The sequence below is a fragment of the Panicum virgatum genome, chromosome 5K, assembly GCF_016808335.1.
Source record: "Panicum virgatum strain AP13 chromosome 5K, P.virgatum_v5, whole genome shotgun sequence".
Classification (NCBI taxonomy): Eukaryota; Viridiplantae; Streptophyta; class Magnoliopsida; order Poales; family Poaceae; genus Panicum; species Panicum virgatum.
In genome coordinates this window covers 35325606-35394599 of record NC_053140.1, presented here as the reverse complement: position 1 = coordinate 35394599, position 68994 = coordinate 35325606, and the positions used below count along the sequence as shown (strand labels likewise).

The 68994-nt window shown below is 46.2% G+C and overlaps 7 protein-coding genes and 1 pseudogene across 24 annotated transcripts; 6 read left to right on the top strand and 2 right to left on the bottom strand.

Moving 5' to 3' along the window:
- Positions 1 to 3127: 3127 nt before the first annotated feature.
- Positions 3128 to 5238, bottom strand: LOC120709596 (annotated as a pseudogene).
- Positions 5239 to 5973: 735 nt separating this feature from the next.
- Positions 5974 to 9849, top strand: LOC120709595 (rust resistance kinase Lr10-like). 3 transcript variants are annotated; one of them, XR_005689762.1, is made up of 5 exons: positions 5974 to 6855; positions 7903 to 7926; positions 8108 to 9186; positions 9468 to 9626; positions 9698 to 9848. XR_005689762.1 is itself a non-coding variant. In XM_039995273.1 (3 exons), exons 1-3 carry the CDS (start codon positions 6069 to 6071, stop codon positions 9055 to 9057), a joined length of 1761 nt encoding a protein of 586 aa, XP_039851207.1. In that variant the 5' UTR covers positions 5974 to 6068; the 3' UTR covers positions 9058 to 9412. The 3 variants fall into 3 exon arrangements, 1 of the variants encoding a protein (XP_039851207.1); XR_005689761.1 differs by having other exon boundaries at positions 9468 to 9849; XM_039995273.1 differs by lacking the exons at positions 9468 to 9626; positions 9698 to 9848 and having other exon boundaries at positions 8108 to 9412.
- Positions 9850 to 11273: 1424 nt separating this feature from the next.
- LOC120709594 (sugar transport protein MST8-like) lies at positions 11274 to 13529 on the top strand. The gene is made up of 4 exons (XM_039995272.1): positions 11274 to 11532; positions 11653 to 11975; positions 12095 to 12727; positions 12825 to 13529. Exons 1-4 carry the CDS (start codon positions 11403 to 11405, stop codon positions 13287 to 13289), a joined length of 1551 nt encoding a protein of 516 aa, XP_039851206.1. The 5' UTR covers positions 11274 to 11402; the 3' UTR covers positions 13290 to 13529.
- Positions 13530 to 14540: 1011 nt separating this feature from the next.
- Positions 14541 to 17181, top strand: LOC120709593. 4 transcript variants are annotated; one of them, XR_005689760.1, is made up of 9 exons: positions 14541 to 14715; positions 15265 to 15567; positions 15663 to 15706; positions 15787 to 15849; positions 16010 to 16142; positions 16228 to 16270; positions 16350 to 16382; positions 16634 to 16673; positions 16840 to 17181. XR_005689760.1 is itself a non-coding variant. In XM_039995271.1 (8 exons), the coding sequence occupies exons 1-6, from the start codon at positions 14604 to 14606 to the stop codon at positions 16260 to 16262; spliced, it is 690 nt and encodes a 229-aa protein (XP_039851205.1). In that variant the 5' UTR covers positions 14541 to 14603; the 3' UTR covers positions 16263 to 16270; positions 16350 to 16382; positions 16634 to 17148. The 4 variants fall into 4 exon arrangements, 2 of the variants coding, with proteins under 2 accessions (XP_039851205.1, XP_039851204.1); XM_039995271.1 differs by having other exon boundaries at positions 16634 to 17148; XR_005689759.1 differs by having other exon boundaries at positions 14542 to 14715; positions 16350 to 16673; positions 16840 to 17148.
- Positions 17182 to 19181: 2000 nt separating this feature from the next.
- Positions 19182 to 20204, top strand: LOC120709592. The gene has a single exon (XM_039995269.1). The coding sequence runs from the start codon at positions 19412 to 19414 to the stop codon at positions 19787 to 19789; it is 378 nt and encodes a 125-aa protein (XP_039851203.1). The 5' UTR covers positions 19182 to 19411; the 3' UTR covers positions 19790 to 20204.
- A 6678-nt stretch (positions 20205 to 26882) lies between these two features.
- LOC120709591 (pentatricopeptide repeat-containing protein At5g61400-like) lies at positions 26883 to 34064 on the bottom strand. 13 transcript variants are annotated; one of them, XM_039995265.1, is made up of 4 exons: positions 32033 to 34064; positions 31045 to 31222; positions 29261 to 29370; positions 27907 to 28484 (listed from the first exon to the last, which is right to left on the bottom strand). In XM_039995265.1, exon 1 carries the CDS (start codon positions 34025 to 34027, stop codon positions 32129 to 32131), a length of 1899 nt encoding a protein of 632 aa, XP_039851199.1. In that variant the 5' UTR covers positions 34028 to 34064; the 3' UTR covers positions 27907 to 28484; positions 29261 to 29370; positions 31045 to 31222; positions 32033 to 32128. The 13 variants fall into 13 exon arrangements, with proteins under 13 accessions (XP_039851202.1, XP_039851199.1, XP_039851201.1 ...); XM_039995261.1 differs by having other exon boundaries at positions 27923 to 29154; positions 29499 to 31222; XM_039995263.1 differs by having other exon boundaries at positions 27923 to 28484; positions 29499 to 31222.
- A 3120-nt stretch (positions 34065 to 37184) lies between these two features.
- On the top strand, positions 37185 to 38737 carry LOC120709875. Its single transcript, XM_039995511.1, has 5 exons — positions 37185 to 37333; positions 37427 to 37757; positions 37872 to 37925; positions 38256 to 38396; positions 38732 to 38737. The coding sequence occupies exons 1-5, from the start codon at positions 37185 to 37187 to the stop codon at positions 38735 to 38737; spliced, it is 681 nt and encodes a 226-aa protein (XP_039851445.1).
- Positions 38738 to 53132: 14395 nt separating this feature from the next.
- On the top strand, positions 53133 to 64683 carry LOC120709590. Its single transcript, XM_039995253.1, has 10 exons — positions 53133 to 53326; positions 54235 to 54395; positions 54738 to 54869; positions 54971 to 55021; positions 55275 to 55371; positions 62165 to 62211; positions 62356 to 62572; positions 63157 to 63286; positions 63381 to 63423; positions 64384 to 64683. The coding sequence occupies exons 1-10, from the start codon at positions 53269 to 53271 to the stop codon at positions 64456 to 64458; spliced, it is 1011 nt and encodes a 336-aa protein (XP_039851187.1). The 5' UTR covers positions 53133 to 53268; the 3' UTR covers positions 64459 to 64683.
- The last annotated feature ends 4311 nt before the right edge of the window (positions 64684 to 68994 follow it).

Below are 68994 nucleotides of genomic sequence, written 5' to 3'. Positions count from 1 at the left end.
CGGCAAACTATGACTTTGCCGTGTGTTCTTTTTAGCACACTCGGCAAATTTTATGTTTGCCGTGTGCCCGTAAATTTGCACATGGCAAAAGCCAAGTTTCTGGTAGTGGCAGACCCCGCGAGTGGTGTCTTCGTCGAGGTGACGAGTGAGGTGGTGTCCAATGGCAGATATGGCGAGGCCCCCGCGCGTCCACGGCACGCCGCTGTACGCCAAGTCCGTCGAGCAGCTCCGGTCCGGCCGCAGCACCGACGAGGCCGGCGTGGAATTATGCAGGTACTCCCTCCATATAGGATTTAGATGTCGTTTTAGACAAGGTTTGAGTCAAACATTGAGAATATAAATCATGAATAACTTTTAAGTTGTTGAGTATGAAAAAGTAAAAATTATATGAATAGATTTGTCTTAAAAAACACTTTTATAAAAATATACATATATCATTTTTCAACAAATATTTTTATAAAAATAAGCGATCAAAGTTATACTTTGAAGACCATGTCGTTGTTCTAAACATCATCTATTTTCTATATGGAGGGACTACATTGTGTGGGGCTTGGCCTTGCAACCGCATGCTCTCCATGGTCAGCGGCTTCCGCATGCTCTAGTCAGCGGCTTCCTCTACGCGCTCCTCACCAGCGGTGGGCGCGGCGGCAATTCACGGGCGAGCGGCGGCGGCGGCTTGAATCGACGCGGGCGGACAGCACGACGGAGTCCGTTGAGCTCGGGGGAGGGGGGGTGGTTTACAATGGGATGAGTGGGGGTTTAAGTGCAAAAAAAATTTCTGCAAGTTTGCAGGATGCGCTGCCTTCAGGCTGGCAGATCTTCAAGAAACTTTTTCTTGTCCTTGTGATGTAGTATATGTTAAGTTCTTTAGCACGGTTTAACCGGCACGTGTGCTCCTCTAAATAGCTACGAGCATTTAATTGCCACTTTGTCGGGTTTGTTCATGGCATTGCAGCTACGGATCATTCATTATTCGTGGGGAACAAATTCAGCTGCATTTGCCATGGCCTTTAGGTTCCTCTTGGATCTGTATATGTAGTCTGCATAAGTGCATAGTCAACAACTGGCACATTGTTGGGCTCAAAATGCTGCGGAGCTGTGCAAATTGATCCACAAAAAAGCTCGAAGCCTAAAACCTATTTGACGGGTCCTCAACAAACAAAAAAAATGGACCCGTTAGTCAGTCATCCGACATGATTGTCTGAATCTTAGCGGGCGCTCCATTGTAAGCTGCAGGCCCAGGCGGGAACACAAAAATACATATACTCCCTCCGTTCCAAATTACATCCCAAAAAATTTGGAGCCTGAAAGCAATCTCAAGTTTGACCAAGATTATAAAGAGAAATATAAAGATTTATGATATCAAATTGATGTACTATGAAAATATAAATAATAAAAAATCTAATAGTACTTAGTTTATATAATAAATATTATTATTCTGTTATATAAATTTGGTCAAATATAAAAAACTTTGACTCTCCAAGATTGTTGGAATGTCTTATAATTTAGAACGGAGAGAGTTGCTAGCTAGACTCGGATGGGTGAAAAGCGGCGATTAACACATAACGAGATATCAATCGACTTACGTGGAGGTGGAGACATATCCGACAAAGGGTACCGCCTACTGAAGCTCGTACTTGTTCTTCCTATCGCTACTGCATCAGTGGAGAGCGAGGTGCTTTTTAGCAATGAAAATTGTGAAGACCGTCCAGTGATGAATCTATCAATGATTGCATCGTACGGTTCGTGGAACAAGGATTTCTGCCTACCATTCCAAATGATGTGGCCATAATTGTAGAGTGAAATTGAAACGGTAAAGGGAATAGTATTGTAAAACAATATAATATTATCACATTTTACTTTTCATTGTGTTATCTATAGAATTGTAGTATCACACTATCACTACTAAAGAAATGGCTTTTGATCCTGCACATTAGTCCCGACCACCATTAGACCCGGGACCAATGAAGGTTTTAGTCCCGGGTCCAATGGCTAGGGGGCGGTAGGGAGCTTTAGTCCCGGTTGGTGGCTCCAACCGGAACTAAAGAGCCCAACCCTTTAGTCCCAGTCGGTAACACCAACCCGGACTAAAGGTCCCTCCGTGATAGTTCAAAAGAAAGACATTCTATTTTGAGTCACATATGCTGCGTAGGTGGGTTGGTAAGAAAACTGTGCGCGAGGCTAGAGGTCTTGGGATCGAATCCCACAGGGCGCAAAAAAAAATTTATCGTCAGGGCGGGACAAAAGGTCTCATCTGTAGTAGTGTATCACAACTACTCCTTCCATATAGGAAAAGAATGTCGTTCTGGACAAGGTTTGGGTCAAACATTGGCAATATAAATCATGAATAATTATTGAATTATTGAATTTGAAAAAGTGAAAGCCATACGAACAAGAGGGTTTAGTAGCTGTTTAGGTGTATAGCATGGGGTCATAGTTCCAAAATGTGTCATCGTAAAAGTATGTTTCCAAAATACATCACACGTCCTAGTTCCAAAATATATCATCGAAGAAGATTAACAAAATAACATGGTCTGCCTCACCTTTTGGCAATTCGAAATTTTCATTCCAATATCCACGCGGTGAGCTAATAATGTCCCTGATCAAACAATGCGGACCCTTCAAGTCATCTTCATAGACAACGACAAGTCGACAATGGCAATCATGCTAGGTTGGGCACGATGACCGTGTTGGCTTCAGTCAACGGGTATAGAGAAACCTTGGATTTTCACGATTGGATCGTGGTTGGTTGGTTGGTACACAGGCTGCTGTCCTGCACACTACTACATATGCGCAGCCTTCACGTTCTTCTTCAGCGTACATCAGACAAAAGGCTACACGGCCCTGCTCTATTCAAAGCAGAAAGCTCGTAGTGATGGTAGACTTGTAATTGCGAAAAGAAGTATTATTTGTAGTGATAAAGTAGTGGTCAAATCATTGATCTGATATATGATTGGTATAAGATGTTGATCGTGCCTTTTTGAGGTGGTTAGCAAGCTAGATCTTTTCCAGCCAGCCTTCTTGTAAATGCGAAAAAAAAGTATTATTTGTTGGAGTTGCATTATTTGCCAATATCCAATTGAATCTATTCAACAAATACATTTTCTGTCTTCTTCCAGGAAAAAGATATAGCGAGCAGTCATGTTATACATATTTTTCACAAGAAGTGTCTTCACAGAAAGAAATCATGAAATCTGGATTCAGGAAGCATAGCAGGTTATTACCCGACCGCAAATTTATTGTAGAGTATTATCATGAAAAGGCTTAACAGGATACAAGAAATGGCTGCTACGTCAGCAGTTCACAGGCTAGTAGTGCTTTCCCGGATCTTACTTCCAGACCACAAACATACATATATTTTCACTCATCTTCTTCGGAGATTGTGGTTATCTCACAAGACAATTGGTAAGAATCTGCAGCAGCCATATGATCATCATCATCATCATAATCATCATCACAAAAGAATGGCCTAGAAGGCATTTGTAGGCCATCAGTCCCCCCCTTCGAGCATCTCGATGACCTCACTCATCGTTGGACGATCATGCGGTTTCATCTGAATGCACCGTAGCCCAACAATGCAAAGCTTCCTCTCCAGCTCATGCATGTCCCCCGCAGCAGATATCTCACCAACTTCTTGTTTGGCAAGATGGTCATAGACCCACGACGGGTAGTATGCCTGACTTGTGTTCGCCGCATTCTGCTCTGCATTTCTTCGGCCTCCAGCCATCTCTAGCAGCAGCATACCAAAGCTATAAACATCAGATTTGCTAGATATGGCACCAAAGCTTCGAGACACCATTTCAGGAGCTATGTACCCAATAGTTCCCCGTAGGGCACTAGCTGGCACAAAGCTCGTGTCCCTTGGGTACAACTTGGCGAGGCCAAAATCAGCAACTTTGGGTACAAAATTGCTGTCAAGAAGAATGTTGTGTGGCTTGATGTCAAAGTGAAGGATCTGCATATCGCAACCCCGATGCAAGTAGTTGATGCCCCTGGCAATTCCTAAAGTGATATCGTTAAGCTTATCCCAGGAGAAGCTTCTCTCGGATGAGAAAATGTACTTGTCTAGGGAACCATGAGGCATGTACTCATAGACAAGTGCCCTCCTCATTTCCTCTGCACAGAAGCCCACAAGACGAACCACGTTGACATGGTGGATCCTACCAATAGTCGAGACCTCACTGATGAATTCATCTCCATTGCAGTTGGAGTTGCCCAGCATCTTGATGGCTACCTGCACATTGCCTGGGAGTAGCACGCCCTTGTATACGGAGCCGTATCCTCCCTGACCCAGCTTGTCTCTGAAATGGCTAGTGATCGCAGTGATGTCGGTGTAGGCGAACCTAATCGGACCAAGCATTTGTTGCATCTGGAGGAACTTCTCGACTGCATCGATTGTTATCCTTGTTCTCCAGTACTTGTGGGCAAGGAATGTGAATACTACCAGTGCAGGGAGTACTAACCTGCATAGTACTACCCAAACAAGTTGCAAATATATAACATAACTAGGTTACGGAAAACTGTAGCCCGTGACAATTAATAACAAGTAGGTACACCCGACTTACCAAAATAAAACTTGGTGATACTTATAGCAGATACAATGGCTACCACAACCCTCTTGAACATAGCATTTTGGGTGTCGTAAGAGTTTGCACATTCAGCTAAAGTTACTTCACTCCAGAAGAAAGCACGAGTCCAATTTAGAATGCTTGTGCCATGTAATCGATTGTGGAAGTAGCTACAAGACACCATCATAAAGAAACGAATTAAAGAAGGAACACATAAAGTTTTTGGATAATTCTATGATAGCCAAATTTAGAAGGAAATGAGACTACAAAATAATCAGTGCCATACTCGATCCAAAGCGCAGGCTCACCTGGAAGAATCATTTCGGCATGTTTTGAATATCCAAGAAGCATTGTGAAAATAATAATTATTAGTAAAATCCCAAGGAAATCCAACAGAAAATCCCTCTTTTACCCATTTCATTATGCCTGTATAGCTGGCATTCTCGAAGTCTGGGTAGTATGAGTCTGAGGTACGCTGGCTACCAAACGGAATCATGGCCAAGTACCCATAAGAAGGATCAAGAGACTGTACATGACAAGCCATAACCGAGACAAACAAACGAACTGTTCGTTGTCAGGCAAGGAACAGGCTTGTACCAGCTAATATTCGTTATTGCTTGAGAACAATTAATGAAGCATGCCCAATAATCGGATTCGGTGGCCAAATCGAAAAGCCAATGGGAACCAGTTCTCGGGACACCATCGTAAGAGTAAGGAAGCTGATCCCATCGAGGAAGAGGGCAACTGCTGTGCATATCCAAGTTAGCGTCCAGAACCCAGAAGTACCGATCCGCATAGCTGATGTTGGTCACAAGGTATGTCCCCGTGTTGATGCGAATTGCAGCCTTGCTGTTGCTACAGACTAGCTCATATGCTGGCACACCGCACTCTGGAGGGTCCCTTGGCCTACGGAAAGGGTAGGATACGTTGTGAAGATCACCGCAGGAGAAAGGACACTCATCTTGGCCCCCAGCATCTGCTACTCCAACTGCAATCACAGAAATAAAGACAAGTAAAGCTTGCCAGGTAGCAGGACGAAATGCACACGAGTTTGCCATGAGAAAGATTTCTAGCTGGTTGCTGGAAGCTAAGTGATGATGATAGCCTCACCCACGGAGAAGCCAGGAAGATTAATAGCTACCCGAGGCTGGCTCTGCATGATTGATTAGGATGTTATTTGACTGGCCATAATATTTTCCAAGTCAAAAAAGATCCTCTTCCACAGGGAAGGGTTTCTTTTTTCCACAGCTATTTACAGTTGATGGGACAGGGCTGATTTGCATTGACTGATTCTGCGATCACAGTAGCGCACGGCAAGAAGTTTCCAGTCAGAGTTGGAATTCCTCCTCAGCCACATAATTACAATTAATAACACTACTGTTGTACTGCACAACTTAGCCCTACCCTTGAAGTTAGTAATAATCTATAAGAGCTTATGCTTTGAAAAGCTTGCAGCATTCATCTTCATCTTCTGCTCTCAGTTGCTATCAACATAAGAAGATGACTGGATTTCTTGTCACAGTCCTGCTGCTGTGTCTTCTCAAAGATGGATTGTCCATGGCTAGGGCGTGGGATGATGAAGACTTCTTCCGCTACTGTCCGCTATCTCGGTGCAACAAACATGGACCGGAGATCAGGTTCCCTTTCTGGCTTGAATCTAGCAATACATCATCATTATGCGGAGCACCAGGCCTGAAGCTAGCATGCTCCGGCCAGGACACCATTCTGGTTCACCCAACTTATCCCCCATTCAGAGTGACTGCCATAGATTACAGGAGTGGCACCCTGACGCTTGTCCCGCGTGCAGACAACTCGTCTTCCTCCTGCAGACAGAAGCTCATGTCAGTAGCCCTACCTCATAGCACTGTCGACTCTAAAGAAAAACTTCTACCGGTTTGCAATCTTGACTATGTGGTGATAGTAAGCTGTTTAACAGAGTTCACACCAAGTAATCGTGTTGCCAGTTATATCTACGGACCAATCTCGTGCCTTAGCAACATGACCCACATCTCCTATTTGGTGGATGGTTATGCATACCTGTATGTTCTTCCATTAGATTGCAAGGTCGTTCCTGACAGCTTCTTTCCGATGACCCGTGATGGCTCAATATTCAAGGAGAAAGCAGAAGGAATACTCAATTTCTCTGAGATGGTGACCGCAACATATTATTGTAATTCTATGAGTATTTATGGAGGTGAGATTTTTGACAATTGTAGACATTGTGAACATGGTGGGCAACGCTGCGGATTCAGCCCACAAAGGAATCAAACTTTCTGCATTAAACACGGTATGACCTCTAACTGGTCAAATCCATATCCACATGGTCCGATTTTTCTTAATCTGGGTTCCATACATTATAAGTCATTACAATATTTTGATTTCATCTACTAAGATGCTACTATGTGATTCTTTGAATTTCATAAATATTTGCATTGTCAGCTTATCTTGCAAAGTAGTGCTGCAGATTATTTGGGTAGCAAGCATCAGCAATAAAATTAAGGCCAAGGAAGTCTGATCAAAATCACAAAAGAAAGAGGGAACTACATGTTATGCACTTAAGCCAGCCCCATTTGTTACAAGCATTTTAAGTGCCTAGTTCACTTCAGTAAATGTAGAAAGGTGGACACTGCAGCCAGAAGGTACCCATAAAAAAATGCTTCAATAATAAAGAAAAAAGGGAGACAAATTCCAAGTTGAATTGATAAAACATTAAAACTGAATGTTTAATAAATATAGAACACTGCTATTAAGCATCTTTGTGATAAGTATGATAATGCAGTTTCAAATAAAGATGGCTAGATATGGAATAATGGCAATTGGTATGAGTACCATTGAACAATTAGAGACCAAAGTTTTACATGCAACAACTTACTGCACTGCTGTAAGTATTTTCACAAGAATCACAAAAAACATAACTGAATTGAAATAAAAGCAAACTGCAAACCAACTCCACCACAGTAACATATATAGTTCAGCAACCCCACAAAAAGATTCCAAAAAATTCATGTTTCAAGAGTGGTTACTGGATACAAGCCTAGATGGTTAAGAGAAAATTGTATTTCTGCTGTATACTTTCTCCAAAAGGAAACCTTCCTTGTGATGATATATGCTGAAAATTGTAAATGCAAGCACCATTACTCATTATATTCATGTAATCACAGCGTAGCCATTCATCAAAAGTTAGAAGTTCTATTATGTACTCTGAGGGCTGGGGCCACATCATGCAGCTACTTGTACTACAATACTGGATGTTACATTTTTTTCTTTCTCGACAATTCACCTTTTATGTACTAAACCATCCATAGAGTCTTATTTTCTTCTTTGGTATTTGCAGGTTCACGCATCAAAGTAATTGCAGGTACTGCTGCTAATCAATATTTCCTAGTACCCGAAATATAAAAGCTATGTGTCACACACAAATTCTTATTTTGCTCTACTATGACTCTTAACGTTATCTTATCCCCAGTTCCCCACTATCAAAACAAAGGTGCCTTTCTATCCTGATACAGTATACTGATTTGCTATTCTTTTCTTGTCAGCTACATCCTCTGTAGTCGCATTAGTTGTTCTTTCGTTGATGGTGGCTACGGCACTCTATCTTTCACTCAAGACAAGATATAACAAGGAGATACACTTGAAGGTTGAAATATTTCTGAAGACATATGGCAGCTCAAAACCCACAAGGTACACTTTCTCTGAAGTTAAGAAGATAGAAAGGCGATTCAAGGAAAAAGTAGGCCAGGGTGGATTTGGGTCTGTATACAAAGGCGAGCTACCAAATGGAGTGCCTGTGGCTGTCAAAATGTTAGAGAACTCTACAGGTGAGGGAGAAGAATTCATCAATGAAGTTGCAACTATAGGACTAATTCATCATGCAAATATTGTGCGTCTATTGGGATTTTGCTCCGAAGGAACTAGACGTGCCCTTATTTATGAATTCATGCCCAATGAGTCATTGGAGAAATATATTTTCTCGTGTTATTCTAATACCTCTCAAGAACTCATAGTACCAAACAAAATGGTAGATGTCGCTTTAGGCATTGCCCGTGGAATGGAATACCTACATCAAGGATGCAACAAGCGCATCCTCCACTTTGATATCAAGCCTCACAACATCTTGCTGGACTACAACTTCAATCCAAAGATCTCAGACTTTGGCCTCGCAAAATTGTGTGCAAGGGATCAAAGCATCGTTACCTTGACAGCAGCAAGAGGCACTATGGGGTATATTGCGCCAGAGCTCTATTCTCGTAATTTTGGGGGCGTATCCCACAAGTCAGATGTTTACAGTTTTGGCATGCTGGTGTTGGAAATGGTAAGTGGAAGGAGGAACTCAGATCCAAGTGGTGACGGCCAAACTGAGGTTTATCTCCCAGAGTGGATCTTTGAGAAAGTAATAAATGGACAGGACCTGGTAGCTAGGGAAATGACAGGAGAAGAGAAAGAAAAGGTTAGACAGCTGGCCATCGTGGCACTATGGTGCATTTAATGGAACCCAAGAAACCGACCCTCAATGACAAAGGTGGTCAACATGTTAACAGGGAGATTGGAGAATCTTCATATGCCCCCAAAGCCTTTCGTCTCGTCTGAAAGTCATGAGATGCCATAAAACATGGAGGTATCATCATTTAATGAATAACTGAGAGATCCTATTAGTTACTCCAATGTTGCGCAGTAATGATTTGATAGCGCTAGCGTGGAATGTATTTCGATCTTCCCACTGTATTAGCACGTGGCTTATGAATAAGAGTCAGTTGCCACCAAGTAATACTAGTTATTTGCAACATCTGGGACTCGATTTGAGTTGCAATTTTATAATTCAAAGGCTTTCCTTTTTCTGATTCTATTCTTGTGATAATTTTATGTCCAACCTTATTTTTTCCCCTTTCTGTAATGCAGTCTTCTTCACTGTACTCCTCATAAAAAAAAGGAACACACTCTGTTTGCGTAATCTGTGACTCGGTGTCTCAGCAAGACAGTAATTCAGTACTGGGTGGAAAATTCCAGAGGAGCATCCTATATAGGGTGGCCAATCATGTTTTTTTTTTTTGAAATAAGGTGCTCAATCATGTCAATTTTTATTCCCAGCCCCCAGGTAATATATATTTACTATGTGAATGGATGAGCAGGCACTGGTTAAGGCACAATTTCTACAAGTGCAGCCAGAAGGAGCATAGGCTTATCTACACCACTGAAAAAACTTACTGAAAAAATGCATACACGTTGATCAAGGATAATTATATTGACGCACAAAATTTTGTTGACCATACGCCTTCTGAGAGAATACAAAACGTCCTTATCATTTCTGTGAAAAAAATAGGTGATTTGTCGTTCTACAACAACAACAACATAGCCTTTTTTTTCCCAAGCAAGTTGGGGTAGGCTAGAGATGAAACCCGAAAGAAATAAGTTCAAGGTTCAGGCACATTGATAGCTAGTCTCCAAGCGCTCCTATCCAAAGCTATCTCTTTAAAAATATTCCAATCCTTAAAGTCTCTCTTAACCGACTCATCCCACGTCAGTTTAGGTCTACCTCTACCCCTCTTTACATTATCTACCCCTCTTTACATTACCGATCCGCTCAAGAACCCCATCTATTCTGGAAACGCCCAACTACATGTTTGACATGGGGAGCAGCTAAGCCTGAGGTCACTCGTCGAACTTCACCTAATTTCTAGTCAAGATTTTGCAAAGCGAAAGATGAACGAGAGCAGAGATGATTACCTTGGCGATGCCAAAATTTCCAAGGAAATGGCGGACCTCGGATGAACGGATCCGCCACTACACGGCCGGCATTCGCCGGAGCAGAGACGCCGGCGAGCAAGTAAGGGCGAGCATGGTGGTGGCCATAGCGGCGGCGCTAGGGACGACGTGAGGCTTCCTAACCGGCGGCGGAGTGCAGTGTCGAGCTAAGTGAATCCCGTCGCTGCACGCACCAGGCCGCCAGAAGCGGCGGCAGGCGGCGGCCGCCGGGGCTGCTCGGCGGAGCACCTCCAGTGGGACTGTGGGACCGTGGGAGTGTGGTGCGGTGGCGAAGACGAGGCCTGTTGCGTTTGGGCCTTCGTGCGGTACGCTGGGCCCCCTTTCGTTCGATGATCGAGTCAGCTCAGCAACAAAGAAGTGTCCGGGACCATCAAAGCTCGCAAGTGGGGGCCCGGCGTATCGAGGCAGCACTTCTTCCTCATCAGACGTACTATTTGCTTTCTCAAGAAGAAAAAAATCAAGTCGCAAAAAAAAGAAGAAAAAAATCAGACGTACTAGTATTTGCTCTGCTGCATCCATGCACGAACCAGTAGCAAAACTAACCCCAGAGAGATACGAAATACCTTTCGTCACGTGTAAAAAAAACCGTCAAAACAAACAGATCCACACGCCGACACTGACACGATCAATGCCACCCGCAGTAGGCAGCAGTGGAGCGACGCGAGCTAGTATCCATCCACCACGGAGGCGATCGATCGTATCTCCTCGGTGGCGTAGAGTGCGGTGCGGCGTCAGGTACTCCGTACACGTGGAGGAGATGGATGGATCCTTTTTTTCTGCACGCGAAGTAGTTCGATTATCCACGGGATAACACGATCGACCTAGCTAGCTGGCAACCACAGGGTCATTATCCAAAGAAAAATGGCAGGGTAGAAATCTTTTATTGGGTGGATTTACTTGGGATTACAGTGGATAAGATTGGATATATAGGGCTCGATTATCTCTCTAACCACCTTCTACTTCTATCTATTCCATATAAATACCTAAGTTAACTCGGCTGCCAACTCCTCCTACTTCCTCTCTTCTTCCTATCTCTTCTCGATCTCCGGGTGCCGTTGCAGCGCATCGATCATGGCCGGCAGCAGCAGCTTCGCCGAGAAGGGCAAGGAGTACCCGGGGAAGATGACCGCCTTCGTCTTCCTCGCCTGCCTCGTCGCCTCCTCCGGCGGCCTTATCTTCGGCTACGACATCGGCATCTCCGGTAAGTATTGATCACATCCATCGACCATGCATATGGATGGATCTGTTCGTTGTTGAGTTTGGCCATGCAGGCATCATCTCCGGATCATGATGAAATAAATAATGCAATCCATCATCGCAGGCGGCGTGACGTCCATGGACCCGTTCCTGCTCAAGTTCTTCCCGTCGGTGTACGCCAAGGAGCAGGAGGTGGTGGAGACCAACCAGTACTGCAAGTTCGACAGCACGCTGCTCACGCTCTTCACCTCCTCGCTCTACCTCGCCGCGCTCGTCGCCTCCCTCTTCGCCGGGTACATCACCAAGAAGTGCGGCCGCCGGGTGTCCATGCTCGGCGGCGGCGTCATCTTCCTCGCCGGCGCCATCCTCAACGGCCTCGCGCAGAACGTCGCCATGCTCATCATCGGGAGGATCTTCCTCGGCATCGGCGTCGGCTTCAGCAATCAGGTAATTAAGATCGATCTGCTATATCTATAGTAATTAAGATAAGATTGGATCAGGAAACTGAATCTACTACAATATATATAATTTGCATCCCGTGTATGATCGATGAACAAATAATGCAGTCCGTTCCGCTTTACCTGTCGGAGATGGCGCCGGCCAAGATGCGCGGCATGCTCAACATCAGCTTCCAGCTCATGATCACCATCGGCATCCTGGCCGCCAACCTCATCAACTACTTCACGGCCAAGATCCCCGGCGGCTGGGGCTGGCGCGTCGGCCTGGGCCTCGCCGCCGTCCCGGCCGTCATCATGGCCGGCGGCTCCCTCTTCCTCCCGGACACGCCCAACTCCCTGGTCGCCCGGGGCAAGCCGGAGAAGGCCCGCGCCATGCTCCGCCGCATCCGCGGCACCGACGACGTCGACCTCGAGTTCGACGACCTCATCGCGGCCAGCGACGCCACCGACGCCGTCGCCGCCAACCCCTGGAGCACCCTCCTGCAGCGCCGGTACCGGCCGCAGCTGGCCATGGCCCTCCTCATCCCGACGCTGCAGCAGCTCACGGGCATCAACGTCGTCATGTTCTACGCCCCCGTCCTCTTCAAGACCATCGGCTTCGGCAGCACCGCCTCGCTCATGTCCGCCGTCATCACCGGCCTCGTCAACATGTTCGCCACCTTCGTCTCCATCGCCACCGTCGACCGCCTCGGCCGCCGCAAGCTCCTCCTCCAGGGCGGCACCCAGATGATCCTCGCCCAGGTACGGAGTATTATCCATCTTGTTATTAATTGCAAAATCCATTCATATTATCCTTTCAACAATAACAAACAGTCCAATTTTAATTTTGGGCATGCAGTTCGTGCTGGGGACGCTGATCGCGGTCAAGTTCGGGACGAGCGGGGTGGCGGAGATCTCGCGGCTGTACGCCATCGGGGTGGTGTTCTGCATCTGCGTGTTCGTGTCGGCGTTCGCGTGGTCGTGGGGCCCGCTGGGGTGGCTGGTGCCGAGCGAGATCTTCCCGCTGGAGATCCGGTCGGCGGCGCAGAGCGCGGTGGTGGTGTTCAACATGACCTTCACCTTCGTCATCGCGCAGGTCTTCCTCATGCTGCTCTGCCGCCTCAAGTTCGGCCTCTTCTACTTCTTCGGCGCGTGGGAGGTGCTCATGACGCTCTTCGTCTACTTCTTCCTGCCGGAGACCAAGGGGATCCCCATCGAGGAGATGGACGCCATCTGGGGCCAGCACTGGTACTGGAAGCGATTCGTCGTCCATGGCGGCGGCGGCAAGAACAACAAGGTCGAGATGACCTCCACGGCCGTATGACAGTAGCAGCCGTGCTAGCTAGCTAGTCGATCGATCATCATCAGTTCGTGCAATGTTTTTTATCTCGAGGCTAGGGAAATTATTGTCAATCAATGATGTACTGACACTTGATATTGTTCTTTCTATTGCTGAACGCTGATTGATGAGCGAGCATCTTGAGTGTCATTATATACCTGTTACTGCAGTACCTGTACTGGTAACTAAAATTAGGACTTAATTATATGAAGAGTATTTGCCACAGATGCAGGCCACAGCAGGGTGTTTCAAACTGGTTGCTCCCAAAAAAAGAAATAAGAAGGATGTTTCAAACTGAACTGAACAATCTGCAGTTCTGCACAGGCAATGCTCGTAGCACGCTGCAGTATACATGTAGCATATCCGACAATTTATATTGTTCCATTCCAGTGCTGAACGCTGACCGATGAGCATCTTGAGTGTCATCTTATACCGGTTAATATTGTTCTGCTGCCTGGCTCGGCTTAGTTGTTTTTTTTTTAAAGATTGGCTCGGCTTAGCTGACCAGCGCTACACAGTTTGACCTTCTTCATGACTCCTAATAACCATTTAGAAACAGTTTTGCTTACAAACTTAACCAAAATTGAGCACACGGACACACAGAGTAACAAAGGAATTCCAGTAACAAACACTAACATTTGTCCCAAACGTGACAAATGAGCCAGGCTGAATTTAAGACAATAAACAGAAAAAAAAATACAAAACAGCCAACGAGAAATGTCACAGAAGAAATCAATAATATAACAAGATAGTATAATCACCAATCACAAAACTAGATCACCCGTACAATTAATTGACCGATGATGGAACAAAAAAAAATTGGCCTCGTTTGATTTTGTAAGTAGCTGTCAGCCCGTCACATCTAGATGTCAATTCTAATGTTCGGATGCCAACTTAATATAAAACTAATTGCATAAGTTGCAACTAGAGCTCTAGACGAATTTATTAAGCATAATTAATATACGATTAGCGGATGATTACTTTAGCAATTAGTGGTCAAATTATGGACTAATTATATTTAATAGATTCGTCTCGTGATTAAATCACGAATTATGAAATTAGTTTTATAATAAATTTATGTTGAATACTTCTAATTGATGTTTAAATATGTGACGGAACTTATGACCTAAAAACCAAACCAGACTTTATACTCCAGGCGCCAGGGGGAGAAACATGGGAGGGCTGAAAATGGGCCGTCAACAGAACATGGGCTAAAAAGAGGAAACAACATTTTTGCCGGTTTCTCTTTCTCCTCCCGAAATCTTCCCCCCGCATCCCTTCACGAGATCCTCCTCCTCGATGCCGCCGAGGAGGCGGCGGCGAGCGCCCCCCACCGAACCGCAGCCGGAGGAGCCTCCAGACGCCGACGCGTCGTTGGAGGAGCGGCTGGCATGGGAAAGCCACCAAGAAAGTACGGCACCCTAAACCCCTCCCCACTCCCTCCTTCCCCATCTATGCCAGCGGAATGCGCTGAATTTCCCCTCTTAATTGATGCACCTTGCAAACATATCATGTGGCCGTAGTTTCTGTAAGTTGAGCATGATTAGGATGCGAAGGATGTCTCTGCTCTCAAGTATATTGCGCTAGCTGCACCCGTTGATCAAGCGGAATGGGTGGCTCATTTGGCCCTGTTTCTCGGGAGCTCTTATTGGCAGCACAAAATCCACTTTCACAGCTAATTTGGCTAGCTGTTCGAGTTCTTAGACTGAAGAATCATCTGGACCTAACAAAAATTAAGTGAAACTACCATAATGAATCGCACCAGAAAACTTGATGGTGGGTTAAACTGTTCAAAATAGTTCTGTTCCAGCAGATTCAGAAAGAGTGGCTTCAAATTGCGATTCATTAAATCCTGCTGTGGCGCTATTGTTGAAGGCCAATCGATGTATTGTTCATCACATTTGATGGCCTCACGCAATGATTGTGATTCAAATTGCTAATCCAGGGTTCCAATAAACAGGTGAACGCCAAATTATTGCCATCAAAGCGATCAAAGAAGCAGAAGCTGGGGACATACGTTCTCGGTTGCAATTGGTGCGGTCCTACTTATCCAAGGAGCAGCTAGAGGCAAATGCCTTGGAATATTTTCAGGAGAACTTGCCCAATCTATCAGTTGTCCCTAATGAAAAATATGATGTGCTTGAGCTGAAATGGAATGATGGAGAAAGATGCATAATTGGAGAATTTGTAGATGACAAGATTCTGCAAGCCTCGATTGCATCATTGCCAACTGCTGGTGGCCTTCAGTTCCCAGGAGTTTCAGGTTAGACCGTGTCATCTACCTACCAACAGTTTATTTACTTGATGAGAACTAACCAGTAGCAACCTGCTTAAATCATTTCATCACCACATATGCAGTTGGAAAGGACTTCTATAAGCACACTAGCAGTTTCAGTGATTTTGTAAGTATTACTGTATGTCCGGACACCAGATGTTTCTGCTTTACCCTTCACTACACTTATTAGTGTATGTTGCTTTCAAGTCTTGGAGTGAGCTACCTGAAGGCCAAATGGCAGGAGCAGGAGATGCTTTTCAGACACCTGAGGTATGCATTTTCCCTCTTTGTGGTTTACACACTTGGTAAAACATTGTATTACTTTAATTTGTAATTCTGCAGTACGCATCATGTTTGCTCCAAGTGGATGAGTTGCTTCTGGATTTCCTTGCAATCTCACCTTTTGAGTTTAAACATAATCCTTTAACAGGTCGTGAGTAACCAGCTGTCCTTGGGCATGACACCAAAAACCGTAAGGTTACCCAAGAATGGTGAGATGCTCCTATCTGTGCATGGTTCACCTCTTGGGGTCTACAAAGAAGAAAATTTAGAAGCTATTCAGGGTATCCATCCTTTTCTGCTGCTAACTTTCCTTTATCATAAGTGTCATTTGGTGTTTCCCATTGTCTAACCATTTTTCTCTTCCAGAATTTGGTAATGGAACTGAAGACGCTCCCAGCTAATGCGCTAGGTATTACTAGTAAGAAGTTGTGTGATTGGTTCATCACTGCGTTTACACTTCTATCTCTTGATTGTTATTTACACTGCAGGATGTTACCAGCCCTCGAGTCCTTGACAATAACCTAAGTGCTGCTAATCAAGAGTTTGACTCTGCACTCTGTTAACTAATCCTGTTGTGCTGCCAACGGGTGGCTAGTAAAATGGACTACAGCTGACACTGACAATTCAAGTATCGTGAATCACTCGGTCTTGAATGTTTATACAGGCAGGAATTGATGTGGGGTTCAATCCGTTCTTTTTTCAGTTCCTTTCTTCATCTTTCCTTGAATCTTTACGAAACAGGGTGCCAACTGCCAACTCCTTTTTTGTGCAGAAGATAAACTGGGAAAGAGCCCTGGCTTTATTTTATTTAGGTAACTCCGTAAATTTGATGAATCATGTTTTAGGGTGCCATCTTTATTCAGCTGAAACGGTGTATCAAGGGCTTGGGCACTGTTCGTCAAAAAAATCAGTTGAGCAAGAGTTGCTCCGTGCAGATCTAGCCGTTGAGTCACAAGTGTATATGTTTGCTGGATGTAGAAAACCTTCAGATGTTCCACGGCCCGTGGCCCCGTGCAACCTCTTGCTCCACGCATGGCTGGAAGCCTGAGATAATTCATCGTGTGTGAAGAAAACCCTGTCACAAGACGAGGAGAGCTCTGTTGGTGCTGTACTGACCTCCCATTCTCATCCAGGACGGCACCGAATGGAAGATTAGAAGCTGACAAGCTGTCATGCAGAACTGTGATGTTTCGTTTTACACACGGTTGCATCCTGTGTGTAATTGTGAGATGATAAAAGTGAAACTGTCACTCTTCGACTCTACGTATACGAGGGCTTGGGGGTATCTATTCCTAGCATATGCAATTGGAATTCAGCCAATAGCAGACACCGAGCGACCCACCTCAGTGGCGAATCTAGAATTTTAGATTACGGTGGTCCAATAGAACAAAAAATTTAAATATATTAGTGAATATGCCATTCTAATTTTATAAGGGAAAATTTCGGTTTATACCCTCAAACTATCGCAAAAGTCCGATTTTCAACCTTCAACTACGAAACCGGATAACATAGGCCATTCAACTGTCAAAACCGAGCAAATTTGACCCTTGGGGTGGTTTTCCATTTTGTGAGAATTAAAATATTCAATTTTACACTAAAAATTTTATAAGTAAATCATTTTGAGTCAAAAAATTATGTATCAAAAGTTTTCTAAAAATGTAGCCTATCTATTTTCACATGACTTGTGAACTATTCAGATCTAATTTTTTTATGTTCATAATATTTAGTTGCTTGTAGTTATGCCTATTATTTTTAATAACTAAGATTCAAATGGAGCAATAATAGATAGGTTACATTTTAAAAAAAAATTGGTACTAGTTTCATATTTTTCTGATTTAAAGTGAAATATTTTGATTTTTTAGATCTAATTAGATTTATTTAATTTTTTAGGAAACGCAAAACCACCTTCAAAATCACTCCAAGGGCCAAATTTGCCCTGTTTTGACAGTTGGATGGCCTATGTTGCCCGATTTCGTAGTTAAAGGTTGAAAATGAAACTTTTGTGATAGTTCGAGGATGAAAATTGGGCTTTTTCCATTTTATAAAGACACAAGTTCTCACATTTTCACCTTCTAAATTTAGTTATCAAATATTAGACTCCCTCCATTCCAAATTATCGGTCGTTTAAATTTTTTAACCCCAAGTTCAACCACTCATCTTATTCAAAAATTTGTGCAAAATATCACTTCTTTTATTGTGTTTTGCTTTATCAATACAAGTTCTTCAAGAATAACTAAAATTTGACTATGTTTGCGTAAATTTTTTTGAATAAGACAAGTGGTCAAACTTGAGGTTAAAAAAGTCAAACGACCTATAATTTAAAACGGATGGAGTACAAGAAAATAACTAACAGCTATTTTTATGAAACAAATAAATAATATCAAATATGAAAAAAAATAAGAGGGTGAAGCGTCTTGGGCCGAATCTTAGTGTGGGCTGGGCCCACCTGATCCACCCTCTAGATATGCCCATGTCCCGCCTCCGCCACCACCCTCCACTACCGTCTCCACTAATCACCAGAGCTCTCTCACCTGGTTAATGGTTTTGGTAGTTCAATTTTAGTAAACAGCCAGACGTGGCTTAAGTAGTGGTCGGCATTCCTACGTGCTCCGACCCCCTAGCTAATAGAATGTCATGTCTCCACCTGCAACCCACCACCGCCGCCGATCTTCCCTTCCACCCCTCCCCCTTCGTCTAAGGCCGCTGGTGACCACCAACACCCCCGCAACCCCACCCTCCTGAAGTCTAGCCGCCGCGTCTCGCCGGGGAAGATGACAATGCCTCTATAACGTCGCGAGCTCTACTCGCATATGCGATGAATAGATTTTCCAGACCTTAGAGCCTGGTTGCAACCATTTTGGTATTCTTGTCTGTTTGAAAATTTAACTAGAGATTTAGAGGAGCCTTAATCTCAGCATGACCTAGCCCAGTGCACATATGTCCTCACATACTCTGCTGGCACCTCCAACTCAAACCAACCAAACCATGCGTGCCACTCACGCGCACACATTATCCAATCCGCGTCGGCTGGCCGACCACGAAACAACTTGATTAGTTCCCGCGTAATCAGCTCTAATCCCACGTGTAAACCTACCAGAAGATACCACTGCCACCGCACCAATTCGCTCCGCTTGAAATTAAATCAAATCCACATCAAGTCATCAACCACTCATGCCGGCGCCTCCTTCTTTTTCTTGTTGCAATTTAAAATAAAGAGAGGAAAAAATCTTCCATTTTTTGAGCAAAAAGTTCTCTCTCTCTTTTTTTTTGAAGGATTGAGCAAAAAATTCTCACGGCCACGGCAACTGGCATTATTTCAACACACGGCCGTTGACAAAACCGCGCGCAGTCTAATCTGCCGTTTCCATCCCAAATTCCCAACCCAGAGAACATTCCCAACCACCAAAAGCCTCCGCCGCCTCCCTCCATTTCTTCTCTGCTTCGTCCTCCCAACCGTCGCTGAGCACCCGCTATTAATCGCCAAGAAAAGAAGCTCTCCTCCTCTGCCTGCCTCCACCGCCAAGAACCCACCCAGTCGGTGCTGTCCGCCATGGACCGGTCCAAGTCGTGCGCGGGCGGGCGCATGCAGATCGAGCCGTACTACGGCGGCGGCGGCGGCGGCGCGCGGCCGGACTTCCGGTCCTACTCGTACAGCGCCGGCGGCGTCGGAGGCGGGGGGATGGGGATGTCGTCGTACTCGTACCAGTACGAGTACGGCGGCGGCGCGGCGGCGGACGGCGGGGACCTGAAGCGGAGCAAGTCGTCGAAGCGGCGGTGGCTGGCGCTGGGGGACCCGGACCTGGAGCGCAAGCGCCGGGTGGCGTCGTACAAGGCCTACGCCGTGGAGGGCAAGGTGAAGGGCTCCTTCCGCAAGAGCTTCAAGTGGATCAAGGACCGCTACCTCCACCTCGTCTACGGATGGTCCTGATGAAGCCAAAGCAGCAGCAACCTCTAGTTTTGGTGGTTGCCTTCTTCGATTCTCTCTCTCTGTTCAAGTGTTCATGCTTGCTTGCTTGCTTCGATCATGGTGAGTACGATACGATCGAGTACATATTAGTAACGAACAGTATACACACACGCTGCTTCGATTTTCCTTCTCTTTTTTCGGGGGTCTGGTAGATGGTGTTGTTCTTGATCGATGCATGATGATACCAAACAGTCGAGAGTTATATATATGCCAAAAAGGAAAAAAAAATTGATGGATGATGTAACCTAATGAAGGGGATGTTGTTTAAAATTGTTCTTGGATGAATCCATCCATCGATCGTTTGATGCTTTCTCAGCTCTTCTAGATGGGCTGTGTTCAGATGTAACAAGCTCTTTAATTTGATTTGTTCAACTTTTTTTCTGGTCAATTAGTACGCGCTGACGCGATTAGCTTTGCGTGCGTTGATCGAGTAGCTGGCGTGCGCGGAAGGGCCAAGGAAATTAAAACTTTGTCTTTCATGGATGGATCAGTTGGCGATCGATGACATAAGCGAGCATGCCTCCCCTCCCTCCCTCCCTCCCTCCCTCCCTCCCTCTCTCTCTGACTAGTTCGTTCATTACACAAGTCTTCAGAATATAGTACGATCAATTCGACGAGTGTGCACCCGTCGTCTCAGCTAACTAGTATGGTTTGTGACTTTGTTTTGTTAGTTTTTCTGCGTCCACTAGCTGGATGTACACGTAATCGAGCTTACGCGATAAATGTTTTTTTTTTACTCTGAATGATTTTTTTAAAAGGAAGTCTGTATGAAATGGACATAAGTTTTTTTTAATGAAATGGACAGAAGGTTGCGACGAATAGTTTGGGGTGTTTCACTCTACCTTTCGTGTGTACGATGATCAGACCAAAGGAGGTTTAATTCAATAACTTATAACAAAATGTGGGTGTTTCGTACAAATATTTTTGAGAAACACAATGCAGATGCAGATGTTTATAAATAGGGGAAAAGTCCGATTTATATTCTCGAACTATAACAAAAGTTCGATTTTCAACCTGCAAATATAAAACTGGATAACAAAACACATCTACTGTTAAAACCAGTAGAGTTTGGCTTTTTGGGTGGTTTTAGATGTGGTTTTATATTTTTTTTAAAAAATAAAAATTCTCGTTAGATGTAAAAAATTCAAATCTAATTCATTTTAAATCGGAAAAATATGAAACTAGTACCAAAATTTTTCTAAAAATTTAATCTATCTATTATTGCTCTATTTAAATTTTATTTATTTAAAAATAATAGGCATAACTACAAGCAACCAATATGAAAATTTTGGATCCAAATAACTGACCAACAAAGTGCTAATAGATAGGCTACAATTTTAGAAAACTTTTGATACCTAACTCTTATTTTTTAATTTAAAATAAATTACTTATAAATTTTTAGTTTAAATTTGAATATTGTTGATTTTCATAAAATAGAAACCACCTTTGAAACCACCCAAAGGTCAAATTTGTCCGCTTTGGATAGTTGGATTGTTTTTTTTATCCGGTTTTGTAGTTGAATGTTGAAAATCAAACTTTTGTGATAGTTGGAGGGTGTAAGCTGGATTTTTTTTCCATATAAATATGTCCGCATACTCAATCCTATGAAAATAGACACACAATCATACCCTTATAAGCATCTTTGAAAGACTGAACCGATGCTCGGAGATACACACGCACACTCAACCCTATGAAAACGCGCATGGCCCTATGAGCATCTTCGAGAGAATGAGCCGACAGATTCTCAATATTCACCATAGTGCCGGTTAAAGTCTAGAATAAATCTAGAAAAATAGCTGCACCTGTATCAAGTCGGGAACTTGAATACGGGTAAACAGGTTCCACCACGGGAAATTTGACAAGTTGAGCTCCACTCAATTCGCAGCAAATTTGAATTGTGCCAATGATAAATCCACCGTCAGTCCATCTTTTGCATAGTTGCATGCATGTATCAGTGAGTGATGATGGCGCAGCTTTAATTTGCTATAGCTACCGATGGAGATGGGCCATGGGATCCCAGAGCACTGCGAACTCAACCCTGAACGTCGATGTGCTCGATCCAACGGCCGCCAGTTAGGCCGCTTTCCAAGTTCGACGGGATCCACACACACAGAAAACAGATATTCCTGGCGCACATGGACATGGACGGACAGGGACAAGGTGGTGGCGGGCGCCTGACGCGGCTAAGCTATACATGAACCAGACGGCCCTGTCGCTAGCTGTTGCTATCACCACCACGCGCGTAGCTGACATGTATGTCTAGCGGACAGTCCACTTGAGACGGCGGACAGTCCGCGACGTCTCTGTTTCACCTATTCCGTGACCGAGGATCGTTGGTCGCCGCCACGTGCCGGCCATCCCAGTACGCCGCATTGAAGGCGCGTACCTTCCCTTCACCCACCCCGACCTCATCTCTCGTTCTCTCGTTTCACTCTCCCTCTCCTTCCCGGCGCCATGGACGGAGCTTGAGCTCCTCCCGCTCGCCGGCCGAATCCGTGCGCTCCCCTCCATGGATTTCAAATCCACCGCACCCAAAGCTCAACCACCTTTCTAGCTCCCTCCTCAACCCCTCCAACCACAACCACAACCCCTACTTCGCCGGGAATCTCGGATTCCCCGGCTGTCGGTCTTAGTTTGGTTCAAACTCGACCTCACCGTGGAACTCCATCGTCCGAGCACCGTTTTCTTCGCCCAAGGGCTCAAATCGATTGTAAGTGAGTCGCTAATGCTCATGCTCCCCTCGTTCCTCCACGTTCTTGTTGTTTCCACGTACATTCTCGACGATGTCGTCGTGAGCGCCCGGGTCGCACGTCGCCGACTAGGTTAGGCTTGAGTTCTTCGCGTGCATCACCCATGCCCGTGTGCGCCTCGTCCAGTAGATGGTGTAGTGCTAGCCTCGCCGTCGGTCAGGCCACCATCGGCAGGAACGGCGCGCCGCGGCGCCACGACGGCCTCACTGGTGGCGGTGCGCGGTGTCAAAAGATTGGAATCGCGGACGGTCCGCCTAGGAGGGCCGGACAGTCCGCAGGTCGAGTTAGAAGTTGTCCAGAGATGATGTTGTCTCTGGTGTTTTCGTAGAATTGAACTGCGGACGGTCCGCTATTGGAGAGCGGACAATCCGCCGTTGAGTTCAAAATTTATCCAGAGACGATGTTGTCGCTGGTGGGTTTCGCAGGGTTGAACTGCGGACGGTCCGCTAATGGAGAGCGGACAGTCCGTCGTAGAATCTAAAATTCTGTCAAGAGACGTTGTCGTCTCTGGTGGATTAGCAGAGTGCATTGTGGATGGTTCGCCAAGGAGGGCTGGACGGTCCGCCGGTAGGATTAGAAATTTGTCCAGAGACGTCGTTGCCTCTGGTGGAGTGGCGTAGGTGTGTTGCGGAGTGTCCGCTACTGAGGCGCGGACAGTCCGCCAGTCAGTCTAGAAATTCTCCAGAGACGTTGGTGGGTCTGCGAAGTTGAACTGCGGACGGTCCGCCATTTGGTTGCGGACAGTCCGCAGGACATTTCATTTTGGGTTTAGTGATTATATAGTTTGAGTTGTACTCAATCATTTCATATGCATTCATGAAGCATCCGCAGTTGAGGACGCCGTGTTTGAGGTGATTGCGGCACCGCATGAGCAGCCAGATCAAGCACAGGAGGAGAGGCGTGAGAACCCGGCCCAAGGCCCGTCTGACCCTAGTTCTGAGCAACAGCCACAAGGCAAGCCCTGGTGCATAACCATTATTTCAAATTATGCAACATTATATATATATCTATTTCTTATGCATTAAAGTCATAGGAGTTGAATGGAACCTTAGATACATAACTCTTAGGTACCATGAGTTATACACTAGTATATGTCGGATGATAGTCATGCTACCCTAAATAGGGTTCGGTAGAAGTCGGGTAATTTTCATTTACTCGCGAGATTATTTCATGTTTCTATATATGAGTTACTAATCTTGGAAGGAAAGGAAAAATAGAAGTTGAGACCGGGCGGAGAAAAGTGTAGCTTCGTCTGTGTCGGTTAAGGACCGTACCGTTGTCGGCCCTGCTGATCATGTTCGAAATGTACTAACTGCATGCCGGGAGTAGGAGATAGTCGAAACCGGTAAACCGAGTACTGCCTCACTTCGAAAGTACATGATCCCATCTCACCTCCTGGGGTAGTCGAGTAGTCGCGGAGAAATGGATTGTACATATTTATTTTTGGTGGTCTCACGTTGAGCTCGGCTGACCATATGATGGTGGGGCGATCCTGTAGTTCGAGGCGGAGAGGGGAAATGTTGGTGCGTGTGGTCTGACGGGGCTTATGCGTGTCGTGTTGGTTAAGCCCACCTTGCAAGGTTAAATCGAATCGATTCGCCGTCAGTCACTCTCAGACATGGGCACCTTGATCACCGAGTCATATCGTAGTAATATGAGTTGGAACATGGAATATATTATATATGTTGGTTCTATTTTGAATTGTAATTAATGTTCTACCATGTTTGTTCTAGATGGCCCATGCAAATATTAGATTATGATTAATCCATATAGAATCTGGAGCAAAAATATTGAAAATAAAGATCCACTTTTAGATATTTTTCTGCAAAATAAACCACCAGCCAAAAGCCTTGCATGTCTAGGTATGTGGGCTAAGTTATACCCACTGGTCAGGTAAGTCTTGCTGAGTATTAGTTGCTCAGGGCTTTTGTTGAAATATTATTTCAGGACACTCAGATGTAGACTTATGTCCCTGCTACGTTAAGTTCATCCATCGTGACGCAGAGGGATGGGAGGTTGTGGAGCCAGACGCTTAGCTAGGGATCTCCCTAGGGTACACTTTTGGTAGTTGTAGGCCCTCCCTCTATTCGAACCTTAATTCCGGTTTTGTAAAGTTTATAAACTATGTATGTATTCAAACTTGGTTTGTAAAATTTAAGGTAGAGTCCTATGTATATTGCTGTATTTTTCAAATGTTTGTACCATCTGCGCTCACCTTCGCATGAGATTATCGGTGTTGTTTCGATCGGGACGTGGACTGAGAAAGGACTGTCGAATTAAATCATTAAATTAATGCGCTCGATATATTCAAATGACGGTTATTATACTTAATTTATAGATTTAATTTAGCGGTTCCTTCACATGACTGACCGAAATTCTTCCGCTCCAAGTCCAACGCTCACGCTCTCTAACCGTCGGACCAGAAACTGAGACACGGGCGGGGGCACTTATTAAAAAAGAACTTTTTTATTAAAAAAAGACACGGGCGGGGGCCTTCATCTACTGTTCTTCCTCGTGTCAGCATCCACTATTCCACTCTGCCGTGCGTGACGGTGATCGGCGGCGTAAACTGGCCTGATTAAGTTTTCTGCGAGTTTAATACTAGCTACGGACTACGTGTATTCCTAGTATGTGCAGATGTATAAAGTTAGAGGCTCTCAAAAAAAAATATGTAGAAAGTTAGAGTTGCTTTGTTGCTATAAAAGAATGCCTAACTTAGGTTGTAGTTGAATGCTGATCGAGTTAGCGATCGGGAGATTACGGCCGGCCACATTGGTTCCTCTGGATAAAGGAGCGCATGCTTGATTCAGAAAGAGGATCAGGAAAAAGGCATTGTCAAAAGTTTCGACTACATTCTTTTCAAAAAAAATAGTTTCCGCACCTTGGTTCTGACTATTTCAAATTTATATGCGAACAGAAGAAAAACAATCGCTGTTTGGTTACTACCAGGGGAAAATCTATAAAAACAGCATCAGATAAGTTATTAGGATGTGATTTGTAGGGTAAATTTTCGTTTACATTATTATTGAAGTACCTCTACCTGGCACTGAATAGAGAAGCAGATCGAGCTTTGTTTCCCGTCACGTCAGCTTAGGTTTTGTGTACATCCTGAAGGCCTGAAGCCATGGCAAATGCTCAGCCCCAGTTACAAATAAGTGACGGTTTCACTTTCTTAACTTTAATTGATTACTTTTCATGCGTTGAGTTTGGAGATTTCGAAAAATAATATTAGCGTATTTGTCTCGAACTTTAGTTTTATAAGAACATACTTCTAACATGTTCCATAAATATTTTATAATAAAAGGTACTGGTTAAACTTACGCTTTGGAGGCTGTTGATATCCAAAATATCACTAATTTGTGAATGGATAGAGTAAGCCTACAGCCATCAGCGACTACCCACTTTGTGAAACAGACAGCTATCCAATGTGGGAAAATGAATGTGCTATACATTAGATATGAACAATACAATACATGAAACCTGTTTTGAAAATAAACATACAATTTTTTGAGAATTTTTACAATGATTGAAAAAAATAAGAGCCGTCCATCTGACAGAATCTCGTATGGTGGTCGAGGTAGGAATTATCAATAAGTACCTAGACCAAAGTACCTGGTGGTACAAAAATGTGGGACCAAGTACCAAAAAGAGCGAGACTGAATACTAATTTAATTTAACTTTTGTAAACACCTTTCATAGATCAACGGGCAGAAAAAATTTAAGGCAAAAGTACCTATTGGTACTTTACGATCATTGTAACATAGCTCTACTTTTTTTAGATAAGAAAAAAGCTTCATTTTTTCATTATGATGCATTCATCCACTGTTACATGAGAATTTTTACAATAATTGAAAATAATGAGAGTTGTCCACCTGACGGAATGATAATTAAGGTATAAAGTACCTAGAAGTATCTAGACTATAGTATCTGCTGGTACAAAAATATGGGACCAAATACCAAAAAGAGTGGGACCAGATACTAATTTAATTTAATTTTTCATAGATCAACGACTAGGAAAATTTAAGGGAAAAGTACCTAAAACTTTACAATTATTGTAACAAAGCTCTTGTAACAACTCATCCTAATCATAAACTCTGAATGGGGTGAAAAAATATTAAATACACACATAGTCTACCCTTAAACCGCCACCCATTCTTGGTAAGAAAAAAAAGGACTCCACGGGCACCAGCGCCCTGAAGAGTGGAAGTTAAGGAGGGGAAGAATAAGCCAAGGTAAAAGAAATTTTTTGCACTTAGCTCATATTATTATGGAGAACAATATCAGGACAAGGACTTGAATGACTCTAAAATGAAAGTTGAGAGACTATATTGACCAATTTAAAAGTTGAGGGACGAATTTGATCCTTACAATAAAGTTGAGGGATCAAAACGACTATTTTGCCTAATATCAATATGGCATGCTTGGGCGATATCCTCTCACTGTCATTTTGCAACAATCTCAAAATTTTAACCACTATGTGCCCCTGAAAACTGCATTAACAGAGGATATTATAGAATTATTAGTATTGAAAACATCACTCCTACATAACCATAAAGCATAAAAGAGAGCAGCCGCCCCCCACAAAGAAATATTTGCTTAATTCCCGTGTTGATAAGCTAATCATCTATGATATAATTAAAAAAACATTCTATTTCAGTGAAGGTTGCTTTGATTTTCATCAGACCTGGCTAGAATTGGGAGTCACCAGGCTTCTACTTCCAAACTGTGTACGAGTAGGACCAACAACTAATTCAGGGGCCATCTAGCTTAACACTGAACATAGAACCTTTTTGCCACCCATCTAAGTTTGAATTATGAAGCAGGTCAAATTCTTTCAGGTGAACATCTACTGCTATGTTGATACACAGTGAACACAGGTAAGTCTCAAGAAGAGAATAGATGTACTGACAAACATGGTTAGGCCAAAAAGAAACAATGGTATCATCCTCAGTCGTAAGCAATTTGAAACTTTATTTGTACTGGAGTGAGTCCATCGAGAAATTATCTCTAGGTGTATTTTTTTTATATAGGCCATGCACAATTCAACTCAACTCAGCTGCCTTATGTCAATAGTATTCAAGCTTATAAGCATTTAGCTTAAATGGCGCCACAAGAATGAAATTCTACATTCACATAAAGCAAAACGAATTGGCAACTACTTACAGTTAGCTTGAGATCAGCTTTAGTTAACATGTTTGATTGATACTTTACAAATGATTTTCACAAGTGAGAGGGTACTGGTAATCTACCAGAGAGCAGAGAGAAGCCCTGCTCGGGACAATAGAGCTTCTAAATTGATCAGGTAGAACTTATACATCTGATGTAGTATGGAACATAAAAATGCTAGAGTAATCAAACAAATCAGTAATATAATTTCTCCTGCAAATCTTAAATCTTAAAATCAGAATTAAAAGGTGAAAAATCAAAAGGTACAAACATGACGAAAAGAGATACTTGAATCTAACCACGATTCGTCCACAAAAACCCAACCGAACACAAAAACTCGTCAAATTGCATGCAAAGGTTCAACTCCCAATATTTTAGCGCTATCATTGTTGGTCTATTTCCTTCTTTTCTCCATTATTACTGAAGCCAATGAGTATGTCTTGTCTTCAGAAGCGCATTAATTGGGCTGGTAAATAGAGTGGACCCTCCACTCTAACAGCCGGGATATTGGCCTGCAACAATGCCCATGTTGAACTTTGCACAGAACTGACAACAGTTATATCATCAACATGATACTCCGATTGTTGTCTTCAGATGCCTTCAAATGAGGCCTGAGTCTGCCTCCAGCCTTCAGCTTCTGGACTAGTCTCCACATGTCTTGAGGCTGCACGCATGTGGATGGTTGCCTGAGACTTCCGATAGTGTGCTGCTGCACGTGCAGATATTCATGGTTTTCCTTTCTGGAACAGGCAAAGCAAACTGAAAAATCAATCACCAATTAATTGAGGGTAGAAGACAACAGTAATACCACTCTTGGTAAACAAACATTACACATTTATCGCAGAAACTTTGAAATACCAAAAAAAAATAGTGCAAGAAATGCCATAAAGCACATTCAAACCATTCAGAGGGCCTTAGAAGTATTCATTCAACCGATAAAAGTTTAACTTCAACTTTGATAATGAAGACATGGTAAGAATAATCCGTTAAATCATATGGTATGTATATATGTTGCACCTGTTACGAATGAGAAAGGGAGAATGTATGGATCAGTTGTATTGAGGCCCATAGGGGTGAATATATATAGAGTACATGAGGGAACCCTAGATAGAGGGATATGACTATACTACCCTTAACACCCCCCCTCAAATGCAATGTCGTTGCATTTGGACAGTGGTACTAAGTACATGAGTTGAAAGAGAATAAGAAAAACACTAATACATGACTAATACATCCAAAGTCCTAAAACAACAAGGATGTCGTTGAAGCGTGCAGCTCCTGAACATGTCTTGTAGAACGATCTCCTCCACAAGTGGTGAACCACGACGGGAAGCTTGCTTTGGAGACTTTCAACTTGACAATGTGTGAGATACGTCAAATCGAACCAAATGGATGATGCATAAGCCACTGCTGCAAGAAATTCTACCCTTGCATTAATTATAAATTATCATTATGGCATGCACTATAGATAAACATTCAATAGTTAGAATTAGTGTTAAACACAACTATTACTCACATACTGTTCAATCCCCACAAATGGTGGTGAAAGGGCAATGGGAGCGAGTGAGCCAGAAACAGCTGGCCACGGGGCTATTTTGCTCAAACCTGGTTAAACCCTGACTTTTGCTGTAATCATTCAAAACTAACATTAGCTCTACAATCTTTCTGTCTATGTAAGATCTCCAGGTACGCTATAAATATTGTAATTTGCAGTGCAGAATGACTGAATGAGCATCATACTACACAATACTTACTTTCAACTACTCCCATGATAATTTGTCTGAAGAGTGAAGAAACCCTCTTAAATTTTCTAAAGCAACTGAGGGGATGTTTGGATCTCCCTTGCCCCCCATGGCTTGCTTTGCCTGGCTGGGCAATAAATGCAGTGTTTGGTTGCCTTGCTTGCTACCTTGTTTCCTGCACTTCCAGTATTTCCATTGGCAACACCGCTGAGTGAAAACCACTCTGCGACAATGGCAAGGCTAGCCTTGCCAAGTGAGGCGAGTTGGCAAGGCAAGCCAGCCAAATGTGCCCTGACTCAACCTTGCTAAGGCAACTAAGCAAGCGAGACAATATTTTAAGCTAACTAGGATTGCCAACACAATTTTATTAAAAAATTGTTAAATTAGATTGGCTAGAAATATCCAACCTTGTAGCTCCAACCTCAAGCCTAAAAAAAATGTGATCTTAGTGAAGTTAAGAGCACCTGAGTAGCACCTTGCAGGCCCGGGAGCTTGAATCCCAGTGGGAGCGAATTAGAGCTGGATTAGAAAAAGGGCCCTCGCTGTGCAAACTACTTTCAGCTGCTGGCGCAGGGAGCGCCGCCTGGGTGGGGCAGCCTTCGGGGTCTTTTGTAGACCCAGAAGTGGTTAGGTTTCTTCTTAAAGCAATGTCGTGAAGGCAGTCCTTCCCCTGGGTTTTCTTCGTAAAATTAAGACACAAAATTGATTCACTATAGTTCTAGCTGCCATAGACCTTAAATTACCATTTCCATCTTTGAAGGTCAGGAAGTACAATAATTAGCAATTAATTGAACAAGCAGAAAGACAGTTCATGTTTATTGTAGTTTAATGTCTTGTACAATGTGGATAGACGATAGTTAACAATTCATCCTGTCAGTCATGACTACGAAATAACTGAACTGTAGTGTCCAATGGAAAACAGTGTTAAGTTCATTATTTCATTAAGGTTACAGGGTTAAGTTATTGGACAGTATGGTAACAATGGCAAATAATGTTAAATTCAATATTTCATTTTTCCTATAAGGATATAAAAAATTATAAAAATATAAATGCACATAAGGCCAGTCTCAGTGTAGTCATTATGACATGACAATAGTTGCTTGTTATATGTGTCGTGTCGTATACTCGTATCTCCTAAAATACCATTATAACAGATGACTGGTGCATATCAGACTTAGAAAACAATACTAGATGGATTTGATAAGCTTTCAAGTTCCAACCATTGAAACAGAACATTTCAATAGATGCAGAAAGTTGACCTAGATAAGCATGTCCTGCAGGCACTAATGCACTATTAGTTTTGGCATGCTACACTAACCTACCAGTAACCAAAATTTCATGTGCAGTCCTATGCACAAGTTGGCATGCTTATATGCAAGGTAAAAAAACTAAGTGGAGATATCTTGACATACAACATTTTGAATCCCAATCTTAAGAAATTAAGTTATTTCAATCATGAATTGATTGTATCTGAGATCCAGCAGGCTGAGCCAAATAACATATATGCATTAATGTGAGATCCGGAAGGCATGTTAAATAACAGAAGAAATAATATTACCTGTCAACCATCAATTAAAGTGACTTTGGATAGTTCCTGAAATTGTGAACACCTCAATGCTTTTTTTTTTGAGGATTTGCTACTCCATTAGCCTAACTAAACATGGGCACATGGTTGGCATGTCAGTTTGCAACCAGCACCTTCTGTAGGGCTTCATGGCCAAAATCAGCTATTTCCCCTGTCATTCAAACCAACACCGTAGAATCAGATCATGTACCCAATACACATATTACAGATATAATAAATGATAATGTTGGCCGATGAAACCTCTGTAAATAGACACCTAATGTTCTCATATTTTGGTGTTAGGCTAGGCAAGCATAAAAACTCCAGCAAATTTATTCTGTTGTACAACCATCCTGGTTAGTGGTTTTCATCAACGAAAATAACTAAAAATATGTACACCCTCTAGAGACTGCAAAGCTAGAGCTTTCGAACCACCTACATGCTTATATACCAACATCCATAAACATTATTTAAGACTAACAATGTACAGATCACATTCATATTGATAATTAAGTGAGGAATGTGGTGCTAAAAATATTATCACATAAAGCATACACCACATTTGCTCTACTAGTTGAGATTTTGGGAAATAAAGCAAACCTAATAAGATTTGCTTTGCACTTCATCAAAATTGCATATAATTGCAAATGTAGGGGTGCCAGACTGCCAGTTAGTGCCCCTAAGGGTCAGCAACAACCCTCTTAGGTTTAATTAATTGAACTATGCAATCAAAATCTGCCATATTTTGAGAAAAAAAAAAGTTCAATTCATTCAAGTAAAGAGGGTCAGTGGTGCCTTTTGGAGGCACCAATTGGCACCTCTACACAACTGTAAGTCTGAAACCTATCACTTGTGATGAAGTAGTGGATGGTCAAGCATGTTTAAATAAATCCTTGTGCTAAATTTGAAAAAGAAATCCTTAAGAGCTTAAAGTATGCATGCTTATCGATATATATAGACATATAAATAAAAATGAAGTAACCTTCATAACAACGTGATATTTTCATCCACATGATCATCTGTAGGCTGCAGTAGGACAGATAGCGATGAGGCTTGAATCTTAGTTGAAAGCTGATTCCTAACTTGCAGAAGTTCTGGTGTCATTCAGTGGTACCCGTGACCAAATCTCAGGGCAGACTGTCTTGTACCTGATTGGTTTGACACCAATCTTCACCATATCAGCATAGAGCATCATGGCATTCAAGACATAACCAAGCATGCACTGCCCACGAATCAGCAGTGTATAGGTAAAACTATCAGGCACCATACCTGACTTTCTCATATAAGAGAAGAGCTTACCAGCTTCGTAGTGTTGGCTATCTATGTAGAGTCCATATATCAATGTCATATATATCACACAGTTTGGAATCAAATGGTCTTCTTCAGTCATAGAGTTTGAGAAGAAAGAATGAAGATCATTATACTTCATCCCTGAGTACTCCATCACAAACTTGACCGCATCCTGAACCCGATTCTCTCTGCACAGGCCATCAGCAAGAACTGACACTGTAATAGCATTAGGTGAAATACCTTTCTCTATCATCTCCTTATGCAAACGAAAAGCAGCATCTATGCCACCATTCTTGGCATGGCCACAGATAAGAGCAGTGTATGTAACCACATTAGGCTCAATCGCCTTAGCCACCATCTCAGTGTATATAGCCATTGCTATTTGCGTATTCCCTATCTTTGAATGCCCATCTATCAAGGAGGTGTATGACACCACATTGGGCTCAATTCCAACATCAGTCATTCTTGTGCATGTTGCTAGCGCTTCCTCCAAATTCCCTTTCTTGCAGTACTCATCAATCAGTGCGTTGTAAGCAGCTGCATTCAGATTAGCACCAGATTGCCTCACTCCTTCAAGGAACCTGGCCGCTACCTCCATTTGCCCTCCGTCACAAAGGCCTCTCACAACTATGCTGCAGGTGAACTCATCTGGGGACAACCCTAGGTGAGTCATCTCCTGATAAACTGCTAATGCTTCTCGTGCATTTCCAGATTTGAAAGCTCCATCCATCAGACTGTTAAACACAGGAACTGTAGGAGCCACCCCAAACCTGGGCATGTTAAGAAACATCTCCTTTGCATCACTGAACCTCTTCGCCTTGCAGAAACCATCAATCAGGGTTGTAAAGATAACAGCATTTGGAACGAGGCCACTCTTCAGCAGTTCCTGGTACAGCACAAATGCACGATTGACATCATGCATCTGACAATGGCTGCTCATCAGCACATTGTATGTGTACAGATTAGGCTGCATCCCTGCTTCCTTCATTGCATCAAACACCTGCTCAGCATCACCAATGCAGCCCTCTTCACAAAGCGCACATATCATCGTCGTATATGTGACCACATTCGGATCAATCTGCCTCGCCACCATCTGATCCCACACCTCCTGAGCCTTCGCCACAGCACCCTGATGCCGGCACGCGTTGATGAGCGTATTGTACGTCACCACACTTGGCACCATCCCCCTGCTAAGCAATTCGTCGAACAGCTCCCAGGCGCACCCGAATCTGCGGGCTTTGACGAGCCCGTCCAGAATGGCGTTACACGCCGGTAACTCCGGCAGCGTCCGAAGGCGGCGGAACACGGACAACGCCTCGTCGAGCAGCCGCATCTGGCAGAGGGCGATGACGAGCACGCCGAGCGCTGGGGCCGGGGAGTTGGAGGTGGAGGCGAGAGCGGCGAAGGCTGCTTCGGCGGCGGTGGGGGCGGTGGAGGCGGGGCTTCGGCCGGGTGATGAAGAGGAGGCCTGGACGAGGGATTTCGTCAAACGGATAGCGTGCGCGAAGTTCTTGGCCGCGGTCGCGCCGTGGACGGCGGCGGCGAGGTCGCGGGATGGAGCTGGGGTGGCGGCGGCGGCCGCTGAGGGGGCGGAGAGGCTGTGGCGGCAGCGGAGATGGTGGTGCGTAGCGAGGGGGTGGCGCCGGGAGAAGAGAAGGCGGCGGAGCGACGGGGAGGAGGGAGTCATGGGTTGGGCATTGGGACGGCGGCAAATTTCCCGTGTTTGACTATGTTCGGCTGTCAGCTTCAGCCAGCAATAATATTTTCCTCTCACGCCAAATCAGCCCAGCCACCAGCTAGCCAGCCAACCAGCAGTGTTTTCCTCTCACGCCAGATCAGCCCAGCCACCAGCCAGCCCAACGAGACCGTACGGGTTTGTTCATTGTTCTACCATCTGATGACGTCACAACCTCCTCAAAAAAATCTAATGACGTCACAACTATTTGAGAACCAAAGTTTTTTTAAAAAAGCTTTGAGCACCAAAGAGCATGAAGCTGCTGCAACTGCGCATTGTACCTAAGAGTGGTAAAGAGGTTAAGATTTTGAACTACAAAATCTAAGGACCGGATCCTAAAAGGGCCGAGCTCTAATCTTATACAATTTTGAGCTAAAAAATTTAAGGGTTTTATTAGACTGTGAAGAGGCCACTAGGGTTATGGCCCATTATCACCTCTAATTGTATCCGGACGAGTTTTAGCTAATCAACCGTCACAGTTATATAGGTATCATAGGCATAGGCCCTGTTTGGAACCGTGGCGGACGTAAGCGCGTTGTGTATAAGCAAAACGTGGCTCGAAGCTCGCTTCTTGCAATTTTGCGTCCGCACGTTGAAGCCGCCACTTATTCTGCGATGCGTGATTCTCGAACGCGTGTCGAACGCCGGCCGTTTGGTAAGTTTATTCCGTGTTTTTGGCTCAAACGCGCTGCATAAGCGGAAACAAACACGCCCATAGTCGTATTGGTGCTTAGGAAATGTGACAGTTTCACACGATTTTTGTCGAATTTGATAAGAAACAATTCATTTGGCGTGATGACGCTTAGGGCGCGATTGGTTTGTGGACGTGAGCAGCCTGGCTTGCACGACAGATCCTGGCCCCGCTGGCCTGGCTCGCTAGGTGCGGCAGCTATTTGTTTGGCTCACTTTTGCAATCAGCTACTAGGCCGATCGGAGATTTTGTTTGGTTGCCTATCCAGCGCCGGTCCGGCCCTTTTTCTATCTCAGTGCACGCTTCCCCCATAACTTGCACCGCACGAGCCTGGCTGCCTGGAAACGCCCGATTTTGCTCCATGCGGTGAGCCAGGCCCGGAGAAGCTTTTTGCACCGCACGGGGCAGGCTCAAGTGCTAGTTCAACTAACCAACTACGTTCACGCTGTATCCCACGAGCCAGGTTCGGCTGCATACGGGCAACCAATCAGCCCCTTAGTCTCCTTCTATTTGAAAAATATTATGATAGCCAAAACTTATAAGAAAGTAGTAATCGTCTAGGTTGAAACTCAACAAGAAAAAAATGTGTTTGTATTGTTATCCATAAGGTGTGATCAACAATTTGATAACTACACTCTAGACAAGGTTTATTGGCGTGCCTAACTTTTAGATTGGTATGCTGTGGCTAGAAACAAATTAGCAACCATATCGCTACCAATATGCCTCACCCACCAAGAAAAAGAAAGACATTGGTCATTAACCTTTTTGTTTAGCTGCCCTGATTTCGCTCGATTCAATAGTATTCTATGAAAGAGAATAAGTTGAAATAAGCCGTAAGTAGACAAACAGAATAAAATATTTGCATTAGAGTCAAAATAAGCTGATTCACTAGTGGGTGTGTTTAGTTCGCGAAAAAGTTGTTGTAGCACGTTTCGGTTTTATTTGGCAACTATTGTCCAACCATTGAGTAATTAGTCTCAAAAGATTCGTTTCGTCATTTACAACCAAATTGTGCAATTAGTTATATTTTTAACTACATTTAATTCTCCATGCATGTATCGTAAGATTCGATGTGACGTGCGTCAGTAAAAAATTTTGGGAATTTTTCGCGGAACTAAACACAGTCAGTGTTGAATGTCCGATTTAGCACGATCATGTACGGCCACTTGAAGTGCAATTCACGGCGAAGAAAAATACTCTTAGAAACTTTTTTAGATGTTTTTTAGGAGAAGAGTCCCTTTTTAGTAGATACACATACACAAAAAGAAAATTAAAAAAATTCTGATCCCGGGAGTATATTCAGGCGGGCCCTAATCGAAAAATGGAGCCCAATACACCATCACTGATTGGGCTTTCTGGCGGACCTGAACGCCACGAAGGCGGCGGCCCTCCTTGCGAATAAGGCCAGCAAAAAGCCCAGGCCCAGCCGACACCCGCGTCTTTTTTATTTTTATATTTTTCAAAAATATTTTTTATAGAAATATATTTTCAATTTCATAATTTACAGTTTTATACCCCTACCACCCGTTAGGGGGGCGGCAGGAGGCCTGCCGCCCGGCAGGGGGCGGTAGGGATTTATATGTAAATAAAAAAATTATTTGCGTGGATGCCTTTGGCGGGAGCCTGCCGCCCCCTTGTCGGGCGGTAGGGGGCCTGCCGCCCGGCAGGGGGGCGGCAGGCTCCCCACACTGTATAAAAGGCTTCTCTCCCCCTCCCCCTCATTTGCTTCCCACGACATCCAAAGAGGGTGAGGGAGAAAGGAGGGGTGAGGGAGGGAATTGTAACGGCGAAGCCCTGCCAGATTTTGGATCCGAACAGCAGATAATAAATATTTGTCAACTTTCTCAATATAAATTTTTTGTATGTTTAATTCTATAATTAGTGTATGCAGCAGTAATGATATTTTAGCGATTTAGGTAATGTTTTTAATATTATTTAGGTAGAATTAAGATTAGTTTTTAGAAAAACTAATTAGGTTTACCAACCAATTTTGTGGTATTGATTACCAACATTCTGATAAATTATAGGAAATGCAGAAAAATTTGGAAAATGTTAGAAAAATATATTAAAAAAATATATATTGTACAAAAATTGTAGGAAATGCTAGAAAATATTAGAAAAGTTTATGAAAATTTAAGATAAAGGGTAGAAAATGTATAAAAATTGTAGAAAATGTTAGAAAAATATATTTATAAAAATATATTGTACAAAAATTGTAGGAAATGCTAGAAAAGTTTATGAAAATTTCAGATAAATTGTAAAAAATGCAGAAAAATGGTAGAAAATGTTAGAAAAATATATTTATAAAAATTAATTATACAAAAATTGTAGGAAATGCATGAAAATGCTAGAAAAATTATATGAAAATTTCAAATAAATTGTAGAAAATACAGAAAACTTGTATTTTTTGTGTTAGGTATGGCCGAAGATACGCCAGCTCTACTTGACGGAGTCATAGACTCGTCGCACCAGTCCTTCCTTTCAGTGGTTCAGCACGTGAAACTTAACATGCTGCGTCCACGTCCACCAGCGGAGTTTATTCCTGTTGACCCACGATGGGTGCCCAGGTGATATGTCGTCGTATTATGTTTCTAAGAATACGTTTGTTTCGTATACGTTTCGTACATAATGTACTTACCTTTGATCGTTCTATTTTTCAGGTTGAGTGAGACTGGTCTTCTTACTATAGGTCGTCTTGCTGAGAGTGGTTCAGTAAAGCTGGACAGGTCCCTACTGACGGCTCTGGTTGATAGATGGAGGCCTGAGACACACACCTTCCACCTCCCTTGTGGGGAGATGACACCGACCCTACAGGACGTTGCAATGCTGCCGGGTCTTCCTATCAGTGGGGATGCCGTAGGGCCTCGCGTTGTCCCGCCTACGTGGTTGGACGATCTAGAAGAGCGTTTTGCAAATATTGACATCGCGATTGATGTAGAGGAGCACCCAAAAGCAACAGGGCCTGCCAAGTCATGGATCCTGCAGTTCCAGGTACATACCTTGTTTTGTTACGATTAATGTTAGAGTTATGCTTTTGACTAGTGCAGTTATGGTTTTATTTTATAATTGATCTCGTACTCATAAATGTTCATCTTTTCTATGCAGCCCGACAATTTGGCACATGATGCTGATGAGGATAGCGTCACTCGATCCCTTAAGGCATACTTGTTGTGGTTGTTTGGATACATAATGTTCAACAACTCACACGGGGCCTATGTGGATAGGGTGCTTGTGCCTTACGCACAGGAGATCGCAGAGGCAGATGTGGAGGAAATGCCTCAATACAGTTGGGGATCAGCGGTACTTGCAGCCATGTACCGTGGCCTCTGCAAGGCATCGGTGCAAAATAGGCCCACCATGGGGACTCTCTGGTACGCTCGTCAGGTACGGAAATGACTGCTACTCGTACTATTTTGTTAGCAATTCTGTTGCTTTGTTTGACCCTCTTTGTATTTCTTATTGGTACATATTATTGTTAATTTTGTGCAGAGGAGTTGGGCCCACGTACAGTCTCGTCGGGCCTATCCTGAATTTGTGGCTGATTTTGATCGGTTGACACCTGAAGACGTCGTGTGGGAGCCCTACTCTGAGTTGGCTATAAACACTCGTGCACCGATCGGGATATCTTCGGTTTGCTTTCAGGACCAGGCCTTTTGGATGACAACTACAGCGTTGGTGTACGACGTTTACATTGAGGCTCACTGCCCGGACAGAGTCAGGAGACAGTTCGGTCAAAGGCAGTTGTATCATGTGCCGTCAGCATTGGATCGGGTCGAACGCCATGACCACAGGTAACAATTCATATGTCATTTCAGTGACTATGCATTGTATAGTTAACTAATCATATTTGACTAAATTGTTTTCAATATTTAGTTTGTCGAGGACTGGTCAACCTGTAACCCCCTGTGTTAATTTTTCGCTAATCCCGTGTTTAATTGCTAATCGTGTTCTAACCGCGTCATTAGCATTAATCATGTTCGCATAGTAATCTTTGTTTTAGCCGTGTTCGTCTACGTTTTTCTCCTTGAATCGAGCTCCAAATCAACTTTTGCCCAAAATGAAAGTTGTACATCTTCTCTTCCTCTACAACTTCTATTTTGGCCAAATTTCAAGTTCCTATATCAAAATTTGAGTTTTGGAGGGTCAAATTCGAGTCAAAATTGTCAAACGAGTGAACAAAGGATCTCGTGTGCTCGGCACTGTGCCACCCAGACGCCATACCGGCGACTGTGGCCGGCGGCGAGCTTCCACGCGTCAGCCATCGCGCCCCGACGCCGCTCTTCCCCTCGCGCTGGCCGGGAAGCTTCCAGTCCGTCCTTCCCTTCTCCATTTCCTCGCGTTCGCGACGCGCAGAGACGAGCTCGAGCCACCGCCAAGCTCTGCACTGACCACCCCTCGCCACCCCGCTTCGATTCTGCGCACCCAGAACCGCGCAACCTCGCCCCGAACCCACTCTGCCCCTCCACGAGCTTGGTCGTGCCCTACGCCGGCCGAAATCAGGCCCCAGACCACCGTCGCCATTGCCGTCCACTTCGGAGCTCCACCCTCTCCGTCGAGCTCCCACCTCCGGCCCTTCTCCGCCCAAATCGGGTGCACGGTGAGCTCCCCCGCAACCCCCTCGTCCTCCCCGACCTTCTCCCTGGGCGAATCCGCCGCCACCATCGCTGCAGCGCCGCCGCGCCACCGTGGCCGCGCCGCCGCCACCGTGCACACGCCGTCGGGCCTCTCCCCGCCTCAGCCGCCGGCCGGGCCGGAACGGCCACGCGCCGCCACTGCCCTGCCCCTGCGCTGCCGTGGGCAGCGCTGCGCGTGCGCCCTGCCGTGCCGCCGTGGGCGCCGGCCCCGCCGGGTTGCCTGGGCCACGGGCGGGCCAGGCCGCGCCGCCGGCGAGCCGCGGGCGGGCTAGGACGCCGCCGCCGCCGCGGTGCCTGGCCGCCACGACGGCCACGGCCTTGCGCGTGGGGAGCAGAGGAGGGGGGCTGGTTGGGCTCCCTGACGGGTGGGGCCCGGCTGTCAGCCCCCCTTTTATCTTTTATGTTTTTCTTTTTTGTTAATTCGGCTGAAATTTCATAATGGCGTAGAAATTCACAAAAAAATCCTAAAAAATGCAAAGTAAATTTTGTTAGGTTTCTAAAATTGAGATCTTCAGAGGAAAAATACTCAAGCATGAATTATGTCACTGTTACACCTATAAATATTTTGGTTTGTGCTTAATCTAGTTTAATTAATACCAGTTGTTCTGTTGCTCTAAAAATTATGAAAAATTCGCAGTGGCTTACTCCTTACATGTGTAATCCACTGTAAAAATTTCATGTGCTAGTGTTGTGCACTTTTGTGTAGATCTATTTATGTTTCGTTTACCTTGCTAGGGTTAATTAAATGCTTTGTTAGTAGCAATAAATGTTGGAAAAATTAGATGGCATGCTTTAGCCATGTCACGTTAAGTTGGTAAATTTTTGGTGGCTAGAGCATGTATGCAAGTTAAGTTTTTGCTTTTATATTTCCCCTAGTTATGCTCTTTTTTGTTATAATTGTGGTTATTTGATTATTGTTTCATGCATGTGTAACCTTAGCAAAGCAAGCCTCTGTTTTAATCCATGCTGCTCTAAGCAAGTTTAGTAGTTGTTATTTGGAAGGAAACACTTTAGGCTAAAATGAATTGAATTTTGGAATCGCATCTTAAGCACTCATGCATCGCACTGTGTCATAACGGTTGCATGGCATTCTTTTTCATATGTGTTGTATTTCGAACTCGGTTTTAAACTTCCGCTATGTTTTGAACTCTGTCGTTTGTACTTAAAGCTTTTATGTAAAACCTGTGTTGTATATTAATTTGAAGATTTCTGTATGCTGGTATCACCTGTGCTCGTCTTCGTACGGGTCTACTAGTGCAATTGTGATCATGGAGTACAGTAGTTTAATCGGGATTTACCCGACAGCCTGTCAGATTACACCGTTTTAAGTGCACAGTAACTTGATTAAGTATTAAGATGATGGTTAGTGCATTTAAGCCGGTTTAATTTGGGCGGTGCTGCTACAGCTGGCATCAGAGCTCTAAATTGCACTGGGGTGATTACTGGCGTGCTTAATTACGTTAAGTAACTCTTACCTTGCAATGATTTCGGGTTTTTTTTGAAAAGTTGACGCTAGATGCGCTAAAGAATAGGATAGATAGTTCGTATGCCCTAATTATGTTACATAAGTTTGGTGGCATATAAGTATCTATTTTATTCCAGCACTTCCAGCTTTTACTTTTTGCTAAACCTTATTTCGGTAACGATGCACCTACGCTAAGGTAAGCAAGGTAAGCATTCTTGGTAGTCCTTTAGAATAGCCCACGTGTTTCATACGTGCGCGGGTCCCGTATGATGAGCATACGGGGAGGTGATAAGGCTCAATTCAAACGAGCCTGTCGCTATCTGTTGCCTGATATGGAGTGCGGATTTCATACCGTGTGATTGTGATCACGGCCATTTCGTAAGGCAATGTTACGAGATGTAAACCTGTCAAGCGGTTGGCCATGACCGTGACCCTTGAGACACGTCTACCCTTGGATGTCCCGTAAGGCGAGTGTATGGGAAGTGAATACGTTGTTATGACGTATGCAACGCTGCCCATTCAGCGTTGAACGTTTGGGTGCCATCTCTATAGTGGATGGTAATGTATGTGTGAATATGTGGGAAACTACATATGTGTTACCCGTGTGGCGTAGGACACATGGGGGCCGTTCGTGAGTGCTGGCACGAAGGGTCCAGAAGTGGATATATACTCTGTGTTCTTCTGCAGGAAACTAACCACGTTAAGCGCGTTATGAAATTCTTGATCGTAGGAACGACTAGTTTATATATAGGGAGAGTACGTAATTGTACCACCGATTATCTTCGTATACCATATTTTGGTACTTGTTTGGGTGAGAAACGCTAGAACGTGCATGCATCTTGCATCTTGCATATCCGAATTTGTTGATTGTTTTGTTGCTTACTGTTGCGCTTCATAAAAATTTATTGGATCGCCATGTTTTTACTATGCGTTCTTCAAAAATTTGTTTATGTTGCGTTGCCAAGTTTAAATCTATTCTTTTAAAAATCTATGGCTTACGTTAGCACTATGTGTTCTTACAGATGGCTAGCTTCACTCACGTGATCGTGGACGCTGAGGGTTGGGCGCACTCCAATGCCCTCCACACCGGCCACTTTCCTCGTCTGCTGTGGCAGATGCTCAGGGCGTTTGACTACACTGAGCCCCCACAGTACTCAGGACACGAGTCTAGCTTGCTGGGCACCGAGCGCTGTCAGATGATCGTGAAGATTCCTGCTTGCCCCGCTCGCTTGGAATGGGACTCGTGGCAGCTCACAGTGTATGGTAGGAAGTTGGCAGACTCCTGGGAGATTGCAGCTAGGAAGGCCATTGAGGAGTTCTCGGAGAAGCATAATGCAGAGGTGATAGATACTCCCTACAGTGTGTTTCCCTTGAGGGATGAGACTACTCAGGCCTATGCAGATCGGGTTAACCGCAACATGAACTACATGATGCCCGATTACAACATCAGGACAGCCCTCTCGTTCAGCTACTCCTCAGCTTTGAGCAACATGTATGAACAGCTTCGCGAGGAAAATGCAATATGCAGGAGCAAGGCTCGAGAGGCTCACCTCCATGAGCAGCACATGATTGGTACTCAAGACAAGATCAAGACCCTGAAGGCCAAGTCCAGAGCGAGGAAGATAAGAATTCAAGAGTTGTAGGAGGAGCTGGAGAACAGGACTCAGATGGTGCAGCATCTGGAGGGGCAGCTTCAGCAGGCCCATGAGTTGATTGAGGATGTCCAGGCTCAGGTGCAGGCAGTAGCAGACATGGAGGCTGAGGCAGCCGAGGAGGAGCCAGAAGAAGAGGAAGAAGAAGAAGAAGAGGACCCTGAGGAGATCGAGGGAGTGTCTGGAGTCGAGTCGGGACCTGGGACCCCGTGAGGACGTAGCTGGATAGCGTCGATTCTCCCCTTGCAGTGTAGCCTAACTGTAGGATAGTTGGGTAGGATGACCAACATGGTGCTCTAGGCTGACCTTGGGTTGAGAATTCTTTTGTGGCTCGGTAGTTCGAGTCATGTAGGATAACCCTTCGCTAGTATGGTGTGTAACCGAGTCGTGTAAGACCCCTCCTTTTGTAGTGGTGTGTTGTTCGGGTCGTTTGTGAACCCTTCTCTAATGTTAGTTTGTTGTCCGTAGCAAGCTTTGGTAATGTAATAACCTTTGTTCCAGCTTAAGCAGTGTGGCTGCTTAATGTATATTTTACTTCCGTAACGATATTTTCCGTCAGTGTGTGAAACTTCAACTATGAGCTGTGCCTGGGTCGTCTTCGAATCTGAAATAGTGTTGAGCGATGTTTAGTATTCATACGTTAGAGTTACTCTGGACAGAACTTGTTGAGTTGATGCGGTTTCAACCAAACCAAGTCATTTTATTTCCCTTGGTGAACCAGATCGCGGGGGAAATGATTCATGCCGTGTGTTCATATCATATATGCACATTCTTTAATTGCATGGATTAGTCCTGATAGCGAAATGGATAACCAGGAGAATGATTATTTTGCAGATGGGCGATAATCATGACAATGAGAATCACGAAGCACTGCCCCAACCACCTCCATCTTTGGCTCAAGCTGTTGCGGCTCTTATCGCGGACCGCAATGAGCAAACGGAATTGATAAGGCAACTGGTGCAAGCCCAAGCCAATGTTGGCAGAGGTCGACACGCTCCCCCGCCACCACCAGCAGAAACTGACTATGTCGGTTTTCTAGCCACCCAGCCTCCTCTGTTCCATAAGGCAGATGATCCTCTTGAGGCAGATGCCTGGATTCGCACCATTGAGGATAAGTTCAGTATCCTCAATTGCGCGGAATTGGACAAAGACGCATTTGCAGCGCAACAGCTGAGAGGACCTGCAAAAATATGGTGGGTCAATCACAAGACTTTACTTCCCGCCAATACGCGTCTCACCTGGGATGAGTTTGTGGCAGCTTTTAAAGCCCACCACATTCCTACGAGCTTAATGAGGAGAAAGATGGCAGAGTTCCTAGCCCTGAAGCAAGGGAACAACACCGTGCTCTAATATGCTCAAATCTTCAATCAGTTATCCCAGTATGGTGGTTTTCATGTGGATACTGATGAGAATAAACAAGATTGCTTCAGGAGGGGACTTAGCACAAAGCTTCAGGACAAGCTAGCTCTCACTACATGCAACAACTTTACCGAGCTGGTTAATAAGGCAATCACGCAGGAAGATGCCACGCTGGCACACAAGGCTGATAAGAAGAGAAAGGCACCTGCTGGATCCTCCAGCAATGCACCCCAGAGGTACAAGCTGGTTCAGACAGGGAATCAGTAGGCTTCAAACCGTCCTCCACAGTAGGGCCGTTGGGTTGCTAGACCACCAGATCAACAGCAGTAGTGGGCACCCCGTTTCCTGACACAGCAGCAGAGGCCTCTAATGCTACAAGCTCCACGCCCCAACAACTACCCCTGTTACAATTGTGGTAATCTGGGGCACTTTGCACGTGACTGCCGTCTGCCACCTCGGCAGAATTACTACAAGACTCCTGTGCTGAGTCAAGGTTCCAGCCAGAAGGATCAGAAAAAGAAGGTTGTACCTGCCAAGACTGGTCGTGTGAACTACACCACTTTGGAGGAAGTTCCGGAGGGCACCCAAGTGATGGCGGGTATGTTCTCCGTTAATCACTGCCCTATTACTGTGCTATTTGATTCGGGAGCATCTCACACATTTATTAGTCAAGCATGCATAACACGGCTCAACTTGCACGTTTTTCAAATGAAAAGGCCGTATATTATTCATGCACCAGGCGCACACTTAAGTACCAGCCAATTAGTTCGAGGTGTGCCCCTTGACTTGAGCGGGACAATTTTTCGGACCACACCCATTGTCCTTCCAAGCTAGGGGATAGATGTCATACTTGGAATGAATTGGATGAAGGAATATGGTGCTATCATCAATACCTCCTCTCGTGTTATTCAGTTAAACTCCCCCACGTATGGTTCTATGGATATTCATCTTTCCAAGCGTGAAATTCCAGCCACTATCATATACCATCTTGAGGGGAAAATTCTAGAAGTAATTCCGGTGGTTTGTGAATACCCCGATGTGTTTCCGGAGGACTTGTCAGGCATGCCTCCCGATCGAGATATTGAGTTTGTCATTGAGTTACAGCCTGGCACAGCGCCCATATCTCGAAGGCCATATAGAATGACTCCAAGTGAGTTAGCCGAATTAAAAGTCCAGTTGCAAGAGTTGCTGGATAAAGGCTTTATTCGACCGAGCACCTCACCTTGGGGTTGTCCGGCTTTGTTTGTAAAGAAGAAAGATCACAGGCTGAGGCTATGTGTGGATTACCGACCTCTGAATGCAGTCACGATCAAAAATAAATACCCACTTCCTCGTATTGATATTCTTTTTGATCAATTAGCAGGAGCTAAGGTATTCTCAAAAATAGATCTTCGATCTGGTTATCATCAAATCAAAATCAGACCGGCAGATATACCAAAAACAGCTTTCTCTACTCGTTATGGTCTTTACAAGTATTTGGTGATGTCTTTCGGATTAACCAATGCTCCCGCTTATTTCATGTACCTCATGAATTCAGTATTCATGCCGGAGTTAGACAAGTTCGTCGTGGTCTTCATTGATGATATCTTGATCTACTCCAAGAATGAGGAAGAACATGCTCATCATCTTCGCATAGTACTTCAGCGTCTGAGAGAGCACCAGCTATATGCCAAATTCAGCAAGTGTGACTTCTGGCTGAAGGAAGTACCATTCCTCGGTCATGTTATATCTACTGAGGGCATCTCTGTGAATCCCAGTAAAGTACAGGATGTACTCGATTGGGAAGCTCCAACTTCAGTTCCTGAAATCCGCAGTTTCTTGGGTTTAGCGGGGTATTATCGTCGGTTCATCCCAGAATTCTCCAGAATTGCAAAGCTGATGACTGAACTTCTTAAGAAGGGTGTCAAATTCTATTGGAGTACCCAATGTGAGGAAGCTTTCCAGAAATTGAAAACACTTCTCACTTCAGCTCCGATCTTGGCCCAACCCGACACTACAAAACCATTTGATGTCTACTGTGATGCCTCGGGCACAGAACTCGGCTGTGTCTTGATGCAGGAGAACCGAGTGATTGCTTATGCTTCTCGATCACTCAAGAGGCATGAAGAAAACTATCCCACTCATGATCTTGAACTAGCAGCTGTGGTCCATGCGCTGAAGATCTGGCGACACTATCTTTTAGGTTCATTGTGCAACATCTATACTGATCACAAGAGTCTCAAATACCTTTTCACTCAAGCTGATTTGAACATGTGTCAAAGGAGATGGCTTGAGTTGATTAAAGATTATGAGCTCGAAGTACATTATCATCCGGGAAAGACAAATGTGGTTGTCGATGCGCTAAGTCGCAAAGTTCATTGTCATTGCATTTCAGCTATACCATTAAGCGAGTCTCTTTGCTTTGAAATGGAAAAGCTGAACTTAAGTATTGTACCACATGGCACATTGGCTCATCTAGAGCTTACTCCTACTCTTCGTGATCTCATCATCACGGCACAAAAGCAAGATAAAGGGGTGAAGGAAATTCAGAGAAGACTATCAGAAGGAGACCCTAAAGTGAATTGCTTCCACCAGGATACTGAGAATATGATATGGTTCAAGAACCGATTAGTGGTGCCTAAGAATTTTGAGCTCAGAAAACAAATTCTTGACGAAGCCCATACTTCACGGTTATCAATTCATCCGGGTAGCAACAAGATGTACCAAGACCTGAAGCAACGATTTTGGTGGACTCGAATGAAAAGGGAAATAGCCAAATATGTGCCAGAGTGTGATATCTGTAGAAGAGTTAAGGCTAGTCATCTCAGACCAGCTGGAACTCTCCAGCCCTTGAATATTCCAGAATGGAAATGGGAAGATATAAGTATGGATTTCATCGTCGGCTTACCTCGAACTCAAAAGGGTTACGACTCTATTTGGGTTGTAGTGGATAGACTGACCAAATCGGCACATTTCCTCCCAGTTAAAACGACATACTTGACCAAGCATTATGCGGAATTGTACATTAATCACATACTTTGTTTGCATGGTGTGCCAAAGACCATCATTTCTGATCGTGGAACTCAATTCATTGCTCGTTTTTTGGAGCAATTACATGCTTGCTTGGGAACCCATCTTATTCGTAGCTCTGCATATCACCCTCAGACAGACGGCCAAACCGAGAGGATAAATCAAATTTTGGAGGATATGCTTCGTGCTTGTGTCTTAACCTATCCACAGAAATGGGATCAATGTTTGCCATTAGCTGAATTTTCTTATAACAATAGTTATCAAGAAAGCATCAAAATGGCACCATTTGAAGCATTATACAGTCGTCGATGCCGTACACCTCTCAATTGGTTTGAAACCGGGGAAAGAACTATTTTTGGACCCGACATGGTTCAAGAGGCCGAAGAACAAGTTCGTCTTATCCAAGCCAATTTAAAGATTGCACAGTCTCGACAGAAGAGCTATGCGGATAAAAGAAGAGATCCACTCGTCTTTAAGGTCGGTGACCATGTCTATTTAAAAGTATCACCTTGGAAAGGCGTGCAAAGATTCGGAATAAAAGGGAAGTTAGCTCCCCGCTACATCGGTCCATATCCAAATGTGGAAAGATGCGGTCCGGTGGCTTACCGATTGAATCTTCCAGCGAATCTTTCTGCAGTTCATAACATTTTTCATGTATCACAACTCAGAAAGTGCCTTAGAGTTCCGACTGAAGTTGTTGAAAGTGACTCGATTCAATTAGAGTCTGATCTCACTTATTCTGAGCATCCTATCAAGATTATTGATCGCAAGGATCGAGTTACTCGTCGCACCACCAACCAATTCTACAAAGTTCAATGGAGCAATCACTCCAAAGAAGAAGCTACTTGGGAGAAAGAGGAATTTCTGAGGTCCAAGTATCCGGACTTTTTAAACGCTCATCCAGGTACCTCATCTTTGAACTTTTCTGCCTGTTTAATTTCTCTCGTGCCTGAATCTCGGGACGAGATTCTTTTAAGGGGGGAAGGCTGTAACACCCCTGTGTTAATTTTTCGCTAATCCCGTGTTTAATCGCTAATCGTGTTCTAACTGCGTCATTAGCGTTAATCGTGTTCGCATAGTAATCTTTGTTTTAGCCGTGTTCGTCTACGTTTTTCTCCTTGAATCGAGCTCCAAATCAACTTTCGCCCAAAATGAAAGTTGTAGATCTTCTCTTCCTCTACAACTTCTATTATGGCCAAATTTCAAGTTTCTATATCAAAATTTGAGTTTTGGAGGGTCAAATTCGAGTCAAAATCGTCAAACGAGTGAACAGAGGATCTCCAGTGCTCGGCACTGTGCCGCCCCGACGCCATACCGGCGATTGTGGCCGGCAGCGAGCTTCCACACGTCGGCCATCATGCCCCGACGCCGATCTTCCCCTCGCGCTGGCCGGGAAGCTTCCAGTCCGTCCTTCCCTTCTCCATTTCCTCGCGTTCACGTCGCACAGAGACGAGCTCGAGCCACCGCCGAGCTCTGCGCCGACCACCCCTCGCCACCCCGCTTCGATTCCGCGCACCCAGAGCCGCGCAACCTCGCTCCGAACCCACTCCGCCCCTCCACGAGCTCGGCCATGCCCTACGCCGGCCGAAATCAGGCCCAGACCGCCGTTGCCATTGCCGTCCGCTTCGGAGCTCCACCCTCTCCGTCGAGCTCCCACCTCCGGCCCTTCTCCACCCAAATCGGGTGCATGGTGAGCTCCCCCGCAATCCCCTCGTCCTCCCCGACCTTCTCGCCGGGCGAATCCGCCGCCACCGTCGCTGCAGCGCCGCCGCACCGCCGTGGCCGCGCCGCCACCACCGTGCGCACGCCGCCGGGTCCCTCTGCGCGCCCGCGCTGCACCACCGCGCGCCTCGCAGCCGGCAGCCGCCACGGGCCGCTACCCCGCCGCCTAGCCCCGCCTCCGCCGCCGGCCGGGCCGGAACGGCCACGCGCCGCTGCTGCCCTGCCCCTGCGCCGCCGCGGACAGTGCTGCGCGTGCGCCCTGCCGCGCCGCCGCGGGCGCCGGCCCCGCCGGGCTGCCTGGCCGCGGGCGGGCCACGACAGCCACGGCCTTGTGCGTGGGGAGCAGAGGAGGGGGGCGGGCTAGGCTCCCTGATGGGTGGGGCCTGGCTGTCAACCCCCCTTTTATCTTTTATGTTTTTCTTTTTTCTTAATTCAGCTGAAATTTCATAATGGCATAGAAATTCACAGAAAAATCCTAAAAATGCAAAGTAAATTTTGTTAGGTTTCTAAAATCGAGATCTTCAGTGGGAAAATACTCAAGCATGAATTATGTCACTGTTACCCCTGTAAATATTTTGGTTTGTGCTTAATCTAGTTTAATTAATACCAGTTGTTCTGTTGCTCTAAAAATTATGAAAAATTCGCAGTGGCTTACTTCTTACATGTGTAATCCACTGTAAAAATTTCATGTGCTGGTGTTGTGCACTTTTGTGTAGATCTATTTATGTTTCGTTTACCTTGCTAGGGTTAATTAAATGCTTTGTTAGCAGCAATAAATGTTGGAAAAATTAGATGGCATGCTTTAGCCATGTCACGTTAAGTTGGTAAATTTTTGTTCTCTAGAGCATGTATGCAAGTTAAGTTTTTGCTTTTATATTGCCCCTAGTTATGCTCTTTTCTGTTATAATTGTGGTTATTTGATTATTGTTTCATGCATGTGTAACCTTAGCAAAGCAAAGCCTCTGTTTTAATCCATGCTGCTCTAAGCAAGTTTAGTAGTTGTTATTTGGAAGGAAACACTTCAGGCTAAAATGAGTTGAATTTTGGAATCGCATCTTAAGCACTCATGCATCGCACTGTGTCATAACGATTGCATGGCATTCTTTTTCATACGTGTAGACGCCGCGAACGAAGCCGCCTACGAGCTGATCGTCGAGCCGATCCAGGAGCCGCAGGCGGGAGAGCAGCAGGAAGACGCAGGCGAGCACACTTGCGAAGAAGTCGCTGATCCCGCTGACCTGCAAGGCAAGCCCCGGAGCATAACCTCTATTTTCAGTATTCAACGTTATTATTTAAATATTGTGCATTTAAGTTTCTAGGAGTTGAATGAAACCCTAGTATGCATGCTTCTCCTAGGTACCTAAGGATCTCTACTAGTATGCAGGCACTGTTAGAACTGCTTGCTAATTAGGAACCCGGTAGAAGCCGAGTGATTCCTGTCACTCGCGAGAGAGATAGGTCTTGTTCTTATGAAAAAGTTAGTGGAGATTTGAATCTTTGAGAAAAAGAAAGGATAAATGGAGACCGGGCGGAGATGGTTTTAGTTATGGATATGGAGTGGATGGAAAGTAAGGCTCCGCCTGTGTCGATTGAGGACCGTACCGTTGTTGGCCGTGCTGACCGAGTTTGAACAGTACTAACCACATGCCAGAAGTAGGAGGTAGTCGAAACCGGTAAGCTAATTACCTGAATTGCAACGATACTTTGAATCGCGACCTGCTATTCTGGGAGTGGGATGATGGCGGGTGTTGGATTGTATGTCGTCTCCGGGTTCTCTAGAAGTTCGCCGTGAGGGACCCTTCACCCGGGTTTTGGCAGGCGTGATTCAGACGTCAGGGTGATGATGGGAACAGTCGACGTGTGTGGCCCAACGGGGTTTTCACATGTTGTGTGAGTTAGGTCCACCTTGCAAGGTTAAATCGGATCGATTCGCCGTCTCTCTCGGTTGAGAGAACCTTGGTCACTTTGCCACATCGTAGTAAGAAAGTGGAATGAAAACGAAATGGAAAAAGGCTGGTTTGTGAGTTACTGAAGGATAATCTAATCCACCATGTGTGCTCTAGATGTTTAGGCGAATTTAGTTAATACTCGCCGTACTAAATGAAGCTAAAATATTGAAAGTAAGGATTCACTTCTAGTAGCCTTTCAGCAAAAGAACTCCAGAGCCAAAAAGCTTTGCATGTCTAGGTAATGGGCTAATTATACCCAAAGTCGGGTAAGCCTTGCTGAGTATTAGTATACTCAGGGTTGTTGTTGTAACCCTTCTAAGCAGGTTGCTTTCCCGCTGACTTCGAGGAGGTCTGCGCGTCCTGGATTGGATAGCCGCTTCCTCCTGGGTGGACCGTCGAGTGGGCCCCGTCTTCCCCGTGAAGATCGGGCAGGTTGGCGTCACATCATCGTCGTGTTTATCGTATTGTATTTCGAACTCGGTTTTAAACTTCCGCTGTGTTTTGAACTCTGTCGTTTGTACTTAAAGCTTTTATGTAAAACCTGTATTGTAAATTAATTTGAAGATTTCTATATGCTGGTATCACCTGTGCTCGTCTTCGTACGGGTCTACTAGTGCAATTGTGATCCTGGAGTATTGTAGTTTAATCGGGATTTACCCGACAGCCTGTCAGATTACACCGTTTTAAGTGCACAGTAAATTGATTAAGTATTAAGATGATGGTTAGTGCATTTAAGCCGGTTTAATTTTGGCGGTGCTGCTACACAACCCTTCTCCAACATGTGGGTGACAAGGGTACAGCCTTGGGTCGATGGCTGGGACCAGGCAGAGGAGAATGTGGCGCTTGCGACCCCTGCACACACGGAGGCTTCGTACAGGGCGTACCTGAGCTGGTACCAGCCTCAGACTCGTTGCCGCTTAATATATGCTGACATACAACCACAACCGCATGTTGCGACAGCACATGATGGCTACGGACGATATAGGGATGATGCATTAGGTGGGGCGGCGAGTCAAAGTTATCATCGCTTTTCAAATACTTTGGATTACAGTGTTAATGTCTTTCTTTTTCTTGTTTGCAGTTTGAAATGTGCAGGTTGATGGACGTAGATGCCAGGGCGAATTTGATGAGGATTCGAGCGGGATCTATGATTGATAGGAATGAGCAAGAGTCGGCCTGGACCCGAGTTTCACAAAGAGCCCATTCCATACTTGAAGCCTTTGGTAGCCGGACATCGTACGAGGACTCGTGCGGTTCGTTTCAAGCCTCGACCTCGTTTCCTTATGGTCCCACACAGCAGCAGCCTTCCCAAGCACCTTATTGGTCTCGGTAGCATTATCCAGGTACGTAAGGATACTTACTGACTTCCTACTTTGAAGCCAACAATTAATTCTCAGTCCATACATGTGATGCACACCCACCTTATCAATCTCACGGAGGGACTCAGTTTAGTACTATGGCACCAGCTGCAGGGATGTCATTTCAACCAACACAGGCACCACCACGACCTTTCGGTAGACATATAGTCCATATCTTAATTTCAATTAATTGTGGTATGAAGTCTAGTTCCTTTTGTATTTACATATAGGATCACAACAGTTATATGATGCTGGACCTTCTTCGTATTACCCTACGGCGACAGCAGAAGGAACGCAAGGTAAATACCTAATCTGTAGCCCAAATTTATCATGTGCTTCTTATTTCTATAAATATTTTAAATAATTTGAACGGTTTACATGATCGTACCACCAGCTTCCTGATATGAGTCATTCTTCGTATCCACCACCAACAGGTACATATGATGAATATGTACCCAAATATAAGACTTATAAGACGATGATTAAAATATCTTAATTGCTACTGTATAGGGCCCACACAGGATACCTTTGAGGCGAACTTCGAAAATTGGAGTCGGTTATTTTCTACACCTAACCAGCAGGCCGATCCTACCTTCCAGACACCTGTGGCCACCGGACGTCCAGGTAGAGACGTAGGGCCTCCATAGCGACACACCTACTCTACAGACCACGTCCACGCTCAGCGTAAAAGAGGTCGACATGGCCGGGGGTGGCCGGGGTGGTTAGGAGGTGCTTCTAGCTGTTTCTGTATTTTTGTTATGGACAGATCATCATGTTATACTTATTTTGTTCTTATGTATCACCTATTTCGTTTTCATTTGCGCATGTGTATGAATTGATAACTTATACTTTTCATATTCATGTACTTTACTAATGGTTTTTATTTACTAATGATTTTTATTTATATCCAAAATATCTAAAACCACATCTAATGGCCCACTGCTGTAATTTTACGGGGAGGGAGAGCCTGCCACCCCCTGCCGGGCGGCAGGCCCCCTACCGCCCCGCCAAGGGCATTCGCACAAATATTTTTTTTATTTACATATAAGTCCCTGCCGCCCCTGTCGAACGGTAGGGGTATAAAACTGTAAATTATGAAATCGAAAATATATTTATGTAAAAAATATTTTTGAAAAATATAAAAATGAAAAAGACGCGCGACGCCCGCGGAACACGGCCGTAACCGGCGCCGCGGCACCGGCGCGGCGAGCACAGTGTACTAGAGCCAGCCTAGGCGCAGGCAGCCGCGCAAGTCTCGGCCCCCGTGTCCCCTTTCCGTCCTCGTTCCTCTCCCGTCGCCGGTGCGCCCGCGCCCTGTCTCCCTCCCGCGGCGAGCGATCGGGAGGGGATCGGGATGGCCTCCCACCATTCCGAGCCCCTCGGCCCCGTCCCCGCCGCCGACGCCCCCGCAGGTGCGGCGCCTGCCTCTGCCTCCCGCTCCCCCTCTCGCTCTCGCTCTCGATCCTACTGGTGCGCCCCAAAGCGCCCGCCGCCTCTGCTCGCGGCGTAGGTCGTGGAGGGGTCCTGTCGCTGCGATCCTGTTGCCCCTTTGCTCCGTTGCGGTTTGAGTGGCCTCGGATTCGCGCTCGGAGTGCTGCGGCCCTGCGGCGCGAGCGCGAGCGTGCCTGCTCGCGCGGCCGCATCATCGGCATCCGATGCTTTTAGGGTTCTGGGAGTTTGTTCAGTCCTTGTGACTTGTGCTCTAGCTTCTGCGTTGCTATGTTTTGTTCGAATGTTTTGTGCCGTGGTTTAATCCTAGGGTTTTAGGACTGGTAATGCTGGGAGCAGTTGGTCCTGGATTGTGCTGCCTAGCTGCTTTGTGCGGATTGCCCTATTTTGTGGAATTGCTGGGTGATTTTGAAGAGGGGAATGGTCGTAGTTCCAAGTGGAATGATTGTGCTTGTCGAAATGTGAGCAGTTGTGTACTTTCTATGCAAATCATTTGTAGAGTTCGTTTTAGTTACCTGCTGATAAGTGTTTGCCACTAGCCTTCGTAGGTACTTTTTATCATTGGTTGCGAATCATTTGTGCAGCAGCATTGGATCTGAAATTCTGGAACAGGATGAATCTTATGATTCCATTCGCATGCACCTTATCCATTTATTTGATAGTTTGGCTATGAAATTAGTTGCATCTAGCTAGCTATGTAGTTTACAGGAGACCTCCACTCGCTAGGATTGATTACGTTGCTCACAACTCAGAACTGCTTTTGTCCACATCTTACATCGCCTTGAGCCCTTGACTTGTTGCTGCTTGTACAGATGTGCACCAATGAACCAATATTAGTTGCTTTATTATAATCATTTGAATCTTCTTGCAGATAACAACCCAGAATTGCCATCTCCACCCTATCATATTGTCACCAAACCTGGCCAACTCCCAGTCGAGTTTCTTGAACCCTCAGCTACCCAGAAGTTGGTAATCGGATTTGACTGTGAAGGTGTTGATCTCTGTCGTAATGGTGCTCTCTGTATCATGCAGGTGAGCTGAACACTCAGCAGGCATCATATTTGTATTATGGACTTTTGTTTCATGATTTTGAACATCACAAAGCTGTATGCAGCAGCCATACATTTTTCTTAACTGGGCTACATTGTTGCATTGATTTTGCTAGCAATGCTGCGTCATTACCTTCAATTCAAAGTCCATGCATCCACATGTATTTCTTTTCATGCATCTAAGGATATACCTGCAGTTTCATCTAAATTCTTATGTGTGCTTATATTTCTCTTCTTATATATGCTTATATTTTTCTTGAGGTTGTCCTGAAGTAGCATTTTCTCTGTTTCTAAGATGCTGATGCGAGTTGTCTTGATATTGCAGCTTGCATTTCCTGATGCTGTTTACTTAGTTGATGCTATTGAGGGTGGAAAAGAACTCATTCAAGCTTGTAAGCCCGCACTTGAGTCTGATCATATCACCAAAGTTATTCATGATTGTAAAAGAGACAGTGAGGTGCCTAACTATTTATTTGTGAAGCTTGCTATGTTTTTTTTTTTCTTTTAGGAGATTTTAGACTTGACTAACAAATTTAGAGTTTATCATTTTTTTTGTAGGCTTTGTATTTTCAGTTTGGCATCAAATTGCATAATGTGATGGATACACAGGTAATCACCATATGCGTTTACAATTCTAGTGATTTTCATAAGCATGGTAATTTCTCTGTACTACCCAAGCATTGTGGTTTTGTCTTCTTTGGCAACAAGCTTTAGAACTGAGCATTATCACGAATTAGGGATCGTGTATTCTGCCGAAGAACTTATGTGACCTCCCCTTTTCTAGAGAGTTCTCTGTAGTAGTAGCTAAGGTATTATGGTTATTCTTCCCAAAAAAGGCTTCAATTGCACTTATTGTGTGCAGATCGCTTATTCTCTGATAGAAGAGCAGGAAGGAAATAAGAGAACACACGATGATTACATATCTTTTGTCAGCCTTCTTGCTGATTCACGGTACTGTGGTATGTACTGAACTCTGATTCAAGCCGTCTTTTACATAGTTTCCTTATTCCTGATTCCTGAAGATATTTGTGTTTATGCTTATGTCATATGCCATGGGAGCTATTGGAAGTGTTTGACCAAATTCTTGTTGACATGATTTGGTAGTCTGGAATTTTTATTCTAATGGTGAACTTTATGCCTTACTATATATTTAGTTGTCTAAATATGATTAGGATGCTTTCTATTTTCGTTTGCAAATATAAAAAAACTGAGATGGTGTCATCATTCGATTTTATACTTTTGATATAAAAGTTTGATATATTTTCAAACAGCAGAATTTGGACATGATGTGCTTTCAATTCCATGTTACCTGTATTGATTGGTGTGTTTGGGGATACCAACCTGCTCGGGTAGGTTTACTGGGACCTTGGACTCAACTAGCAGGGTAAGTTGACTGGACAGCAATGACCAGAGGCAGTGAATCCAAGAGACAAAGGCAAGGAGGGTGGTTGAGGTTGAGAAGTGTTGGTGTATATGTGAGACCATGTATAGAGGCCCATCTAGTGGCCCATGTATAGGATCTATATATCCCACCCTTCTAGGGTTTGGAGAATATACAAGGCAATTATTCTCTACAACATGGTATCTAGCCTTCCCTTCCCTCTCCCACCCTCCCTCTAGCTGCCGGTGCCACCCGCCGCCGGCGCCATGGCCGGCCTCTCCTCCTTCCCTCCCCTCTCCTCTGTTGCTGGCGGGCCTTACTCTGTTCCGCGTGCCGCTGCGCCGCCGGTGGCCTGGCCCGCCGCTCCATGGCCGCCCGCCGCCGCCGCCGCCGCCGCCGCAGCCCTCGACGCCGTCGTGCCTCTTCCTGACCCGGGAGCGCCGACCATGGCCGCCGGAGGCGTGGATCTGCTGCCCCCGCGGCCGCCGCCGGCCCCTGTGGGCGCGGATCCGGCGGCGCCGCCGCCGCCTCAACCCTACCCTGCAGGCGCGAACCGGCCGCCCCCGCCGCCCCTCCCCTAGACCTGGGCGCGGCGGCCGCCGCCGCCGCCGCCCTGGCAGCTGGCGCGGGGGGCGCGGCCGCGGGTGCTGCCCCTACTGTCGCCGCCGGGGGCGCCTAGCGCGTACCAGGCCCGCGGACGCCCTCCGGCGCCGCGCTGGGCGCGGTCGGCGCCGCCTGGCCCGCGGCTCGTGGCCCCTGTGGCCTCTGCTACCCCCGCGGCCCTCCCCGGGCAGGGTGCGAGCGCGGCCGCCCCCTGGGCCGCCAACATCGGCGTGCCAGCCGCCGCCGCCCACAGCGCCGCGCCCGAGCCTCCCGTGGGCACGCCCGCGCTTCCTGTGGCTGCGACCGCGCCGCCCGTCGCCGCACCCACGGCGCCCGCGCCGTACGCCGCCCGCCTTGCGGGACCTCGAGGCCAAGCTCGCGCGGGCGCACGCCGCGCAGGCCGCCGCACAAGCCACGCAGGCCGCCGTCGCGCCCGCCGAACCCGCGCGGACGCCCGCGGTGCCTCTGCCCGCGAAGCCCGCACCCGCGCTCCTGCACGCGCCCATGGCGCCCGCGCCCGCGCCCGCGGCGCCCGTGCCTGCTTTCGGTATGCCCCACGCGGACGCGCCTTTCGCGGGCAGCCGATCTCCGCCGGAGCTGCTACGGCCGACGACGCTCTCGCCGCGGCCCTCCTCGCCGCCAAGTCCGAGGCTTCGGCGGCCCAGGAGCGGGCCCGCGCGGCTGCCGTCGCTTGGGAGCGCGAGCGCTCCGCGGCCGACGCTCTCACTCGTCGTGTCGCCGTCCCGCCCGTCGTTCCCTTCACCGAGCACGGTGTTTCGTCCTCCCACCATGCTCCGCCCTCTGGATCTGGACCCCAGATCGAGCAGCCCGACCCCCTCCTTGGTGCTCCTCTCACCGGCCAGATCGGGGGTGGGGGAGGCCAAGGGCGTCGTCGGTGGAGGGGACGTGGTGGTGGTGCTCGGGGCACTCTGGACCCGACTCCGGCTCTTACTCCTGCTCCTGGACCTGGAGGTACGCCCTGGCCATCCTTCAGCGCCCCATGGCCAGGGCATATCCCGATGTGGCCGTTTCAGGGTCAGGGGGGGCCCTCGTCCTCAGCCCCAGCTGGCGGCTATGCTCGCCGCTGCTGCTCCCCTGTTCGCATCGTCCTGGACCCCGCCCGCTCCACCCAGCCAGCAGCCGACCTGGCCTGGGGGGTGGGACCAGGCCGCGCTGGCGCAGTCCTTCAGCGCCTTGGGACGGACGCCGCCGGTCAGCACCGAGTGGATAGCCGACTCGGGTGCCTCCTTCCACACCACCCTAGATGCCACTATCCTTTCTTCTGTCCGACCCCCACACCCCTCTTGTCCTTCCATCATGGTTGGTGACGGGTCTTGCCTTACTATCACCGCCGTGGGTTCTGCTCCTGGCTCTTTTCGTCTTCCCAATGTCCTTGTTGCTCCTCAGATGGTTCATAACCTTCTTTCCATTCGTCAGTTTACAACTGACAATTCTGGTTCCATTGAGTTTGATTCTTCTGGCCTCACTGTAAAGGATTCGGCCTCCCGGCGTCCGCTACTCCGGTGTGACAGCACGGGGCCCCTTTACACCATTCGCCTTCCTTCTTCCGCTGCACCACTTTCGCCTTCTTCTTCGCCCTGGCCGTCCTGGTCTGCCGCTTTTGCCGCGACGCCGTCTTCCATCACCTGGCACCGCCGTCTTGGTCACCTTGGCCGCGACGTTCTGGCTCAGCTCAGTTGTAGTGCCGATGTTCCTGGCACTAGGGCTCCTGCTGAGCCCCTCTGCCATGCGTGCCAGCTCGGTCGTCAGGTTCGACTCCCTTTTTCTTCTTCTTCGCATGCGACGCATGCATTTGATCTTATTCACTGTGACCAGTGGACCTCCCCTGTACTTAGTCTTTCTGGTCTTTTTGGTTATAAGTACGATCTAGTGGTGGTCGATGACTTCTCGCACTACTCTTGGACGTTTCCTTTGCGCGCCAAGTCTGAGACCTTCCCCACCCTCCTCTACTTCTTTGCCTGGGTGTCCACTCAGTTCGGCCTCACCGTTAAGGCCGTCTAGTGTGACAACGGGCGGGAGTTCGACAACTGCACCTCCCGTTTTTTCTTCCTCTCTCGGGGTGGTCCGCTGCATATGTCTTGTCCGTATACCTCTTCTCAGAACGGCAAGGCTGAGCGGATGATTCACACGACGAAAGACGTCGTGCGCACCCTTCTGATCCAGGCCTCTCTGCCCCCGCGCTTCTGGGCTAAGAGCCTCCACACCGCCACCTACTTGCTCAACCGTCTTCCGTCCACTGCATCTCCTGCTCCCACTCCACACCACGCTCTTTTCGGTACCCCTCCTCGCTACGACCACCTTCGGGTCTTCGGGTGTGCGTGTTACCCTAACACCACCGCCACTGCTCCTCACAAGTTGGCGCCCCGCTCGACTCGTTGTGTGTTCCTTGGTTACTCCCCTGACCACAAGGGGTACCAATGCTTTGACCTCACCTCTCGCCGCGTCCTGATCTCCCGACACGTCGTCTTTGACGAGTCGGATTTCCCCTACTCCACCTCCTCCACACCTTCTACTGACCTCGAGCTGGAGTCTCTGTTTCCAACTGACCCGGTGGTTCAGCCACCTTTACATGTCTTCCCTTTCCCTGCAGGTTTTCCCGGCACACCGGCACCGCTGCCGGTGATCCCTGCTGCGCCACACCCGGCCCCGGCGCCCGCGGTCGTGCCACACGCGGCCACCGGACCTCCAGTTGTGCCGCGCGCGGACCCGGTGTCTCGTGCTGCGCCGCGTGCGGCCCCGGTGCCTCCCGCTGCACCTGCGCGATACGCTCAGTCGGTGCAGGTGTACCAGCGTTGTCCGGCGCCGACTCCGGCGCCGCCGCGGTACGCTCAGCCGGTGCAGGTGTACCGGCGTCGTTCGGCGCCGGCACCGGCGCCGACTCTGGCTCCGGAGGCTCCTCCGACGCCTACACCGGAGTCGTCGCCGCCGCCATCTACACCGGAGCTACCGCCGCCTCCGCCGACTCGCTCTCGAGTCAAGCCGGAGGTGTACCACCCGCCCGTCGTCCATCGGGATCCTCTGCATATTCATCCCATGGTGACTCGGCGGATGGCGTCTCAGGCCGCGACTCTCTCCGACATCGAGGGCGAGCCGCGGGTCTCTCCGGTACCCTCCTCTGTCCGCGACGCCCTGGCGGATCCTCACTGGCGTCGCGTGATGGAAGAGGAGTACGCGGCTCTTCTTGCCAACTAGACGTGGGACCTCGTGCCGCGTCCGTCTGGTTGCAATGTGGTCACCGGCAAGTGGATCTGGACGCATAAGCGTCGGGCTGATGGCACACTGGAGCGCTACAAGGCTCGCTGAGTTCTCCGGGGTTTCACTCAGCGGCCTGGTGTGGACAATGATGAGACCTTTAACCCAGTGGTGAAGCCTGCTACTGTGCGCTTGCGCTCTCGCGCTCCTGGCCTGTGCACCAGCTGGATGTGAAGAATGTCTTTCTTCACAGCACTCTGTCAGAGACAGTGTACTGCTCTCAGCCGGCGGGATTTGTGGACTCGAGTCGTCCGGATATGGTCTGTCGGCTCAACAAGTCCCTCTATGGTCTGAAGCAGGCTCTTCGGGATTGGTACTCTCGGTTCGCCACGTTCTTGCTGACTTTGGGGTTCACCGAGGCCAAGTCTGACACGTCTCTCTTCATCTACCGTCGTGGGGATGAGACGGCATATCTCCTGCTCTATGTCGATGACATTGTGCTCACAGCCTCCAGTCAGCAGTTGCTTCAGAGTGTCATCACCTCTCTGCAGCAGGAGTTTGCTATGAAGGATCTGGGTCAGCTCCACCACTTCTTGGGCGTCACTATTGAGCCTCGCTCGTCTGGTCTTCTCCTTCACCAGTGGCAGTACGCACTCGATATTCTGGAGCGGGCTGGGATGACTGATTGCAAGCCCTGCTCCACTCCTGTCGACACTCAGGCGAAGCTGTCTGCTGATCGGGGTGATCCGGTGGCTGATCCTACTGCCTACCGGAGTCTAGCTGGTGCTTTGCAGTACCTCACCTTCACCAAGCCGGACCTCACCTACGCTGTTCAACAGGTCTGTCTCCATATGCATGATCCCCAGGAGTCACACCTTGCTGCGCTGAAGCGTCTCCTCCGCTACATCCGTGGCACTGTGGACCTCGGCCTGGTGCTTCACTGCTCGTCTTCTGCTGAGCTGGTGGTCTACACCGACGCTGACCGGGCTGGCTGCCCGGACACTCGTCGCTCCACTTCCGGCTACACCGTCTTCCTGGGCGGCAACCTGGTCTTCTGGTCGTCCAAGCGGCAGCCGGTTGTCTCCCGCTCTAGTGCTGAGGCGGAGTACCGGGCTGTCGCTAACGGCGTGGCGGAGGCGTCCTGGCTACGACAGCTCTTGGCGGAGCTCCACAGCCCGCTCGCCAAGAGCACGCTCGTCTACTGCGACAAACAACGTCAGCGTTGTGTATCTCTCCACCAACCTCGTCCAGCATCAGCGGACGAAGCATGTGCAGATCGACCTACACTTAGTGCGCGACAGAGTCGCCATCGGCGATGTTCGGGTACTCCATGTCCCGACTACCTCCCAATTTGTTGACATCTTCACCAAGGGACTGCCCTCATCGACCTTCTCGGAGTTTCGCTCCAGCCTCAACGTAGCCGGTGGCTAGTTGTGGCTGCGGGGGGTATTTGCCCTTTTGTACTCTATTTGTACTATCTTCTTGTCCAGTCTTGAACACTGCTGCGCCGGTAGTTCAGACTACGGGGGGTGTTGGCTTTCTTTTTGTCCAGTCTTGAACACCGCTGCGCCGGTAGTTCAGACTGCGGGGGGTGTTGGTGTATATGTGAGCCCATGTATAGAGGCCCATCTAGTGGCCCAAGTGGCCCATGTATAGGATCTATATATCCCACCCTTCTAGGGTTTGGAGAATATACAAGGCAATTATTCTCTCCAACAAGAAGGCTCGTAGGTCTTGAGTAAGGGACATAGCCATGTGATGTATTATGGATTAACACACAATTCCTACTGCTCAGCTAGCCACATCATTACAACAGATCATCAACAACTAATAGAACCACAGAACAGTGCAGCTTTGATGAAACCCCAAAGTCCTAAACTAATAGTCACGTATGGAGTGAAAGCCAGAAAAGTACCCATTGCGCCCAACAGTCACCATTTGTCCTACATTGCTGCAACTTCCTATCATCAACTCATGTGAGCTCTTGTGCATTGCAACCCTTGCTGTCAGCCATCATTGTCACCGTATTACTATCCATTTTTTCTCTCTTCGTCTCTTTCCTATTTTTTCTCTGCTCTGTTCTAGACCTAGATATAGTAGCAGCAACAGCCAACTTGAGGTAATAGATGTAGATTATGCTAAGTTGCATTAGGTGGTAGTGCAATAATGAACTATTGGTAACAACTAGTAACTAGTCAGCCAGTCCATGGCATCGAGACCAGACTTCTACCCAGTTCTAGAACCATGTTTGTTAGCTTGTTAGTAGCCTATGGTTGATCTTGATCTGATTGGTTTGGCTAAGTGAGTTGATATCTTTGTTGAGATGATAATTGGGTGCATGCAGCTTAGCTATAAGCATAGAACTGCTGTCATCTCAATAATTCATATTGTTAAAAAGTGCTGTTGCTGCCAAACATCATATTTGTTTATCCTGCTTTCTGTAAGCTGTATATTTTAATTCGGTGTATGATGTGGTGCATTTCATTCCTCATTATTTTCTATTTTGAGTGTTCGATTGTCCATATGGTGTGATATTGTGGTACTGCTTTATGTAGGCATACCATATCCTGAAAAGGAAGAAGTCCGTACCCTTCTAAGGCAGGTTAGCAACCTGCTGTTTAGAACAACCTAGTTGCTGATATTGTGTTTACTTTCTATGATATTGCCTTGCCATTTGATGTTCTGTTATTTCAATAATGTCTTCCTGAGGAAACCAGATAAATAATATTGTTTTAATGGATTTCAGGACCCTAACTTTTGGACAATTAGGCCCTTGTCTGATATGATGGTTCGAGCAGCCACAGATGATGTCCGCTTCCTTCTCAACATCCATGAGAAAATGATGGAGAAGTTAAGCAAAGTATCTTTATGGCGTCTGGCTGTTCGCAGTGAACTATACTGCAGGTGTTTTTGCTTAAACAACAACCAGTTTGCAGATTGGCCGCTTCTTCCTCCTGTCCCGGGTCAGTACATATAATAAGATTTTCTAACCTCCTTTTAAAAATTAAGGAGCTCCCAACATAAATATATTTTACCTTTTGCTTTGAGTCTCTTAGATAAATATGAATGCATGACTGTTATTTTAATGTGGGTTTACTGTAGGTCTGTACAAAGCTGTTCACAATTCTGTTTTGAAACCGCTTGTTGTGGCTAGCAAGCCACACGACAGCGAATAGCTGTAGCAAAGGCAGCAGGCTGCTGGATCAAACCAATTTTTCATGGGTTAGCAAAACTCAGTTTGAACAGCTGTAGCTCACAGTGTAGGCTCAGACTTCTATAAACTAACTTGAAACTTTGACAACCTACCTTGGTCTAGATAGAATCCTCACTAACACTAACAGTATTATGCTCGTTGGGCTTTCAATAAAGCTGGGCTTAATGCCTTTGGTCGAAAAAAAAGAATCCTCACTAACATGGCATGGATTTGTTCACATAACATTTTTCAGTTCTTTGACCAAAGATTTTCAATTTTGTCAATCGAATGCTAGAACATTTTTTGGCATTGCAGAGCAATTGTTCTGATTGATATTTCATATTTGTGATACAGGTGACATTGAAGCTGATGTTCATGTTCCTGAAGTGGATATCCTATCAGTCTTAGATGTGCCTCCTGGGAAAATGGGACGAGTTATTGGCAGAAAGGGATCAACAATAATGTCTGTCAAAGAGTCTTGCAAGTAAACATCTTGAATCTGATTTTGTAAATCTCACATCCTCTATGCCGTTAAGCTTCATTGATGTTCTCTCTGTTTTTTTTGTTCCTCTCTTCAGCGTTGAAATCCATATTGGTGGTGCTAAGGGACCTCCAGACAGGGTAGGTTTCACATAGCCTTGTTTGTCACAAATAATTTATTCATACCAGAGAGCCATGCTGGGGTTTGCTGAAATACTGATTCAGTTTCCTGTTTGAATACTGAACTGCAATAGCTAGAGGTTTTTTTAGAGAAATCAATTAACAAGGTATTTTCATTAATACACCGTTAAAATATTTTGCTCAAAGCTAAGTTCAGCACATAGACTCGTTTCTGAATTCGAAATATCAGACATGAAAATGGATTTGAACTGTGTGATTCTTGACAGGGAATAGTTGTAAATGATATGTAGTTCTGCATAAGTGTTGCTGTTTTCCTTTTCTTTTGTTTTGTCCTGTGGAACCATTCAATCTTTGTCTTCACCATCAGAATGCCTATAGTGGCGGACTTTTTTGTAGCAATAATTCCTCATACACCACTGATCTTATGCAGTTATGCTTAATCCCGAATATGTTCATTGCCTGTGTCTACTACAAGTAGTCCTTGGTCTGCATGTCACAGAAACAATTATGGCATATTTTTCAGTGATCACCATTGGGCAGATGCATATATCTTGTGGCTGAGGTGTTGTATATACCACAATAGGCTGGCCTGAACGGAGCTCAGGTCCAGATGAAAGTTTTCTATCCCATTTGCATGCTATACAAACCTCTAAATGTCTCAATCATGGCCTTGAATCATTCCAGCTGTATGCACCCATAAGCCATCACCTGCTTGAAAGCGATTGGTGTTAGTGTTAGAATAAGATCATGAGATCACGCTTGGAGGTTCTTCCTAATGCATAGACATCCATACTATTTAGTTAATAAGCTTGAATCATTCTGCAGCTACTGACACTAGGAGGTTCTTCCTAATGCACAGACATACGTACTATTTAGTTAATAAGCTTGAATCATTCTGCAGCTACTGAACCAAATGAACATATTGCTTTACTGATCTTTTTATGGGTGTCCTACATGTAGGTGTTCATCATTGGACCAGTGAAGGAAGTCAGGAAGGCTGAGGCCATCCTCAGAGGCCGAATGCTGGAGTTCTAGAGATGCACCCCTATGTGACCCAGGTTTCAACTGCCTTATCTTTTGAACACAAAAGTGGGATATACAAAAAGTGTAAGCGGTACCGTGACTCTTGTGGATCTCTTGATTACCCGTGACATGAATCATTGAAACAAATAAGGGAAGTCAACTTTACTGCTGTTAGTGTTCTGCATGCTCATAGAATCGGTAATACTGTTAAACAATTAAGTTTCTGGACAATCTTGATTAACGCATTGGGATCCTGAAGTTTCTTTAGATTTCACTCTTAACCCTGCACCTGAGCATTAAACATGGTAATGATCAACCTAATTGTGGTGCATTCATTGGTCACCTGGTCCTCCAGAAGCTTAAGCAGAGTGACCACCCAAAGGAGCTGGAGCCTGCTGTCCTACCAGCACCGTTAGGTCCGTCGCGCAGGATTTAGCTGGGAGATCTTGCTTTGAATGCTGATAGCAACTCGGGGGCTGGGAACAAACTAGCTATGCTTTGCCTGGATATCCGGCTAGAGCTCAATCAAGGGGTAGAGCCGTAGAGGGGGATCTTGCCCCACGGGAGATCCATCAACTTGATGCAGAGGCCAAAAATTTGGACTCGGCAACAAACTGGATGGGCCCGGCACGGCGGATGGGTATGTGTATGTCCCAGGAGGACCACCTTTTGTTTCACTGTTCCTCGTGTGATACACAGCTATGAGCTATCTATCACTTCTTAATACTGTTCCTCGTTAAGTCAGCTCCCAACTCGACTCTTTTCGCCAACACCTTTAGTTTCTTCTCTCACGCCTGCTTATGATATGCTCTTTTAAGCCCTGTCTTTACCGTGTTTTTTCTTATGCTTTTCGCTTTGGAATTGATCTTGTTTGGGTTCGCAAATCCGAGTGTATGTTTTGGAGCATCACATCACACAATATACACCATCACAGCACAGTAGAGTAGACTGGTAAGGACTGATGAGTGTTGACGAGGCACGAGTGGCGACTGCTGTCGAAACATCCGCCTATCAAAAATCCAAAGGTGCCTACGAGAGAGTAAACTTGGTGGCTGCGCAACTCCGGCCTGTGAAGTGGGAAATTCCGTCTGCAAAGATTTTCCGCGTCTTGGTACTAGGATGAACGCCGCCGTGCTCTGAAGCTGCGGCGCAGGCCGGCTATCCGATCGGGATCCGCCGCCTGCCCCACGCGGCATCCACGCGCGACGGCGACCGGCGGCGTCCGACGTGTGATGAGAGGTGGCCACTGGCCGGAGGACGACCGCGACGGCGGGGGCGCGCGCTTGGCGTCTCCCGCCGGGGGCCCGGGGGGGGGGGGGGGGGGGGGGGGGGGTGCTTATCGGGTCTGGGCCCCCTCGCCCACGAGGCCCCGTGGGCCGCCCGCATAACTCGCGTACGGCCAACCGCCGGACGGCGACGGCGACGGCCGGCCGCTGGTCCCCATGTTCGGCGGAGGGCGCCGCCCCTGATGCGCGCTCGATCGACCCGGAAAGGGATGGTTACGTGTTGCCTATTCGGAGCCATTACGTGTCGCTTTTCCAGGCTTGACGCGTCATTAATTAACTGGCGCAGATTCAATGGATGTTGCAACATAATCCTCGGAGCTGACCTGATTGAGATGGGAATGTTGCAGCCATTTGTGATAGTGCAATGCTATTGAGCTTAGGTGAAATACCGACCATACTTCCACTAATCCACTTCATTGCGCATTGAGCACCAACATGCTCCTCGGATTATTTATTTATTTATTTATTTATGAGCATGCTCCTCGGAGTTGAGCTAGCTTTTCACTAGTTTATTTCTGGTCTTCCAAACTAGTGGTACAAAATTCTGTATTATAACTTGCACATAATAATTGCAAGTCAGAATATAGTTTTTTTTTGTATCTGTGAAATCCCTCATTGGAGGTCTACTCCCTCCACCCTCAAATATAAGTCATTCTGGGATTCAAAATTTATCCTCAAATATAAGGCATTCTAGATTGTGAGTGGACCCAACCATCTTAATTGTGCATCGTTTTTTGGTCTTTCCCAATAGAAAGATGTGTATGCAACAATGTAGGGGGAGATACATATGGAGGAGATGCATGGAAAAAGGCATGCTAGTTTAATTAGCATATTTTCAATGCTTAATAATTAGGGGTAGGAGAATTTTTTCTACACAACCATAATCTGTCCTAAAAATTCTAAATGACTTACATTCGAGGACGGAGGGAGTACAGTCTAAGAACTCTTGTAACTCTTTTGCCTATAGTCATTCGCATGTGAAAAATCAAGACCAGATTTTTTTTATAATCTAAAAAAAGTACCAGTCATAATCCATAAATACAAACACTTCGAAAATGATTGAGCATTTTGAGCTTCCCACAAGACACTCCACATCTCTACAAAGGTTTGAAAAAAATGATCAATCGATACTGTACTCCCTCCATCCGAGGCATTCTACATATTTTAGAGCAGACTAGAGAGACCGGCAAAAGAAGCATATACCCCTGGAGTTGTATTATTTGGTTGTTTAATGAATGTTTCGGATAATAATAAAGATCTCACTTTAACTCACTACTACAATAAGAGTTTTTAGGGATGGTAAAGACTTATTTCTAGGGACGGATACCGCACCCACCTCCGTTTTCCGCAGCTAAAAATAGTTGTTTGCGGGACCGGATATTTTAACCGCCCCTAGAAATGGATTTTAGGGGCGGGTGAGGGGCTCATCTGCCCCTAGAAACGGAATTGAAAAAAAGCTAGCTTGCTGGCCGCCGAGCCCGGATTGAGCTTTGCTGCTCCGCCGGACAGCAACGCCCGATGGCTCTGCCCGCTCTCCGACGCCGCCTCCTACCGCTCGCGAGCTCTGTCGTCCACCACTCCGGTGGCGGCCCGCCGCACAACACCAAGTTCCTCAGCGGCCAGGAGGAGCGCAGTCGGGCCGCGACACCGTCCGACCCGCCGCCGTCTTCCCCGCGGCGCCGCTCTGGACGGCTGCTGAAGCGCCCCGACCCGAAGATCAAGGCTAAACCATGTATTATTTACCAAATTAAGTCTCCGGCATAATACATGTTACATCAAGTGGAGTCCAGAGTAATACAGAGCTTTATTTAACACGTACATGAGGAGTAAAGTGACAACACAAAGCTACACAGAATAACCATAGGATAACAACTAGCATAACGACATGCAGGACTAGCTCTTCATCCATCACGGCTCCATCCGAAAAGCTTGGGTGCGGACACGATCTACTCGCAGTCTTCCAGCAAAAAGTCAGGATCCTCTGGAGAAAAATCAACAGGGGTGAGTACAAAAGTACTCAGCAAGCTCCACCTCGCCCTACGGGAGGGGAAATGACATGCACGACGCACATTGAGCACAATACATTAGCAATGCAACTAATGATATGCAACTCTTCCCGACACAACCCACAGTAGGTAGCTCACTAGTTGTCAGGACCACACCGTAGCCTGTCCATACCGTGGACACGGACCATTCGAATGGATTATACACTCTACAGAGGTCGTACATTGTACCCACACGCTCGACTGCCCGAACAGACAACCGACATAGCTGACACCCAGCCGTGGTCACGCCCCAGCCCGGCCGCACAAACCCTCGGGCCCTGACCCCAATGGTCTATACCCGTAAACCATCCCTGCGACCGTCAGGCTAACCAGTGGGATTAGGCTAAGTCTGGCCCATACCGGAACCTGTGGTCGTACTAAAGTAAGCTAGGTGAGATGTCAAAACAACTCGGTCCTTATGGTTCACCAGAGCAGCAACCATCCCTCAACATATCAACTCGAGCCTACCACCACAGTAGCACTCATCTGCCAGTCTACCACCACGGTAGCGCCGGCTCTAGCATACCCAGCTGCCCTGGTCTCAACCAGATCCCTTCGTATCCTATTCTCAGCTCTAGATATGCATGACTACTCAGATGCATGCATGAGCACACTCAATCACTCAAGTACTGGTATATGTAATCGATCCTAGACCCATGCTACAGCTAAACGTCCTCACATGGATGCAATCGCTCACGTAGGGGTCGATAAAACTTGCCTTCGCTTGCGTACGCATCGTCGGCGGCGGCTTCCTGCTCATGGTACGGGTCTTCTGGCTCCTTGGCAGGCTCCTCCTCGGTCACTCCGTGATCTACGGGTGAAAACGGCACAACCGGCAAACAAACACAAGCAAGTAATAAAATAAGCTCAAATGGAGATGAAAATAGGAGGAATAGATAGTATATGATTTGAGGAGAGTTAAGGAAAAAGAGTTACGTGAAAATGAGTTGATATGAAGGAGATATTGAGTTTACAGTATTGATTGGTAGAATGATTTGGATTAAGTGCTCACGGCCTGGTGGGTGTTTTGGGCCTTTATTAGTATTGTGGAGTTAATGGTCGGGGGAGCTGCCTGCCATCTCACCTTGGCGCGAAACAGTTCGAGTAAGAGGGTCAACTGTTGGAGATTCATCTCGTGGGTGAGCTGGGCTCGTGAGGAGTGGTTCAGCTAGCGGAGCGAAGCGGCTCGGTGTGCTTGGGCTGGTGACGGGGCTCGT

Excerpts from the sequence above, each read along its gene's own strand:
- LOC120709595 (XM_039995273.1), top strand. The coding sequence starts at position 6,069 with ATGACTGGATTTCTTGTCACAGTCCTGCTGCTGTGTCTTCTCAAAGAT. Across the intron at positions 6,856-7,902 it reads AACTTTCTGCATTAAACACG|GTTCACGCATCAAAGTAATT; the intron begins GTATGACCTCTA and ends TGGTATTTGCAG. Across the intron at positions 7,927-8,107 it reads ACGCATCAAAGTAATTGCAG|CTACATCCTCTGTAGTCGCA; the intron begins GTACTGCTGCTA and ends TTTTCTTGTCAG.
- LOC120709594 (XM_039995272.1), top strand. The coding sequence starts at position 11,403 with ATGGCCGGCAGCAGCAGCTTCGCCGAGAAGGGCAAGGAGTACCCGGGG. Across the intron at positions 11,533-11,652 it reads CTACGACATCGGCATCTCCG|GCGGCGTGACGTCCATGGAC; the intron begins GTAAGTATTGAT and ends CCATCATCGCAG. Across the intron at positions 11,976-12,094 it reads GCGTCGGCTTCAGCAATCAG|TCCGTTCCGCTTTACCTGTC; the intron begins GTAATTAAGATC and ends CAAATAATGCAG.
- LOC120709593 (XM_039995271.1), top strand. The coding sequence starts at position 14,604 with ATGCCGCCGAGGAGGCGGCGGCGAGCGCCCCCCACCGAACCGCAGCCG. Across the intron at positions 14,716-15,264 it reads ATGGGAAAGCCACCAAGAAA|GTGAACGCCAAATTATTGCC; the intron begins GTACGGCACCCT and ends TCCAATAAACAG. Across the intron at positions 15,707-15,786 it reads CTAGCAGTTTCAGTGATTTT|TCTTGGAGTGAGCTACCTGA; the intron begins GTAAGTATTACT and ends GTTGCTTTCAAG.
- LOC120709592 (XM_039995269.1), top strand. The coding sequence starts at position 19,412 with ATGGACCGGTCCAAGTCGTGCGCGGGCGGGCGCATGCAGATCGAGCCG.
- LOC120709591 (XM_039995268.1), bottom strand. The coding sequence starts at position 34,027 with ATGACTCCCTCCTCCCCGTCGCTCCGCCGCCTTCTCTTCTCCCGGCGC.
- LOC120709875 (XM_039995511.1), top strand. The coding sequence starts at position 37,185 with ATGGCCGAAGATACGCCAGCTCTACTTGACGGAGTCATAGACTCGTCG. Across the intron at positions 37,758-37,871 it reads CATGGATCCTGCAGTTCCAG|CCCGACAATTTGGCACATGA; the intron begins GTACATACCTTG and ends TTTTCTATGCAG. Across the intron at positions 37,926-38,255 it reads GCGTCACTCGATCCCTTAAG|AGGAGTTGGGCCCACGTACA; the intron begins GCATACTTGTTG and ends AATTTTGTGCAG.
- LOC120709590 (XM_039995253.1), top strand. The coding sequence starts at position 53,269 with ATGGCCTCCCACCATTCCGAGCCCCTCGGCCCCGTCCCCGCCGCCGAC. Across the intron at positions 55,022-55,274 it reads ATAATGTGATGGATACACAG|ATCGCTTATTCTCTGATAGA; the intron begins GTAATCACCATA and ends TATTGTGTGCAG. Across the intron at positions 55,372-62,164 it reads TGCTGATTCACGGTACTGTG|GCATACCATATCCTGAAAAG; the intron begins GTATGTACTGAA and ends TGCTTTATGTAG.